Below are 71,309 nucleotides of genomic sequence, written 5' to 3'. Positions count from 1 at the left end.
TGTGCCCCCGACGACGAAGATGATGACGACGCTCCCACACTCCGAAACAGCCTATCCTGCAACCCAATCACGCGGAACGGCGGCATGCTGCACGAAACCCCAATCTCACTGCAAATCTCTCGCCCACACCCTCAATTACCACCCGCACACACAGTCAAAATCCCGGTTTTCGAACACCCATCGACCCTGATAACTCAAACTCCACCCCCACACACACACTCACACTTCCTCACCCACCGGTTCTAACACGCTTCACAGATCCCCTGTGTTAGAATCACCCCGACAAAAACGTCTAAAACCTTCACGCCAGCCACTTTCTACTCTCTCTCGCTTTCCTCTGGCTCGTCTACAGCGATCGGGGAGGTGTGAGTCGCGAGCATGAAAACACCGCTCACGACGAGCGGTGAAGCTGTGGAGCTTCATGGCCACACAGCCCAGAAGGGGATATCGTTGTGCTGTGTGGCCAGATGAAAAAGGGACAATCTCCGCATCTCACTTGCTGTCCAGATTTCACCCTCCTTCGTCTCGCGCATCTCGTCGCGGCCTCGAGGCCACGCATTGGCCTGTTCACACTGTGGTGTGCGTGAGGCTTGTGGACGATAGTTAGTGGATGAGAAGTAAATAAGGATGGAAAATGTTAAACTGGGTCTGTGGGGAGGTTTAGTGGAACCAAACGTGATTCCTGTGGAGGTGTTCTGTTGAAGTTGTTCGATGATTTTGTGTCCATAGTTTAAGGATCGTGTCCGATTTTGTACTGAATTGAATCAAAACTATTGTGGTCGATTTTTATTTTTGCTCGAGGAAATGTTTTCAGTTTCGTAATTCGTGATTTGAAACGCTATTTGTATGCTATAGTGTATTTGTGCTGAACTGCTTTTGGAGTTTACTTTGGTGGGTTTTGTTTTGTTTTGTCTGTTTGTTTGTTTGTTTTTGTTTTTTTTTTTTTTTTTAGCATTTGGATTTTGGTTGTTTTTAATATGTGTGTGCTCTAAATGAATGAATAGTTGTGAACCAATAATGGGACTTGATCAAAATTAGAATAATACATAGGTAGACCTAGAGTTTATGTATAGTGAGTTCTATATAAGCATATTTAATATGAGTATCAAATGTGTTTTTTAATTTTTTAGTTTAAAAAAGAAAATTGAAAAATTTGATTATTGATAATTCATTTTGTTGTCTGTAAGGAAGTGATTTTTATCATACAAATTAAAACACATTTCATATTAAATCCTTCGAGCAACACAACAGATATTCACTCCAAGCTAAAGCTTATCTACCACGTTCAATTTTTTTTATGCATTATAAAACAAGTGAGAGGAAACATATATGCATATTCAACAACACTTGATGCAATAATTATGACTTCTAATATATTAATAACAATACAAACATTATTCCAACTAGTCATTACTAAGCTGCAGATGGTTGAAACTTTGTGCAAAATTCTCTGAGAATTTCTCACGACCTATTTTAATGGGCTCCTCCAACAGATATAAATACATGATAGAATCATTGCTTAATACCTTTCTTTAATACTCTGGAAGTAAAGCTTACCTTGAATGTAGTGCAAAAAAAGCTTTGGAGTAGTCGTTTGATAAAAATTTAGATGAAGCAAGAGAGGTTGCATCAGCTAACACATTAGCAACATTGCTTGATGTACTCTCTCAGTCTTATCTATATAATCAGCATGTGAATCTATCAAGGACATGAATCTCAAGGGAAAAAAATCCTTAATACATTCATGTATCATTAAAAGGAACTAAAAAGTCACTCAAACGTGATATAATATTGAACTAGAATGGCTATTACCAAAAACAAGAAGACTGGAAAGACTTAGAATAAGACTAAGAACTAGAAAGGTGTTGATAAGAATGAAGAAGGCTTCACTCTTGCCTCTATATTTACTTTCTAACTAAGAGCTATATGGCAATATCTTGTAAGACTTCCAATATATGTTGACTTTGTTAGCCATGTGTCTTAACTTATAAGAAAAGTTATTTATGATGCGCCACATAGTAAGCTAGTTCCACAAGCTACCAAGATGTGGTTAATTTGTTGTCCAAGTTTTTAACCTACAAATATATCTAAAGTCAAAATTGCATCTATGAAGCTTATAAGAAGCTTCTCTATAAGACTTTATGAAATTAATCTATATTTATCTACTTCTATCTAATCATAAAAATAACTATTAAAATAAATGTATATGTCCGTGATATTACTCTCCCTTCTTAGGACAAGTTCCATGAGGAGTGGTCATTATCTTTCATACATCTTGCAATTCTTCATCTTAATTTTGATGGATGTCATCATTAAAAGGCTTCAACCTTTTTTCTTGCATTTGCAAGATTCTTTGCTAGCTCTTATGTACATTCACTAATATCATATCTGTGCCAATGAACAAGATATTCTAATCTATTTTGGTGCTACCTTGAATCTAAGTTTTCTTCCATTTCAAACTCTTGATTATTATCCACTTTTATAGGAGGAGGTGGCATTTGTCTTCTTCTCAAAATATTCATTGTTTTATATGGCTTAAAAAGAGATATATGAAATACAAGGTGGATCTTTATAGACTTTGATAGATATAATCAATAAGTAATAGGATTGATTTGTTCACAAATAGGAAAAGGTCCCAACCTACGATAGTCTAACTTATCACAAAGACGAGTAGTCTTGATATTACCATGAAGTAACCATACCTTATTAGCGACATTAAATTGTGGTTACTTTTTGCAATAGGCATCCGCATTGGTCTTTTGTTGGTCTTGAACTTCTTTTAATTGTGTCTTTATTGTTGCATATAGCTCTAACAAACAATTTGCTAAATCTTTTGCCACAGGATTATCAACTTTTGAAAAGTCAAAAATATCAAGTCATAGATGATAACCATAATTGGCAAAGAAAGATGTTTATTGAGTAGAAGAATGTACTGAATTATTATATGCAAACTTTGCTAATGAAAAAAGAGTTGCTCAATCATCTTGTTGATAGTTAATGATATACCTTAAATAATACTCCAAAATTTGATTCACTCGTTCCATTTACTTATCAGTTTGAGGATGAAAAGATGAAGAAAGTTTTATATCCACCTTTAGAAACTTGAATAGGGTTCTCCAAAAACTTGATAAAAATTGAGTCCTTTTATTTGATATAATATTCTTTGGCAATCCATAATAGCAATAGATATTATCAATAAAAAGCTTAGCTATTTTTTCATCTAAAATAGATTTTGTACATAGTACAAAATGTACCATTTTAGTGAAGCAATCTATGATTACAAATATAGAAACATATGAACTTGAACTTAAAAGATTTGTAATAAAATCCATAGAAATAAAAGATCATGATTTTTTGGATATAAGCAATGGTTGGAGAAGTCTATAGGGTCAATAATGAGGAATATTTGATCTTGAACAAATGTCACATGACTGAACAAAGTCTTTTATTGCCTTCTATATTTGCGGCCACCAAAAATCTCTAGATATAAGCTCTAAAGTCTTGATATATTCAAAATATCCTACTGCTAAAAAGATGTCCTTAAAGAATACATAAGCATGCTTCTCTTTTTGAAATATATAGGCATCTTTTAAAATAGAGTAGGTTGTTTTTGAACTTGAAATTTGAAACATCAAGAGACTTAGAAGAAAGATTCTTAATATCATGAACAAGAAGATTAGAGGACATATTTGATTAAATTTATTTGACAAAGGTTGAATCATTAATCAATGTTGATTTCATTGCTCGAAGATGAAAATGCTCTAATTTTAAGAAGAATATTCTTTATTGATCAAAAGATATGTTTCCTTCTTTTAGTATAAGATAAGAATATCTAAAAAGAACATTTAATAAATCTTACTGTTTTCCAAGTAGATATGTAATCTTGAAATCAAATTTTGATAATGACATGCTTTAATGAGCTTAGCAACAATTTAAAACACGTGCCAACATGAAATATTTGAAGTTCTTATGATCTGTAAATAGTGTGACTGGACTTGAAGCACCTTCTAGATAGTAATGTCATTCTTGAAATAAATCCACAATTGGAAGAAGTTCTTTGTCGTGGATCTCATAGTTAATTATGGCTGTTAAAATTTTTTTAGAATGGAAAGCTATTGGATGGAGTTTGTTATTTGTTTTCATTTGTGATAATACTGCATCCAAGACAAAGTTTTATGTATCTGTTTCCATAAATAATGCCTTAGAAAAGTTGACGCAATACAAAGTTGGTATAGAAGTAAATTCTTTCTTCAAAACAATAAATAATACTTCAACTTCTTTATTCCACTCAAGTTTGTCTTTACAAGTCAAATGTATAAGTGGAGCTGCAACTTGGGAAAAGTTCTTGATAAAGATTCAATAATAATTGGCAAAGCTCAAAAAGAATTGCACATCTCTTACTATTCTTAGCATCTTTCAATCTATGATAGTTTGGACCTTCTTAGGATCCATCATAAGGCCTTCATTAATAATAATGTATGTCAAAAAGTCAACTTGAGTAGTGTAGAATGCACACTTTTCTATCTTTGAATAAAATCTTGTATTTTTTAGTTTTTGTAGTATATGACAAACATGAACTTTATACTCTTTGTGTTCTTAAAATAGATTAAAATATTATCCAAATAATAGATAACAAAATCATCAAGAAACTGACAAAAGACATCATTGATTAGATGTTGAAAAGCAGTTGATATATTTGTGAGTCCAAAAGGCATGACATTATATTTGAAATATCCATACCTAGTTCAGAAAGTAGTCTTCCATTCATTTCCTTCTTTGATGCAGACCAAGTTATATATTCTTTATAGATCTATTTTTCTATAGATCTTTATTTGATTTAATTTTTATTAATTTATTTTTTGAGTGCAGTCAATTTTTTTTGTAATAGGCTATAGATTGGTCCAAATGGTGGTTGAATTCGTTCTTGAAGATCAATAGAATAATTATATGGACAATGCTTTGAAATAATATTTGTATTTTTTTTTAAAAAAAATATTCTAGAAATCTTGATACTGACTAAGAATACTACTTGATATCTTTTCACCATTAGTAATAGGCGTGGTATATATAGTAAAAGATGGTCTTTTATTTGTGGCATGCATAAAAGTTCTTACACATATGAATAATGATTTGGATATACAAGAATAATAGGTTTTTACTTGCCTAGTAGGACCTTGGACTAAACTATAAAAAAAATTAAGATTACCTTCATATAGAATTAGTACCTTTGTGATTTACATTGAAAATACATGAAATCTCCACTCTAAAAGTATTGATAAGCTCGTGAAGATCTTCAATAGTTGCAAATCTATTCTCATTTCCGTTGAAAGTAGCATCCATAATCTTTCCTTCTATAGATAATAATAAAAAAAAAAATCAAAAAGTTAAATTATAAGAGGGTAATCCGAAACCTCTAATGTCAAATGAAGATTTCCATCAAGAAGGGTAATCCACTTTCTTTTAAGGAAAAAATCAATATTAAAAAACAAGATTATTTCTTTAAAGGAGGGTAGTCTATAACCTTCAAAATATAATAAAAGAAGCAAAATAATCAATTCACTTCTAAAACAAGACAAAATAGCAAATTAGCACTCTTATCAAATTATCAAGGATATAAATCTTGAGGAAAGAAAATCCTTAATATATTCTTGTATCACTAAAAGGAACTAGAAAGTCACTCAAAGCTGATATAATATTGAATTAAAATGGCTATTACCAAAAATAAGAAGACTTGGAACAAGACTAAGGACTTGAAAGGTATTGACAAAAGTGAAGAAGACTTCACTCTTACCTCCATATATACTCTCTAACTAGGAGTTACATGACAATATTCTATAAGACCTCCAACATGTGTTGACTTTGCTAGCCACATGTCTTAATTTTTAAGACAAGTTATCTATGTATGCGTCACATAGTTAACTTATTCTACCAGCTACCAACATGTAGTTAACTTGTAGGCCAAATTTTCTAATCTACAAATACATCTAAAGTCAAAATCGCATCTATGAAGCTTATAAGTAAGCTTTTCTAGAAGACTTTATAAAATTAATCTATATTTATCTAATTCTATCTAATCATATAGGTAACTATTGAGATAAATATATATATGTTTGTGGTAAAATCATGTTTTTTACCTATATGTAAATAAAATATAATCAAAGATAATTCTTGTCATTAGATACGATCTAGTTATTAGATATCAACTTAATATATACATGTTTAAGATAGAGTTAAAAATAAATTAAAATAAAAATTACCTCAAATTATCAAAAATTGATACTTAAAGAAGATCAATTATCAACTTAGGTTGAAATCAAACGTGAAGCCACAAAACCATGCACCTACAGCAATTCCAAGGTTCTTTGGTCAATTTGAGAATGGAATTTGAAAGCATACTTGAATAGAGATTTTTAAGAGTTTAATTCATGTTATTTAGATTAATATTAAGATTTTAAGAGATTTTCAAAGTTAGTGATGTACTCAATTGATTTGGATTATGAGAAATAAAAAAATTACAAATTTAAGATTTTATAAATTTTGTAGTATTTTTATGAATGAAAATTGAGAAAATTTGTTGTTGTATTTATTGTGAGTGTGTGTGAAAAGTTTGAGATCAATTAAGCAGCTAGATTGAAGCATATGAGGGTTTTTGTAGATTATAGTCATAGAAATTAGAATCTAAAGGATTAGTGAAGATTTCTAAGATATTTGTCAATCCATTATTTGGATTGAAATATAATTTTGTTTAAAGGTAATTAGCTTTATTTTTGACAATTGTAAAAAGCTTCGAACAAATTGAATGGTAAAATTAAGAGATTGTGACTCAAAAATATCAATATTAAAGTTTAAAAAGAAGGCCATCCAATCTTGAAGCAAAGTTTTGGAATTACTAACTATTTGGAAAATAAGATCTTTTTCAAATTTATTATGCTTGTTGCTAACTTGATTTTTGCAAGATGTAAAAATTTAAAGTCAAAATCAATAGTTCTATTATTAGTTATTGAATTTTTAATTTGATGTAAGATTAGTTAAAAAAAATTTATAATTTATAATTTGATTAAAGATTGATTAAGATGGATTAGGATTGATTTAGGATTTAAGATTTGATTAAGATTTATTTAAGTTTTAGTTAGAATTTGAGATTTTATTTGGATTTTATTAGAATTTTATTAAGATTTCATTAAGATTTCTTAAGATTTTATTAAGATTTTACTAAGTTTTGATTAAAATTTGTACAAGATTTTATTAGAATTATTCTAAGATTTAGGATTTCATTAAGATTTTGTTAGGATTTGACTTAAGATTTGATTAAGATTCATTAAGGCTTCAATTAGGATTTTAATTAGGATTATCCTAAGATTTGGTTAAGATTCATTATGATTTCAATAAAGATTAAATTAGGATTTGATTAAGATTTATTTAGAATTTATTTAAGATCTATTTAGATTTTTTATTTTTGATATTTCTTTAAGATTCCTTATTATTTCTTTAAAAGTTTTTATTTTTAATATTTCTTTAAAATTATTATTATTTCATTAGAGGTTTATTTTAATATTTCTTTAAGATTTTTTTATTATTTTTCTTTAAAATTAATTTATGACTTCTTTGTATTTCTTTTGTAAATTCTTTTAAATTTATTTTAAACTAATTAAAGTTTGATTAAAATTATTAAGGATTACTTTAGGTTTATTTAAGGCTCTATTAGACTTAATAGGATTGTTGTTGCATTTCTATTTATCTTCCACAACTAGATGCTTGGTGTATTTTCAAGCAAGAACACACATAATACAATAGTGGAGCTAATCAATTGAATAGAGAGGTTTTTGTAATACAATTCTACCAAGCTCTCTCCCTCTGAAAACTCTTTTGCTTATTATTGTAATATGTGAAGTCTAGCTTGAGAATGCAGGAGGCTCCTAATTGTAGAAGGTAAAAACAATTACAATAACAAGTTCTAAAAACTCTAATAGAATCATATATAAATTGAAATTAAAGCTAAAAAATATAATCAAAAATTAATCAAGTTCAATTAAATTTTTAAATAAATTATTAAAAAAAAACAAAAAAACAAAAAAAAAACAAATAAACAAACAAATAAACAAAAACAAAGAAATCTTAAGTAAATTCTAATTGAATCTTAATCAGATCTTAAACATATCTTAAATAAATATTAGACAAATTCTAATCAAATTCTAGACTGATCCTACACAAATTCTAATTAAATTTTACACAAAGAGTAATCAAATCCTAAACAAATCCTTATCAAATTCTAAACAAATTCTAAACAAATTCTAAACAAACTCTAAACAAATCCAAATCAAATCCTAGACTAAACCCTAAATCCTACACTAATCTTATATCTTAAACAAATTCTTACTAAATCCTATGGTAAATTAAAACTTTTATAACTAACAATCAAACCATTGATTTCAACTCAAATTTTTTACATATTTGAATAACTAAGCTAACAACAAGCACAAATATTTTTAAGAAGATCAAACTTATCAAATAGAAGATAAATACTAAAATTTTCTTAGATATTGGCCAACTTCCTTCTTCAATCTTGATTCCAATCTTTCTTAGCCAAAATTTCTAAATTCTACCATTAAATACCTTTCAAAATTCACATATATATTGGAAATCAAGTCTATTATCTACATATATAAATTTCACCTCAATCCAACTAGCAAATTACTAAAGATCTTATAAATTCTCACTGACCTTCAAAACCCTATTTCTAAGACTCTAATCTACTTAAACTTCAATAACCTTCAATCTATTTGTTTTATTATGCTCAAATTTACAACATATAATAAAAACAAATTTACTTTAAAATCCACAAATTATTACTTGTAGATCTACTACAAAATTCATAAAATTCTCTCAAATATAAATTCTTTATTTTATTTTATAAAATCAGATTCACCAAAAACAATCCTAACTTTGCAAAGCTCTTATAAAGTCATTAAAAACTCAAATTGCTCAAATCAAATGCTCAAAGAAATCCTATAAAGTCTTCCTTCAAAGCTTATTCTTTGATTTACAAAAGAACCTCAAAGTTGCTATAGGTACATAGTTTTATGCTTTGGATCTGATTTCGACCTTAGTTGGCAAATTTTTTCTTTTTAGATATTAATTATTATTTTTTTGAAATAATTTTTACTAAAATAAAATTTTAAGTCTCTTGTATATATGCTAATATTCTTTAATTTTCTAATCTACCTTATTTTGCCTTATTTATGGTCCTATGAAATAAGTAAAAGTCTACTTTATAAAAAAGTAGTATTTGCACTTTTAAATTTATTACCTTTTAACTATTATTTATATTTCTAAGATAATTTTTTATAATATTTAGAAATAAGCTCTTTTATAATATAAATTTTTTTCACTCTTTCACCTATTAGCCTTATTATATCATGACAACATTGATGGTGCCACCTTGGCTATTTTAAAATATCATGTTATCATTTTTCATAAATCAACATGGCTTCATTATACTACATTATTGCCTTACAACTCTCTTCTATGATTTTTTTTTTTTTTTTTTTTTTTTTTTGTGGTTTGAAGTATATTCTAAAATGTTTCTAGGTTTGGTCTCTTAAGTATCAATTTTTCTTTTATTTTTTCTTCCAACATCAAAGATGTGGAATTTATTTTTATTTTTAAAGCAAAGGCCTAGAAACCAGAAATCTAAGTATAATGTTTCAAAAGGTGAAACTTTGTGAGATTATAGCACTTTTTCTATGATATATTTGTAAATCTTGTCCTACTTTATTATGAAAAAATATATACGTAGAACATAAAGTTTTAGAGATTAAAAATTGTTTCATCTTTTGAAGTTCTTTTCAATATAAATGATATAAAGAAAAAAATTCAAACTCTAGCCAAATGAAGTAACGCTTCTTTGCTATATATATATATATATATATATATATATAGATAGATAGATTAGAAATATAAATAAATATAATAAAATATCTTACAAAGAATTTGTTATTATATTATAATTTGAGAATTTAAAGATATTTTAAATTATTATTTTTGAATTGAAATATAAATTAATATTAAAAAAATAATGAAAAAAATCAGCTTAATATTCAATGAATTCCAAATATTATTTTATATAAGAAAAAAATTGATAGATAATAATGAATCTTGCAATATTTTTATGAATATCCTTAATATTTTTTTGAAATTGTAAGAGTATCTTTAAGAGCCTAAGGATTCTAGAAAGTATTTGCCCTCCCTTTGCTACCTTCTTATTAATATTGCTCTCTTTCTTTCTATCTCTCTTACATATACTCTCAGTTCTTGCTATAAATACTTACATATATTCTTTAATGACATACTTTGTTGCATTCTATATAGACATAAAATTCAATTTAATGAAAGAATTTTGCTATCACAAGCAAAGTGTAGCAATTTCTTGTAGCTTTGAAATACACACTATTACCACAAATTCAACACAATTGATTGTTACTTATTGTCATATCAAATATATGTGGCACTTATATGTATCTTTAGAAAATGATAATGTCAAGTCATGCTCACAATCAAAACCACACATCAATAATATACTTATATAAATATTAAATACTTTAAGAACAAACAAGCATCTACAAAAAAAATTACAAAAATAAGTGATTTTTTACATGGCATCAATAACACTTATATTTATATATTTTATAGTCCATACTTTTTACACATTTGCATTATTTGTTGGAAAATTGATTGATAACAAACTATGTGACACTCTTAGATATTCACCATAAAAGATTGTCAATGACATCCAATTTAAATATAATATTCTAGTGACAAATAACTATATCGAGCAAGTATAAGAAAGGGCTTTAAAAAGCTTTTGATTTATAAGAAGTTGCATATCAAAAGCTTAGATACTATTGCAAAGCATTAAAGAATATAATGTTTAAAATGTGCATTCTAATAGATAAAGATAGTATTATTTTCATGTTTTTTTTGTCACCTTTTGGACCATCTATCTAAAACTTTAATTTTTTTGTCTATTGATTTCCATTGATTAAATATATATATATATATATATTATGGTATTTATTTGTACCATTATCATTAATATAAAAGCTTCTTCATTCTTTTTTTGCTTTAGTATTGTGAATACAAAAAATAATATAAATTAAATGAAGTATTAAGCCTATCTATGTAATGTAGTTGCTACATATACAATCATCCATCTCTTTTTCTTATCAATCCTTTAAAATATTTAATTAAGGATATTAAAATTAATTTTTAAATTACTACTATTTTTTTTATATACACCATCTAAAACAAACATTCATATTTATCTAGATAAGAAGTACTAGATAGAAGGTAAATGTAGATAGATTTGATATTACCTTATAGCATAGATTCTTAGAAGCTTCATAGACATATATTTGACTTTATAGATGTTTTATAGTTGATTGATAGGTTAGAAACTTGACCAACAAGTTAATCATGTGTTTCCCATATAGGTAGCTTGTAGTATAAGCTAATGTTGTAGCACACATATATGAGACTTGCCTTATAAGTTAAGACACATGTCTTACAAATCGGAAATATCTTAGAGGTCCTGTAGAATGTTGCTACGTAGCTTATAATTAGATAATATATATCGAGGCAAGAATGAAGCCTTCTTTATTCTTAAGAACATCTTTTTAGTCTTTAATCTTGTTTTAAGACTTTCTAGTCTTCTTGTCTTTAGCAATAGCTATTTAAGTTTAATATTATATCATCTTTGAGTGATTATTCAATCTTTTTAAGTAACACAAGAATGTATTGATCATTTAGTTCTTGAAGATTCATATCCTTGACAATTTAATAAGCATACTAACTTATTATTCTTGTTTTGTTTTAGAAAAGAGTAGATTATGCTACTTCTATTGTTGTGTTTTGAAGGTTATAGATTATCCATCTTTAAACTAATTATTAAATTTCTAAATAAGAATTATTTTTTAAAAAAAGAGTGGACTATCCTTTATAAAATAAATCATTCAATATTAGAGGTTTCAAGCTATACTATTTTAATTTGACTTGTGAATTTATTTGAGTCATGTACAGAAAACAAAATTATGGATGTTGCTCACTATAGAAGTGATAATAGATTTACAATTATTGTGGATCTTTACAAGCTTGTCAATACTTTCATGTATTAGGGACATAGTCCTTAGACCTTTCTAGAGACAAGTTTCTAGAACCTTCTAGAAAGAAGTCTCTAAAAACTTCCAGAAGATTCCTTGAATATTCTCTTAGAATATTCTTTAAAGATTCCCTAAAGATTCCCTAAAGATTCCCTTAGAAGGCTCTAGAAGATTCTTAGAATATTCTAATAGATTCTAGGAAGTTACTTGAGAAGCTTCCTAGCTCTTGGGTAGTTGCTCGAGAAGCTTCATAGTTCTTGGGAAGCTTCTTGATGCGCTTCCTTAGAACCATAGGCCAATAGTATATATAGGAGTCGAGGCTGAAGAGTTCTTCAGTCTCGACAACACATCTCTTGAAGCTCTAGCTCAATTCTCTTGGCGTTGCTCTTGTACTCATCTAATAATCTAGTTCTTGTCATTTCTTCTTGAACTTCTTGTTTAGATTTCTTGTTTGTATTTTTGGTCCGTGATAATTTGTCGAGACTCCTTTATCTTAATATCAGAGCTGAATCCTTCTTGTTTGAGAGCGGATTACCCCTCTTCTTGAAGGTATTCTAGCGCTTTAGGGGTTGCGGATTATCTTCCTCTAAACTGATATTTTTTCAATCACAATATCAGAGCTTAGTTCTTTGAGGCAGAGAGTGGACTACCCCTTTCCTTGGAGATACTTGAGCGTTCTAAGGGTTGCGGATTACCTTCTCTTGGACTGATATTAATTCCTTCTTTTTGTTTAGCATAGCTAGTAAAAAAGACTGTTAACATCGATTTCAGAGCTTTGCCTTCTTGATAGAGTGCGGATTACTCCTCTTCTCGAAAGCATTGAGGCATTTTTAGAGGTTGCGGATTACCCTCCTCTAAAACTGAAATCGTTTAGTGTTTTTTTTTCTTTTCTCCGAGTAGGTTTTAGTGACAGGTAGTGCTACAATTTCCTCCAAGAAACTTAGCAATTTCTTCTTCTCTCAAAATTTTAATCCATCTATTCTCTAAATATGGAAGTAGACCAGGTCATAGACAGTGCATCTCCATAAGTAGACAATAGAGTGGCAACTCTTGCAGATCTTCAAGCTCTTATGAATAGTGTACGAAAGGAGATTGCATTTTTTCGCAATCCAAGTAAAGAACCTCAAATTGATCTAGTGACCGAAGAAGCTAGACGCGAAATTCATAGCCTACAAGAAGAGATTATTCGACTGAGAGAAGCAAGACATGTGTCACATACGACCCCTATGGATACTTCAAGGATTAGTACGAAAGAACCAAAAGCGAGTATGCCAGACAAGTTTGACGGAACAAGAGCCAACTTCCGAGGTTTTGTGCAACAAGTACGGCTTTACTTACGCCTATACCCTTCTTGTTATCCGAATGGATTTACCCATGTTGCTTTCATAGGTACTCTTCTATCAGGAAATGCTCGCTCTTGGTTTGCTCCACTATTGGAGAAGGATTCTCCAATATTGTACGACCTAGAGGCTTTCATAGAGAGACTTACTGCTGCGTTTGGAGATAGCGATCGAGAAAGAGTGGCTGAAAGAAAGATACAAAATCTGCGACAAGGATCACGTTCTGCTGCAATCTATGCTGCAGAATTTCAACAGCTTACATGTGATCTTGATTGGAATGATAAGGCGTTCATGACACGATTTCGATATGGACTGAGAGATGATGTCAAGAACTTATTGATCACCATGCCTAAGGCGGATACTTTAGAAGAACTTATATCTCAGGCAATTATTTGTGACAACCGCCTCTTTGAATTACGACAAGAAAGACGATTAGGCTGGAGAAATGATGGAGCATTTGCTACATTTTCAAAAGGTCCAGAGAATCACTCCACAGATCCTGAATCCATGCAAATTGATGCGGTACGTTTCAAACCCCTCACAGCTGAGGAAAGGAAGCGACGGTTTGAACAAAATTTGTGTTTATATTGCGGAGAAGCGGGCCATAAAGCTGTAGATTGTCGGAAGAAACAGAAGCCTCAAACAACAAGACTCAGGAATACAAGCATGCAGGAAAACAAGGACGCCCAGCCACAATAGGGACCGTGCAGCTGGACATCTCAACATCCAAAATTAATCAAGGTCCCTTTCTCTCAGCTCAACTTTCAGATTGTTTTATAGTACCTTTACATCTGGGTATTCAAGAACTACAAGTCGATGCTTTATTAGACTCGGGTGCATCCGCTTGCTTTATAGATGAAGAGTTTGCCAAGCTTCACAATATTTTTCTTGTAAAGAAACTTAAGCCTGTCCATGTAGAAGTCATAGACGGACGACCATTGTCTTCGGGCAATGTTATCCCTGAAACTAAACCATTGAAGGTACGTCTTGAAAACCATGAGAGCAATATTGTGTTTAATGTTATCAAGACCCCTTCATGTCCTATCATTTTGGGACTATCTTGGCTTGATAGATATAATCCATTGATAGATTGGAAGTTGCGGAAAGTGACATTTCCAACAAACTCCTTGAAGGTGGAATCTGCCAAGACAATGTCTAGAAATAAATCCTTGTTTATAGGTGCAAGGGCTTTTATGAAGGAAGCCAAGCAAAATACACCTCTTGTCATCTTCGCAACTCCGACTCGAGAAGATGCAACTCCGACTTTGGTTATTCCAAAGCAGTATGAAGAATTCAAAGATGTCTTTGAAAAGAAGAATGTTGATATGCTGCCAGAGCATCGACCCTATGACTGTGCCATTGAATTGCAAGAAGGAGCACAACCACCTTTTGGACCAATCTATAATTTGTCGCAGACGGAGTTGACAGAGTTGCGGAAGTACATTGACGAGAATCTAGCCAAGAACTTCATCCGTCATTTGAAGTCGCCAGCTGGGGCACCAATCTTATTTGTGAAGAAGAAGGATGGCTCACTACGGATGTTCGTGGACTATCGAGGTCTCAACAAGGTGACAAAAAAGAATCGCTACCCACTGCCTTTGATCTCTGGTCTTCTAGAACAACTTGGGCGTGCAAGGATCTTTACAAAGATTGACCTAAGGGGAGCTTACAACCTTGTGCGAATTAAGGAAGGAGATGAATGGAAGACAGCGTTCCGAACAAGGTATGGCCATTTTGAATACAATGTCATGCCATTTGGTCTTACTAATGCTCCAGCGGTCTTTCAACACATGATGAATGACATCTTTCGAGAGCATCTAGACGATTTTGTTGTCATCTATCTAGATGATATTTTGATATTTTCTAAGAACGAGGAAGAACATGAGAAGCACGTTCGTCTGGTACTCAAAAAAGTACGGGAGCGAGGACTCTATGCCAAATTGGAGAAGTGCTTATTTCACCAAACTGAGATGGAGTTTTTGGGATTCATCGCGACTACGGAAGGCTTGAAGATGGATCCAAAGAAGGTGGAAGCAATCATGTCTTGGGAAGTTCCAAAGACGGTTAGGGACATACAATGTTTACTTGGATTTGCTAACTACTATCGGATCTTCATCAAGAATTATTCTCAAGTTGCTGCCCCCCTCACTCGGTTAATGTATAAGGACAAGCTCGAATGGGGACCTATCGCAGAAAAAGCATTTCAAGATTTGAAGATGGTATTTACTACAGCTCCAATCTTGGTACATTCGGACTTTACAAAGGCCTTTTATTTGGAGACAGATGCTTCGGATTTTGCTTTGGGAGCTGTACTTTCACAGATGGGCATAGATGAGAAGCTCCATCCAGTTGTGTTCTATTCTCAAAAATTCTCTGCTGCTGAGATCAACTATGAGATCCACGATAAGGAACTCCTTGCTATAGTAGATTCTTTCCAAGAGTGGCGCTACTTTCTCGAAGGAACTGCACATCCAGTGACCGTATATACGGATCACAAGAATTTGGAGTATTTTATGTCGGCTCGGGTTTTGAATCGGCGTCAAGCTCGGTGGAGTATGTCGCTATCCAGGTTCGACTTTGTTATTACTTATCGGCCTGGGAAGCAACAAGGGTTGTCCGATGCATTATCAAGGAGATCATATCTCGCGCCAAAGGCTGGAGATACAGCATTTGATCAACAGTGCACGACATTGTTGAAGCCAGAGAAATTTCGGCTCAACGCATCTATTGTACCAATTGATGCTGACTTCCTCGACCAGGTACGGGCCGCAACCATTGAAGATTCTCTAGCCCTTGATATCAAGCAACATGCTAGTGATGATAAATTCAAGATGGAAGGAGATCTAGTATATTTCGAAGAGCGGTTGTATATCCCAAAAGGGCCAACACGACTCCGAGTTCTTCAATCTCGTCATGACTTTCCAACTGCGGGACATTTTGGATTCAATAAGACCTTGGAACTTATTTCCCGCGATTTCTGGTAGCCTCAAATGTGGAAGGATGTGAAAGATTTTGTTGTATCTTGTGACATTTGTTCAAGATCCAAAAACCCTCGACATCGGCCTTATGGACTTCTACAGCCATTGCCTATTTCGCGCCGACCATGGTCTTCGGTTTCCATGGACTTTATTATGGATCTACCACCATCGAATTCATTTGACAACATTTTTGTTGACGTAGACCGGCTTACAAAGATGGCGCATTTTGTCCCTTGCAAGAAGACATCGTCAAGCGAAGACACAACAAGACTCTTTCTTGATAATGTGTATTGATATCATGGTCTACCAGATGATATCGTATCGGATCGAGGAACCCAGTTTGTGTCAAAGTTTTGGAAATCTCTTTTTGAAATATTGAAGGTGGATATCAAGCTTTTTTCGGCATTTCATCCTCAAACGGACGACCAAACAGAACGAGTGAATCAAGTTTTAGAGCAATATTTACGTTGCACCATCAACTATCAACAAGATGATTGGGTCGCATATCTACCGCTAGCCGAGTTTGCATATAACAACACCCTTTATGCGTCAACTCAACAAACGCCATTCTTTTCCAATTATGGATACCATCCAAAGCTTGACTTATGGAGTTCGTCAACGATTAACAATCCGGCAGCTGAAGGATTAGTGAAGGAGCTTTCATAGCTTCAAACTACATTGAAGCTTCAATTGCAAACTGCCCAAGAATCTTACAAGGCGTCCCCAGACAAATTTCGGAATCAGGCACTTAAATTCACGATTGGAGACAAAGTTTGGCTGCTTCGACGAAATATTAAGACCAAGCGGCCATGTGACAAATTGGACTATCGGAGATTAGGACCATTTGTTATCCAGAAGCAGATCAATCAGGTAGCGTATCGTCTGGAGTTACCAGCTACTATGAAGGTACATCCTGTCTTTCATGTTTCTTTGTTGGAGCCTTATCGAGAATCGTCTTTTCCTGGAAGAGTACAATGTCCACCACCTAGCATAGAAATAGAGAACCACGAAGAATACGAGGTGGAAAAGGTCCTGGATTCATGGCAAAGACGGGGTAAATTAGAATACTTTGTGCATTGGAGCAGTTACGATATTAATGAACGAACATGGGAGTCGGCCAAAAATCTCGCAAATGCGCCGCAAAAGGTACAGAAGTTACATCGACGATATCCTGAGAAACCCAAGCCGGTTCGACGATAGCTTCTTACTGAAGCTTGCTCATCCAGAAAACAGAAAAGAGGAGAGAGCACCACCAAAATCCATAGTTGATGTAGTCATTCTCTCCAAGATAGCGTAGAACTTTGTTAGTAGCCCAAGTTTGTTCTTATTGTTTTAGCCTTTGAATATGGATAGCCAAGATACTACACTTGTCATGTCATCTCAAGCAACTAGCTCACGAAGACGACCGCGAGATGAAGAACCGCTTGCACCGCGATGACGTCGAAGGATTCTGAGCAACAGATCGCTGGTGATTGTATTTGAGGTCGAGCCTGCCTACAATGGTCAGCCAGAAGGAGTGTTTGCAAGACAATTTCACAATGAAGACACGGAGGTTCATGCTTGGTCAGAAGTTGAAGGCGTGGGCCACTACCGTTGGCTTCAAGGACCATTGAATCACTTGCCTCGTGAACAACAATTGGAATTCATAGCAGAGGTTATGCGACAGATCTTTATTTTCTTGCATTGGTATTGACTGACGATAACATTGCTTCTCGGAGACCTCGAAGCTAAAGGAGGAGGTGATGTTAGGGACATAGTCCTTAGACCTTTCTAGAGACAAGTTTCTAGAACCTTCTAGAAAGAAGTCTCTAGAAACTTCCAGAAGATTTCTTGAATATTCTTTTAGAACATTCTTTAAAGATTCCCTAAAGATTCTTTGAAGATTCCCTAAAGATTCCCTTAGAAGGCTCTAGAAGATTCTTAGAATATTCTAATAGATTCTAGGAAGTTACTTGAGAAGCTTCCTAGCTCTTGGGTAGTTGCTCGAGAAGCTTCATAGTTCTTGAGAAGCTTCTTGATGCGCTTCCTTAGAACCATAGGCCAGTAGTATATATAGGAGTCGAGGCTGAAGGGTTCTTCAGCCTCGACAACACATCTCTTGAAGCTCTAGCTCAATTCTCTTGGCATTGCTCTTGTACTCATCTGATAATCTAGTTCTTGTCATTTCTTCTTGAACTTCTTGTTTAGATTTCTTGTTTGTATTTTTGGTCCATGACATCATGATTAAAATCTCATATATTTTTCATAAGAATAATAGAGGTATTATTTCTATACCTATAGAAGAAGTCAACAATAAGGTTCACACTCTATGCCAAGAGGTTGTGCAATTGAGAGATATAAGTAGATCAAGTTTCTAATTAAATGCAAGAAGCCTTATTTCTACAAGTATGAAGGAGATAAAGATAAGTATGCCAAAAAAGTTTGATAGAATAAGATCAAAGTTTTGAAGATTTTTACAATAATTATAGTAACTTCTTAAGGTTGCATCCTTTTCAATATCTTAATGGAGTTACTCAAGTTGGATTTATATGTCCACTACTATCTAAAAGTGCTCTCTTGGTTTGCTTATTTAATAAAAAAATATTCAAAATTCTTTTATGATCTTAATTCATTCTTAAAAGTATTTACAACCATATTTTAAAAAAATGATTAAGAAAGGGTAGTAGATGCCAAATTCCTATTTTTATGACAAGGATCACATTCAACTATCATATATGCTATAAAATTCTAAAAATTTATTTGCAATATAGATTGAAATGACAAAGCCTTTATCAATCAATTTTAATATGAATTGAAAGACAATATCAAAGATTTATTGTTGACAATGCCGAGAGTAATTTATTAGAGTAATTTATTAGAATAATTTATTGCTTAAGCTATTACATGAGATAATTGATTCTTTGAAAGTTTCCTAGAATAAAGGTTTGGTTGGAGAATTACAAGTTAAGTTATGGTAACAACTTTTAAGTTTACAAAAGCTTATTTATTAAGACCAAGACCTATGCAAAATTAACATGGTATGTTTCAAACTTCTTATTGAGAAAGAAAATACTCAATGTTATTAAAAAGGATTATACTTATATTGTAGAGAATCTAAGCACATTAGTCAATATTATCCAAAAAAAGCAACATAATCATAGTATGAAGAGCATAATTTCCAAAAACGATAATGTATTGGAAAAAAAAAAAAATTGACTACAATAAGAAATGTGTAATTGAAATCTTATATAATATCTAATAAAAGTTATATTCTTTATTCAAAGCCCTCATATTATTTTAAAATAGAAGTTTATTTAGATCAAAAATCACAAAATTTATACCTTATTATATTTAATATTTTTAATTTCTTTCATAAACAAAGCTTTTATTAAAAAAACAAGAAATATTTTTAATTAAGAAAAATAAATATGTACATGTAGAATTCTCAGATTATTGTTTGTTGTCCTATGAAAATAATATTTATAAAATAATTTCTTTAGATTTAATAACTAAAGATTATAATAATTTAATAATATTTAATATAATTAATTCTCTTTTTAATCTAATTATTTTAGGATTATCATGGATAAAAAAATATAATTCTCAAATAGACTAGATTTCTTATAACCTTAATTTTTTCCATAGTTTAGCCCAAGATTTTGATAGTTAAGTAAAAATTTATAAGTCCAATACATCCAAAACTTTATTGATAAGTGTGAGAGCTTTTATGCATGCTGCAAAAGAAAGATTAGCTTTTTTTTATATATGCCACACTTATTTTTTATAGAGAAAAGATCTCAAGTAATATATGAAGATTATTAAGATATCCTTTAGAAGAAGATTTTAAAATATTCTTCCAAAACATTATATCTATGATTATTCTATCAATCTTCAAGAAAGAGCTCAATTACTATTCAGACCAATCTATAACTTATTACAAAATGAATTGGTTGCACTCAAGTAATATCTTGATAAGAACTTAGCTAAAAACTTTATGTACCATTTTAAATCTCTAACAAAAGTTCTTATCTTATTTGTAAAGAAAAAAGATAGATCTTTGCAAATGTGTGTAGACTATCAAGGACTCAATAAGATCAGCATCAAAAATAAGTATTTTTTATCTTTGATTTCAAGACTTCTTGATCAACTCAATCAAGCAAATATCTATACAAAAATAGATCTAAAACAAGCATATAATTTAATAAATATTAAAAAAAAGATAAATAAAAAATTACATTTCAAATATAATGTCATGCCTTTTGGATACACAAATGTAGCAACTATTTTTCAATATCTAATGAATGATATCTTTTTTGAGTTTCTTAATGATTTTTTTATCTATTATTTTTAAAATATTTTAATCTATTCTAAAAACCAAAAAAACATGAATTTCATATTAATCATATATTACAAAAATTAAGAGATGTGGAATTATATGCCAAGATAGAAAACTATATATTTCACATTACTCAAGTTGACTTTCTACAATATATTATTTCAAACAATGATCTTATAATAGATCCAAAAATAATCTAAACTATCATAGATTTTAAAATTTTAAAAATAATCAAAGATATATAATATATTTTAAGATTTGCCAATTATTATCAAATATTCATCAAATTTTTTTTTCAAATTGTAGCTTCTCTTACATGTTTGACTTATAAAGATAAACTTAAGTAGAACAAAGAAGCAAAAACATCTTTTACAGTATTGAAGACAATATTTATTTTTATATTAATATTGTATTATATTGACTTTTTTAAAATAGTTTTAATAGAAAAAAATGCATTAGACTTTACTATAGATGTAGTATTATCACAAATAGAAGCAAATGATAAGCTCCACCTAATAGCTTTTCATTCCAAGAAATTTTTAGCAGCCAAGATCAACTATGAGATCCACAACAAAGAGCTTTTTATAGTTGTAGATTCATTTTAAGGATGGCATCATTATCTTGAAGGTGCTTTGAATTCAATCATCATATATACAAATCACAAGAACTTCAACATTTTATATTAGCATATTTTTTAAATCATTGTAAAGTCCATTGGAACATGTTTTTATCAAGATTTGATTTCAAGATCACTTATAGACTTCTTTAGCTATTATCTATTATAAAACAACCATGGTCTTTTATTTCTATGGATTTTATTATGGATCTTTTAATTTCAAGTTTTAATGGTTTTATATTTGTAATAGTAGACTGTTTTATCAAAATAGCACATTTGTACCATGTACAAAATCTATTATAAATGGAAGAATATGTAAATTTTTTTAACAATATCTATTGATATTATAGATTTTTCATGGATATTAAATTGAATAAGATAATTTAATTTCTATCAAGTTTTTAAAAAATTCTTTTTAAGATTTTAAAAGTAAACATAAAGTTATCTTTGGCTTTTCATCTTCAAATTAATAGACAAACACAACTAATAAATTAAGTTTTGGAGCAATATTTGAGGTGTACTATCAACTAATAATAAAATGATTAGAAAACACTTTTACCATTGGTAAAATTTGCTTATAATAATATGATGTAATATTCTATACAACAATTTTTTTTTTTTTTGTTAATTATAATTATCATCTATGATTTTATATTTTTGACTTCTCAAAAGTTGATTATCTCATAAAAAAAGATTTGGCAAATCATTTATTTAAGCTACATATAACAATGAAGACATAATTAATAAAAGCTCAAGAATAAAAATAGACCAATGTAGATGTCTATTACAAGAAACTATCTCAATTTTATATTAACAATAAGATATAATTAATTTTTCACAATATCAAGATTAGCCATTCTTAAGATAAATTAGATTATTGTAGGCTTGGACTATATCCTATTAGTAAATAAAACAATCCAATTTCTAATCAATTATATCTACCAAAGTCTACAAAGATCCATCTAGTATTCTACATGTCTTTATTTGAACTATACAAGACAATGAATATCTTAAGAAGAAGATAAATGCCACCTCTTCCAATAGAAATAGATAATAATCAATAATTCAAAGTAAAAGAAGTTTAAGATTCAAGATGACGCCAAAATGGATTGAAATATCTTATTCATTAATATAATATTAGCAAACACACATTGGAACCAATAAACAATCTTACAAACATAGTAAAAAAAATTAATGCTTTTTATTAACAACATATATTAAAATTAAAATGAATGATAGCAAATCTTTATTTTAAAAAAACTAAGGTCTAAAAAATGAATATTCTATTTTTTATTATTATTTTCATTTTTTATATAATTATGGTATCATAGAAATAAAAAAATCAACAATTAGTAGATTTAATTCAAGAGCTATTGTTTCTTGACTTATCAAATGAGACATTGCAACTATCACAACCTTTAAAATAATGAAATAGAGATAAAGATCTTCAAGAATAATATGTTTTTCTTTGAATAAATAGTAAGATATAATGCATTAGATATCACAACCTTAGAAGAGACTTTTCATGCTTGAAGATTTTATTGGAAGTAAGAACAATTCCTGACAGTATTCTAAATATTTGATTTGAAGGGAGTTACAAAGGTCTTAATAATGATCAAATAACATAGCGGTCTTTTTTCCTTGGTATGAGATACTATTAATAGCTGAAATAACCTATAAACCATCTTCAAAAAGAACAAAGATTAGAGTATGTGGTAAACGTAATTTATTGTATCTTAGACTTTTTCAACATATAATACTTACTTTTTATGAAAATTATTCCTAGAAGAAGAGAAGAGGGAGTACATAATGTCATGGATATATATATATATATATATATATATATATATATATTTATCTAGATAAGAAGTGATAGGTAGAAAATAAATATGAGTAGATTTGACATTATCTTATGGCAAAGCTTTTTAGAAACTTTATAGACACATATTTGACTTTATACATATTTATAATTGATTAATAACTTAAAAACTTTGCCAAAAAATTAGCAATATGTTGCATGTATAAATAGCTTGCAATACAAGCTAATGATGTGGCATGCATATAAGAAACTTACCTTGCAAGTTAAGACACATGTCTTGCAAATTAGATACGTGTTAGAAGTCCTATAGAACATTGTTATATAGCTCCTAATTAGATAGTATATATAGAGGCAAGAGTGAAGCCTTTTTCACTCTTGTCAATATCCTTCTAGTCTTTAATCTTATCTCAAGACTTTTTAATCTTCTTGTCTTTGGCAATATACATTTTAATTTAATGTTATACTATCTTTGAGTGATTTTTCAATCTTTTTAAGTGATACAAGAGTGTATTGATCTTTTAGTTCTCTAAGATTCATGTGCTTAACACCATATTGTCAAAAATCCTCAAAGTTTATTTAAGAATACTCAAATCTGTTTTAATCTTTTGAAAAACAATATATATCAAAATCATTATAAACTTTGAAGAGAGCATGATTGCAACAAAAAAAAAATGTCCATGCACATTTATAGTTAAAAGAACATGCAATGCATCAATTTTTTATTATTATATATATTTTTAAAAAATACTTTGGATATTTACAGTATAATATTGAACTTATTCCTAATGATATTCAATATTGTGATATATTTATATAGATTATATAAAAAATAAAATTGAGCCTAATTCAATAAAAAAAGGTAGTCAAAAATTTAAAAAACCAAATTTAGATGATACTTGCCTTTCATTTATAAACAACCTTTAAGTTAATATAAAAAGAAAATTAAAAATTAAAAAAATCAAAAAAGTTAAAAAAATACTAGTTAGAACACATGCATATTTAAACACAGCCAATATGGTAGAAAGGTCACTTATATTAGACTTGACGTGGACCAATTTGAACCATCATATTTAGAATTACTTATCTATAGTATTGAAATCAATATCAATGGCAATTAATAGAAATAGAAAGCAAGAAAGAAAAAATAATAATAATGGTTATAACTATGTATTTGTACAATAAATTTTTTTTATACAATTTCTAAACTTTCAAGGGTATTTCTACATATAAAAAAAATCAAGGATCTTTATTGAAATATCAAAAATATATAAATGTTTATAAAATTTTATCTTTTATGTAAATATAAAATAACATATTTTTATTAAGTCTATTAAAAATATAATATAATATAATATAATTTATTAAGAATAAAATCTAAATATATATTCATAAATATTTTTTAAATTTATTTTTGTAAGTATATCTTTATTTTAACCAAATTACTTTCTCATTTTATTATATTAGGATACTGAAGCTAATAATAATATTATTAAAAAATATTTTTAAATATATATATATATATATTTACATATATACATATAATAATTAGTAGACTTAGATCTTTAATAATAATAAAATTAATTATTATTTTAATATTTTTTTGTATATTTAATTTAAAATTAAATTTAATTTATTTTAAAGTATATAATATATATAATATTAAGTATTTTTTAATAAAGTATATAAAATTAAATTTAACGTGGACCAATTTGAAGCATCATATTATATATATTATATTTTTTTTAAACATTATTATCTTTGATGTATAAATATTTGAATATATATATATATATATATATATATATATATATATATATATATATATATATATAATTTCTTTATATGGTTTTTATTAAGGTCTTTTTTATTCTACTAAAACAAATTTGAAGTTCTATTATAGTTATTGTAACTACCTTCACTAGTACAAAGAGGCCAACCATCAACAAATTTATATCATGTTTATATTACTGTGTAGGTGTGTGTGTGTTTTTTATTTATATATAGATATATTTTTCGTTGATTATCTTTTTTAGTGTACTTTATTTGCTTTTTGATTTTTTTTAATATATAGATTAGTATATTATAGAATTTATTAGTATAATTTATATATAAAACAAGTTTCACTCAAAATAAATATTTTTATATTATTTAGTTTTTATTTTATTTTTGATGAAATAAATCATGAGAAATTTTTGCTAGTTGATATCTTTAGTGTATTTTTTTACTATATAAAACTTTAATCAATATTTAATAAGAATTTTGTTTCTAATTATAAAAATATAAAATATATTTTTTTTACATAAATTTTGATTTTTTAAATTTGAATTTATATTGCAAGAAATATTGCGTGATAGAAAAATATCAATAAATTTGTTTTAAAATTTTTTCATAATTTTTTATTCTTTAGAAAAAAAAAATGAGTTTTATTATTTTGTGCAATTTTCTTCAATCATCTTAATGCATTATGAACATTCTAGGTATAATCTATGCTAACATCTTATTCGATTTAAGATAAATTTTATATATTAAGTAATAATCAGTAAAAAATAAAGAAAAATATTAAGTAGAACCAAATTTTTACCAAATTGATCCACCCATCATAACCATTATGGAAAAAAAAAAAAAAAAAAAAAAAAAAAAAAAACTTTGGATTCATTTCTCTACTATTGGACCCAAAATCAATGAAATCCAACTATGTTCATCATAATTACCATATCCTTAACCATGGGTAGGTCAATTTAGTAAAAACTTGAGTCTATTTAACATTCCACCAAATAAATATTACTATTTTTACTATAAAATCTTTTAGTATATTAGGTTGTAAGTAGCTAAAGACAACAAAGAGTAAAAGATATCATATTAAGCAATGCTTAGAATTTGTGTAGTAAGTATATTTGAGCTTATTAAATTTACAAAAGTCAATCCAAGAATATCTAATGGTCAAAATTGTTATAGTTTTAGATAGGATTGGTGGCTCTTCAATTCTAAAGAAGTCAACCTAAGAACATATAAAGACCACCAATGGAAAAAATCTATCTATAACATGTATTGGCTATTTGAAAGTAAAGATTGTTGGAAGTAGGATAATAACTTATTCTACACTTTTCTTTTGCACAATTGTTAAATTTTTAGTATTTGATGAAATTTATTTTTATTGTTTTAAACAATAAACTTCATAATTCTTGCATTTAAATCCACATTCATATTGATGCATCATTCATATACAATTCTTTTTGTTAATTATATATATGATGTGTTTTCTTTTTTCCTAAATCTTTGATTGATATTGATGTATAGTGTGCAATAACTTCCTTTACAGTTCCACAGATATAGATTAATTTTTGTATTTTATTTCTATAAATTTTATTTTTTATTTTTTTCTTATTGATACTGGAATTAGTAAGTTTTGAGCAAGGATTACCAATTTATTTAGTTATTTAAAGACTATAATGAAAAACATTCTTTTGTTATAGTAGAAAATAAAAAAACGTGACAAAAAATGTAATGAAAGTGAGGATTTGTTACAATAAAAATTTCTAATATATCAAAGAATTAACAAGGATTGTATATATTGTTAAATTTAAATCAAAAAAAAAAAAAAAAAAATTACCAAAATATAATGTCAAGTTTTTGTAATTTAGACAATTTTATATTATAAAAAACCCACCAAATTTTATTTTTTTCTAAATATCATAGAATTTAGAATTTTTTATATTTATAAATGTATTAATTTATAATTATTTTTTATAATAGAATATATATTATAAGATTTTATATAAACATTACAAAACATTTATATATATATATATATATAGAGAGAGAGAGAGAGAGAGAGAGAGAGAGAGAGAAAGAGAAAGAGAGAGAGAGAGAGAGAGAGAGAGAATTAATTATTTGTTTGTGTTTTAATAGTTTAACATAAAAAAATAACGTAATAATTTTTTCATTGTAATCTTAATGTACAAGAAATATAAAATCTTTTTATATTTATTTTCTTTTTTTCTAATAATTGTGTATACCTATATATATATATATACATATATAGATAAAAGTGACACAAATCAAAGATTAAAAAATTATGTACATACTTATAGTTAGAAGTTAAGAATCAAAATTACTATGTCTTTTTATTAAGTTAATTTTTTTTTTTTTTTCTAAATGTATCATAATAAAAATATATAAATTTGAAAAAATAGATATTTTTTAAAATAAATTTATTATGTTTAAATTAGTGTTTTCTTGTTTAAATATTATTATAATATCCATCCTTCTTTATCTTATTGAATGGTGTTTTCAATTAAAGAAGAGCAAAATTTAATCTTTTTTATTTCCCAAATTATACCATACTTGACCAATATTATCATAGGATAGTGAAAGAATTCAAAAACATTTACTAGTAAAAAGGTATTATACCTTCTTTCAATTATGGAAATATATATATATATATATATATATATACAACCACGTTAAAAAAATATTTATTTATTAATAAAAAAACTCATCAAATACTTGATAAATAAATAACTTAAATGAAGGTAAATATAAAAATGCAATGTGACTATGACGAAATTGTGATTTGGTATGTTTCAAATGAAAAATAAAAAGAAAAAATCCTTTGAAATGCTTTGTGTTCACATAAGCATATTTTTATGCATGTCTTTAACATAAGCTTATTACGGGAGGAATTAGGATTAGTTTTTCTGTTGAACTTAATGAAAAGAAAACTATACTACTCTTAATTTAGAACTAAATTCAAAATTTGAACTCCAAAAAGAAATCCACAAAATCAAATCCATGTGAACTAAAATGACTGGTGGAAGCTTCCTCAAAACCGCAACTTTTCAGTTAATGACTTCATAGTATATATTAAATATAAATCTCAGAAAATCACCAAAAGTTCCCGAGGGGATTTTTGAATATTTTTATAAATAACCTCCGTTCGCGAGTGGAACAAAATTTGAACCCCCAACAGGAAAAAATTCATTTGTCATTAACTAGCAGCTATTCCAAAAAGGCTAAAATGGGTCCCCTAAACACTTCCGGAAGTAGGATAGCCGCGCCATTAGGGGACGACCCTGTCCGATGCGGCCGAAGATGAGACCTCAGGGAGAAGGGTCTATTCCCGCGGGAAACCCAATGGCTTTATCCCGATTCCAACGGCTTGATTCTTGGTCGACCGGCCCAGTTGGTGACCTGGCATGAATCCTAGATACGGTTCCAAATCTAGAGAAGACAAAGGTAAGTCTATCAATGGTGAGTGGGGACGCCGTGACCAGGGGGTGAAGAAGGGCAATCCTCATCCATCCACCCATATTACATTCATCTACATTGCATCCCTTCCTCAGGGCTTCGGTGCGCCGTGTCTGCCTTGCTTTGCCTTGCTTTGTGTCTTTCTTTCATAGCTTGCTTTTCTCGCTCGCTTGCTTCTGTTTCTCACTTCGGTTGCTCGCCCATCTTGTTCAGCCTCATTGTTATCCACTGCTTGAGAGCAACAGCATCGCAAATACCTTCTTTTTTCCTTTTTTGCGGCACAATTATATGGTATTTTAGTTTTTCTTACTCTTCTTCCCTCTCTCTCTCTCTCTCTCTCTCTCCCCTATTATTACATGTACAATTTTCTTTCGCCGCTGTTCTGGTGCGGTTTATGTGGGTAGGAGGAGCTCGCCATGGAGGAGGACTAACAACAGTCTGATCTGGGGGTGTGGTGAGTGTAGCACGCGGCATCGGTGATGATGCGAAGTGGGAGGCGGAGGGGGTGAGAATTCGGTGATGTTGTTGGGATTGTAATGTGAAGGGTCTCGTGAAGTGGTGGTGGGGGAGGTGGTGAGGAGCTTGGGAGGTGGTGAGAGAGAGAGAGAGAGAGAGAGAGAGAGAGATCTAGTAGGCATGGAGGGTTGGGTTTTGGGAAGGGTGATGTCGGGGTCGGGAAGGGGAGAGTGTCGGAGAATGTTTGCATGTGGGGAGTCCGAGGGTGTGAGAGGCGTCGGTGTTGGAATCGTTGCGGTGTGAATGCGAAATGAGAGTGTGGTGTTTGGTTTGGCAGACGAGGAGGAGGAGGAGGAAGAGGCTGCTGAAGGATGCGAGCCATGGCGCTTTGGCTGCAGATGTTGAGATTGGAAGGTGGGTGCAGTGGTTAGGGCAATGGATCCAAGCGGGTAGCAGTGACAGTGGAGCTCCTCGCTGAGGTGTAGGTCATCCTGCGGGTGATCTTTCGTGGCTGTAACTGGGAGCTGTTAGTGCGTGAGCTTGATACAGGGATGGAACTTGTAGGGTATTTTTTCTAAGTATGCAGAGGGATAGAGTCGGGTGCAGAAGAGGACACGGCATATCTTAGTGGTAGGATTTAGAAAAGGTATGCGACCATGACAACACAAGACTTCTTCACGTTTCAGGATGATTTTATGGATTATCGGAGGCTGCAGGAAGCCTCTGACATGTCTGTGTCGAGCACTGGAAGCATACCGATGAGCATGAGCAATGGTGGAAACTCGGTAACAATGATGTCACAAGCGGATAGTAGCGTGGGATCCAACGGGGGAGGCCTAATCCTCACGCGTCTTATGCACCGTGATCTCCACCCACGGCCACCTAATGGGAATGCGTCGGTGGGGAATAGTGTGGTCATGCCAGGCATTGTCTCGCATACCGTTGGAGAAGATGTATTAGCTGCTGCTCTCATGGACCCAAGGTTCGTTTAGGGCTTCTCTCGTTCTTCACTTTTTGACCCTCCGGAAGTTACAAACTATTGATGTGCAAGGCTTGCGTAGGTATCGTCAGATTATTGAAGCATGCATTAACCTTAATGTAGTGGCTGCAATTTACCCTCTGTGAATGCACATTGGGTTCAGGGTTCAATGAGGAGAACGTCGCTCTCGATAGAACTGTAAGGGTTATGGGTTATTGCTAATTGCCAATTATATTGCAACAGGTATCAAACCGAAGGTCTGGAAGGATACGATGACTGGACTATTGATCTGAGGCGACTGCAAATGGGTGCTCCTTTTGCGCAGGGCGCATTCGGTCGACTATACAAAGGGACCTACAATGGGGAAGATGTAGCCGTCAAAATATTGGAAAGACCTGAGAATAACGTCGAGAAGCAGTTAATGATGGAGTCTGCATTTGCCAAGGAGGTGACCATGCTTGCAGCTGTGAAGCATCAAAATGTGGTACGGTTCATTGGAGCTTGTCGTAAGCCTATGGTCTGGTGCATAGTTACGGAATACGCAAAGGGAGGATCAGTGCGGTCGTTTTTGAGTAAACGGCAATCTCGAGCAGTACCGCTTAAGCTCGCAGTGAAACAAGCTCTGGACGTCGCCAGGGGCATGGAGTATTTACACAGTCTGGAAATTATCCATAGAGATTTGAAGTCCGACAACTTGCTCATTGCAACGGATAAATCTATCAAGATTGCAGATTTTGGCGCTGCTAGGATAGAAGTGCAAGTCGAGGGCATGACTCCAGAGACGGGAACTTATCGATGGATGGCTCCGTGAGTATTTTGCAACCGATGTCTTTCCCTTTTCCCTGCTTTTGATGATCTCTATGTTTATCTTTATTTATTTGGTATGAACGATTACACCAGTTTATCCTTTCCTTCCTTCTGCCTCATATGTTGAATCATCATATATAGTTTATTTTCTTTGATATCAAGCGCAAGAACAAGATACCTATATCTTGGTACCATGTCGACAATCTCTGTTTTTGTTGGACTTCTTCACACTTTCTTTTTAAAGTTCAACCGACGTGGATGTGATTCAATTTTGAACAACTGTAGCAGACGCTGGGTTTCGGACATTTGTAAAGCTTTAGGTCTATGCATTATGAACAAGACACAAAAAATAAAAGAGAGGAAGAAAAAAGCCACCTTTTATATTGTTTAGAGCTAAATTGGTGGTTGTTACTACAGGGAGATGATTCAGCACAGACCCTACAATCATAAGGTGGACGTGTACAGCTTTGGCGTTGTTTTGTGGGAGCTTGTGACAGGCCTGTTACCCTTCCAAAATATGACTGCAGTGCAAGCAGCTTTTGCAGTGGTGAATCGAGGCGTCAGACCCCCAATACCAGACACTTGTCCCCCAAATGTTGCTGATATCATGACCCGTTGTTGGGATGCAAATCCTGACGTCCGGCCCAGCTTTGCGCAGGTGGTAAAGATGCTGGAGCAAGCCCAGGGCGAGCTATTAACTAAAGTTGGGCGTGCTCGATTCCGGTGTCTTTGCTTGAACCGGCCTCTAACAAGTGAGTGATGGTTTTTTTTGAAATGCTTTGACTTTGTTAAACAGCTTATATTTGAGCTAAGTTAGACTTAGGCGGGTGCCAGGGAACTTTATTGAAGATGGGCACGAGGCGGGTGTTCGATCTGTAAATTGCATCGTCATTTTTCATAGAAGAGATTCGAAGGAGTCCTCAGTGCTTTCATTACACGCATAGTGTCTCTCAGGAAGGCAGGAGTCTCATAGATGACCTTATGAAAGGATCAACACAAGTGGTAGTCTGTTTCCTCCCTTGTAAGAGGTACTTGAGATATAAAGGAACATAGTTTGTTCCAAGGCAAGGTTAATACCTTGAGGGGGTGAAAAAATTTCCCCGTTTAGATCCCTACGATTAGCTTCGTTGTGTAGAAAATTGTCGGTCTCTTGATTAACAGATAGTGGGAAGGCGTTGCCACTGCACCGCACTTCACTGCTTTATTTTCTGAGGGTTCCCATATGATAGAATCATTTATGGCTCTCCACAATGACATTTCAGCGTATTGGCTACCCATACTGTCCCTGTAATAGCTACCGTTCTGAACTGCACTTTTTTAATGGTACCCAACTTATATATCTCCGTGATCTCGAAAAGGCATGGTTTTGTACCAATATTGCACGTCAATATGCTTACTATTATTGTGAATGTGTTGGGAAACTCGTGGAATTTTATCTGGTCTAAATTGAGGTAAATCTTCTTTCAATATGGATTTTGAGAGTATAATGGATGCGAGTTTAGGCACGATGATGTGGGGTTTTTTTTTCTTTTTTCTTTTTTTGTAATACAAAAGATGCTGCTAGTCACCATTTTATGCAATTGGTATATATGTTTTTAGAAGAAAGTTTATTTAAAGAAAAAAAATGACATAATACTTGTTTTCGTTTTTTTTTTCTTTTCTTTTCATATCAAATTTTGATTTGATAACAACATATGTAAATAGTATTATCTATTGGTAGTTTCTATTCATAGTTCATATTTCATGTTTCATAGTTCATTCATATTTTGGATATTAATGTAGTTGTAGTCATTATTGGTTTTATTTGTTGAGAATTTTAGTGGTCATTTTATTCAAATGATTTTTCAAATTTTCATGAAATTGATTTTAGTAAATTTGGCCATCTTTGCTATCAAACCATTATTCTAAACTTTAAGCTTTTATTCTCAAGCAACCTAATTTTACGAATACTTTATAAAATCTGATATTTAACCTTCAACACTTGAAGTGTAAGTAGGCAAATATCTCAAATTTCAATTCTTTTGTTAGTGTGTGAATTTGTTCTTTTTTTAGTGCTCTAATAAGTAAATCAACTACTATGTGATTTATTCCATAATATTTTGTCTCATCATAATTCTTTTTAAAATGTTCTTATGTCAAACAGATTGTTGACATATACTTTGTTTTTTGTTTTTTTGTAAAATATGCAACAATGAGTTGTATTTTGTAAGTCATAAGATAGTTTTGATTCTAATATAGAATACAAATTTACGATTAATATTTCTTCATTTTTGTTATTTTTTAATTTACATCCCAAAAACCCTCTTATGGTAGAACTTTTAATTTTATAGTATAATTTGTAGTCCTAAGTCTCATTAAGGTGTAGTATAATCCTCTTTACTATTAATTAATGCTAAAAACAAGTCCTTGAGATATTTTGGTTTACCACACCTACCATGAATAAAAAAATCAATTTTGTAGCCACTAAGGCATAAATCAACAAGTCTACTACAATCTTTAATGGATAATCTTTAATTTTTGTTTTCTAGTCTAATAGAAATTAAAAAGATTTTTAATTAGTTTGTTTTATCCATTTAAAAAAAAAATTAAATACCTCCTCAATGTATTTCAATTGGCTTTAGGTGCTATTAAAGTTGGTGCAATTCTTTACAAATTCAATCCTAAGGAAAATAAATAAATTAAATTCACTTATTTTGCACTTTTAAGCTTTGCTTTGAATTATTCTATCTTGTTTATAATATGTATTAATATAACTATGTCATTTTTATTACAACCAATACAAATTTACTCATTTGCAAAGCCATATCCACCACTTCTAATATTATTTTGATTACATTGTCGTATTATATAAAATCTTGCTTGAGAAAGCACCAAACACTTGGTTGTAGAAGGTAAATTAGAAATTCTAACCACAAGGTCCTAACAACTCTAATAGAATCCTAAATAAACTTTAATTAAACCTTAACAATTATAATCAAACCTTTATCAAATCTAAAGAAATGTTAAATAAATCTTAAAGAAATTCTTAAAATAAAAATCTAACAAATATTAAAATAGAAATTTTAAATAATTCCTAATAAAACCCTAATAAAATCCTAAATAAATCCTAAGTAAATCTTGACCAAATCCTAATAAAATCCTAAATCCTAAGCCAAACCCTATTGCAGATTAAAACCTTAATAATGAATAATTTAACTATAGATTTTGACTCAAAATTTGCACAACTCTCAATTACTTAGTTGAAAACAAGCATAAACAATTTGAAGAAGATTGAACTTACCAAATAGAAAATAAACTTTATAATCTGCTTGAGTATTAGCCAACCTCCTTCTCCAATCTTGATGCCAATTTCCAGGTGCCAATATCTCTTAATTTTACTATTCAATTGCTTTTAAACTTTGAACAATTGTTGGAAATCAAGTCTACCAATAGTGTGCAATTTTTTTTTTTTTTTTTTTTTTTTTATATATATCTTAATCCAATTGGCAAATTGCTACACATCTTAGATAATTTTCATTAATCCTCTAAACTCTAATTTCTCATAATCCAATAATTTTGAATTTCAATAACCTTCAAATGAAACATTCAACCAAGCTCAAAATTACAATACACATACAACACAACTATGAATACATCTTGACAAAATATCATTTATAGATCATCTACCAATCTTACAAAATTCTCCAAAGTATAAATTTTTTATATTTCTCAAAATCCAAAGTCTCTCCAAAACAACCCTAGGTTTGCAAAGTTTTTACAAAATCATTACAAACTTATATCACACAAAATTAAGAGCCAAAGATCTTTGCTCTAGTTTGCTCTCAAATCCTGCTCTTTGATCTGCCAAAGAATCCTAGAATTGCCATAGATAAGTAGTTTTGTGCCTTAGGATCTGATTTTGACCCTGGTTCTCAACTGATCTTCTATGGGTATCAATTCTTGATTTCTTAAGATAATTTCTCCTATAAAATATTTTTAATTTTTTTCTAAAGATGCCTAAATTATTTATTTTTCTAATTTACTTTATTTTGCCTTATTTATGGCTATAAAAAGTAAGTAGAAGTCTTTTTTTAATAAAAATATAATATTAATACTAAAAGTTTTTACCACCTCTTTGTCTTTTAACCATGTTTTGCTACTACATCTTTCAACTAGGTTCTTCTATAATAGAATCCATATTTTTATCTTTCACCATATAGTTGTCTTACAACATGATAATGTTCTACCACAACTTTCTTTAATGCATCTATTTTAATACAAAAATACCTATTTATAACTTACACTTGTGTAAGTCTTATAAAAAGCTACTAATTTCTATATTATTTAGGTCATAAATATTTCATTATCTTTTTATTCATATATTTTCTATTTTCTTGTATATTATAATAATATAATCTCATATAATATTATAAACTTATAAATAAATTTAATATTTGAATATTTTTATTTCTATCTATTTAAAAAAATATTTTTTTTTTTTGAAGGAAATGCACACACATCTTTATAAAGATCATTTTTTTTCTAAACATGACTATTTTAATAGAATTATATTAAATTTAAAGATACTTCTATAAGAATTATATAGAATATTTATTTTTATAAATTAGAAAAAATATATATATATATTATTTTTAATATTTTAAACCTTTGAAATCTTTATGAAATATAATAATATATATATATAATCTTATAGAAATAAATATATTTTTTTTTATTTAAAATACACAATAAAAGTATGATCCAAGTTTTCTTTTTTCTTTTTTTTTTCAATTTTTTACAAAATGTATAGAATTCATTAATGCAATAACTATAACATAAAAATAATTGCATAGATATGGAATCTCAACTATGTCTTGTACAAAACAACTCTTTTGGTTAAAACCTCATTTTTATAAAATATATATTTTTAAATTTTTTATGAAAAAGTGTGATATTCATGCTGTGCCATTGAATTTTGTTGCATGCTATGTAATACTAAAAAATTCATATATTTTTCTTTAATAAATAAGAGCTTCTTACATACATATATACACTTAGATTCATTAAATTCAATAATTTAATTCTAAGCTCAAATTAATATTTTTCAATATAATTAATTCTTTACATAAAAAATATATAGATTTGGCATTTAGCATGCACTATTATTAGTTTAAAAATAGTTTATTAATTCAAGAGATATAATACTCATTATGGTTTATTTCTTTATAGATCTTCGTATAAAACAATTACAAATTGAAGATTTAAACTAATCTTTAGTTGTCACAACAGATCAAAAGTTTTAAAATTCTATTTATCTTTCAAATAAAATACTTAATAATCATAGAAGTAAATCAAGTTAAAAATAATGTATAAATTAAATATTTTGGTAAATAAAAACACATGAATGATAATTACATATATTAATTATATAAATAATTATATATTCAAATAATTATATCAATAATTTATTAATATTTTCTCATTCAGAAAAATAAATAACCCTTTTTTTTTTTTTATTAACAATCATGATTTTTACTATTTTATTCTTAAATTTGAAGCAATGTATCTCACCATAGTACTTTGTTCTATTTGAATTTTTTTCTAATTTCTAAAGTTATATATTTTAAATACATATATATATATATATATATATATATATATAAGTTTATCCTCGTATAATGTTATCAAAGCCTAAAAGTTCCTATTGTAATATTTGTTGTAACTTTAGATTGTTCCATATTATTTGATAAAATGCTTTTGAATTGCATAATTGAGCTATTGTAGTTAATTCTTGTTTGGTCTAGCTTACATTGCATTTTATCTAAGAAATAAATTTTAATTTAATTATCCAAATTAAAATACTGTAATTTTCTACTTAGCTAAAACATATGTCATTGCTTCTTTCAAAATTCTAGCCCATATATCTCATTTCTTTTTAGCTTTGTAGTGAATCAATTATAATTATTTAATCTAAGATTCAGATTGACAATTTTTCAAAAAAAATATATCTAATTATATTTCTAATTGTTTTTAGATACTTCAAGAAACTCATCCACATGGCAATCAAATATTAAAAGAGGTAAATAAAACTAAAGAAAGTATATTTGTCTTACAAGCAATTTTAAGTCTACTAAAACTAAATTTAAACCAACTTTTACCAATATATATATATATATATATATATATATATATATATGTATTTTCTTTTCTTTTCTTTTCTTTTCTTTCCTTTCTGTTTGTAAATCAAAAGGCACAACAAAGTTTTTGCTAGTGTCACTATTCTTTGTATATTCTTTAACTAAAGTTCTTAATCTACTGCAATGTAGATTTTTTTGTTTAGTTATAAGTAGTTTACTTTTATTTTAATTTACTTCAAATCAAGATGTAAGACAAAAGCAATATAAAAAAAATACATGTATTTTTAATATACCTTGTATCTTTTTCAATAGTAATTATAAAGTCAAAAATGTATTGAATGAGGTTATATTTTTAATTCTTATTATAAAGTATAATGATTAACTTTTCTTTGATCTTCTAATGTCTTTAAATTTTTCGATTTCATAATTTTTTAAATAGAGATATATTAAGCTAAATTATAAATAAAAAATAAAAAATCGAAAAACTAAATATAATTTTATATTTAAAGTGATGTTGGATTCTTCTGGAAAATATTATATATTTATCATAACTATAAAATTAGTTGAGAAATTTTATCTTATAATGTTTTTTTTAAAATAACATCTTGCTGTAATTTTTAGAAATTTAAAATTCAAATATAAAAACACATTATTGTTATACCTTAATTTGGCATTTATTTTTTCAAGTATATATAATACTTTCTAAGATAACACTTAGAGAATCATGTTGTTTTTGTAGGCTAATTTATTCTATGAAAAAATATTTTGCACGATTTATCATCTTAAGATGATATCTAACTGCAATCTTGTAATATAAGTTTAAAAATTCAACAATTAGCTTATTAAAAAAATACGTCTCTTTAGATATTATATTTTTACTTGCATTTTAAATTTTTGATTTCAATAAGAATCTTGTAAAAATGTTATTATGTATTTACTTACTTTGTATTCTAAACAGTTATTATATTACTGCGGCTCGTTAGATCAAAAATGCTTAGTAGAACACCCATGCAATTAAAATATAATAATTAGTGCATACATTTATAAAAAGAATTATTATTTTTCTTTTTGGAGGGGGAAAGAATCATGTTGTGTTCAACTATGCCAAAAGAGCATTCAACATGATTCTTCCTTTAAAAATCCAATGAAAGAAGTTTTTCTATTGCAAGAAATATATAAATAAATGCAACTTTTTTTAGACTTACAATGCAAAGCAATGCCTTTATATCTATATATATATATATAAAAAGCTCTTCGTGTACGTAAATGAAACAATTTGATTTTTCCAATAAGATCTCATATCGTCATCGCTTGTGTGATTAGTGAGCTCCATGTCAGCATCGGTCCTCTATCTTATTTTAGTATACATTTAGCGATTAATATCCTGATTAGTAAGTTTGATTAGTGAAGAAGGTTCGGCATCGTGTTTTTAGAGAAGACGAAGAAGGAAATAATCGAAGCTTTTGCACGCAGAGAAGTAGTCGAGGATCTCGTTGAAGCAAATTCGGAAGCCTTACTTTGGTGACAGAATGGCGCGATGTGTGAGCTTGCTGGCGTTGTCGTTGTTGCTGACGGCTCTCTCGGCGGTGTCGGTTTCCGCAAATCCTAAACCTAGCGATTGGAAGGTTTGCGGTAAGTTTAGAGCTCTCCAAAATGAGTTCGATTTGAAGTGAAGCTGAAGACATCGTCGGACTCTTCTTAAGTCTTGCTTTGCGGATTGCAGAGAGGTTTCTGTTTTCTATAGAGGTTTTCCCCTTTGGAGTGAGTTAGGGACGTGTATCTGTAAGTAGTTGGCGGAAGGATTTTGTGCATATGTAGAGATGTGAAAGAGGCTTGGATCGGAGGGTTTCGAGACTATCATCTGCTAAATTTTTAGTGCTATTTCATTGACGGGATTTTTTGGTTGCATGTGACGAAGTGCAAAAAGAGCGTCTGTAGATGATTATACGCTCATGGTTTTCGAGATGCTATTGTTTATGGCTTCTATTTCGATTTATTTGATCATAAAACTGTTCTGAGTAGTCTGGTGAATAAGGTGCTGCATAGCTTCTCAGATTTGTGTGTTGTTTCTTTTTATGGTAAAATAGAGGTATCATACTGCCGGTTGTTATGCTGGCGCTTGATGATTAGCATGACTGTGGATGGCTGCATTGCTACAGCTTCTCGGTTTAATCTGGTTTTTCTGTAATTAGCGACTCGTGCGAAGAGATATGACGCAAGTGTCATCTTGTTGTAGTGTATGATATACCTGTGGTTGAGTTCCTGCTTAGAACGTAGGCGAATGAGATGTATTTTGAATTTATGTATATGCCTTTGCAGCTTTTCGTTCATTTACATCACTTTTACATTATTATGCCACGCTTATCTCTTCTTTGAGCTTGCCCTATGAGATCTAGTTGAATGAGTTCAATATCCATGTATACTTTGTGATATACTCTACTAGAGAGGTAGAATGTGGAGGGTATTTGTTGTACTTGTTTAAGTATGATATTTGGATACGCTGTTGATACTGACTGTGGCGCTAATCAGGAACTTTTGCGTGCAGATTCCCACGCCAACTATGACGTGGTGGTTACAAATGTCACACTGAACCCTGATCCCGTTATTAGAGGCCAGGATGTTACTTTTATTGTGCCTGCTACCGCGAGTAAGTGATTTTATCCGTATGCCTTCAGCAGATTATTGCAGTACCTTGCATTCGATTATGCGCTTCTTTGTTCCGTGACTGGGTGCGAAGGACAGCGGGTTGAACCTTTCTTGTCTCCAGTGTCCACGATTCCTCTTAGTTGTCTGCAGGATTACCTGACGTGGTGAATGGTTCTTAAACTTGCAGAGAGGGATATCACTAAGGCAACTGTGGTTGTAAGTGTGTTGTTTCATGGCGTTACTGTTCATACGGAGAGAAGCAGCATCTGTAGCAAAGCAGATTGCCCGATTCCACCTGGGGAATTTGTTTTAATTAACACTCAAATCCTCCCAGGCATTACTCCACCGGTAAGTGTTGGTATGTTTCCTGCAGTTTTATACAATGTCTGCGAATTCTAACATTTAACTAGTTGGCAGTTTCAATATAACTTTGTCGCTGTATATTGCAACTAGCTTTGCGTCCATGCTGATCTTCCCATTGTGCGAGTCTTATTTCCATAGTAACGAGTCGCGTAGATGAGCATTCCCGCAATATTTTAACAAGCTCTGTTATTAGCAAATGAGGAGCATCTTATATTAATCATTATCTTTCTGTTTTGAAGGGAAACTACAAAATAAAACTTCAGATCTTGGGAGAGCAAGGTGAACAGTTGGCATGTGCTTTCATCGACTTTAGCATTGTCTGGAATCATAGCGTTACTGAGAACTTCAACCCGATTGAGCTGCACAAAAATCCAAGCAAGGGGCAGACACCTGTGGCACACAAGTAAGACAGATGTATGGGATGTAGGCTAAGTATCACAAACTCATCTGAGTTTAGATGGTGTATGATATATTGGTAATGCGATTCTAGTAAACGTGTTGGGCAGAAATGAAAGACTTGCCCATGTGCAGATTAGTGAACAGTCAAATAAGCTTATGTGATACAGTATGCGTTTGCATACAATGTTACTTGTGAAATGAATGCAGTTTATTTTGATTTTTTCTCAGTTTAAATACTTCGCTTCCTATGAATCTATCGAATTGATTCGACGTTGTGTATAGTTACCAATGCACATACCTCACAGTCAACGCCATTTTTTACAGATCAGTAGATTTTATAAGAAATTGTCAAACGTGCAACGTTCTTTACCATTTTTTTATTTCTGCACATAGAGGTTGGACACACTTTCACAAAATATACTTATACACATGTTATTTTACATTCAGACTGTGAAGTTAATGAGCTTTGAAATCGGAATTTGTATCAAATTATTTTATGAGAAATGTTCCTAATTTAATGTACTACATGTGTACTGTATCATCACTGTAACAAACTTTACAAAAATTTAGAACTACAAAAGTACAAAAACACACATCCATACATCTCTTTTTAGATTTGTACTTTGATCAATATAATCAGAGAAAAAGCTAACTGCTTTGCAGATAATAATCCTGGCTTGTTTTCCACTGCCGCTTCCAAGATGGAAGCTAAAATTGAATTAATTCTAGTGTCAACATTCTGACAATTATGAAACAATACATATCCCTCTACGGGACAGCTTCAGTATTCCTTTCCACGAGAGGTAGTGATAGGTACCAATCGAGGCGGAATTTCATGCCGCCCATCGTCTACGTTTGAAAGCAGAGTTCTCTTTCAGTCTGCCATCTGCATCGCTAACGAGGGGGTTGGCGCCGTGATTCTGGTCTGCCGAGATCTTAATGGTCTTCACAAAGGTATTCGAAACGGGACCTAGCACCTTCACACCAGGTTGACCAGCTCTTGGTGGACTAACAACTAACTTCCTTCTCAGTTTCGTAGGCTTGTGAACCAGTTTCTTCTCAGGGTTCTCAGTGCCCTTGGAATGGTGCTTCAGCCCACTCCGTTGTGAGTGTGCTGCAGACGTAAATGTCAAACTGGCCCGCAACCGGTTTGGACCAGGTGGATTTTTGCCAGTTGTTGACATCGACACTCGACGGAGATCTGACACAGCCAGGAGGTACAGTCAGAGTTAAATATTATGAATAAAAGGTCATTTATCTGAAAGGATTTCTAATACCACACCTGTAGACATTCAATGATACGAAAATGTTGAGGAAACAGTCTCCTGGAGGTAGAGCTCAGTCCAAATTCCATGAACCTGTTACCTGTTCTTTTAGTTTTCAAGACGGCGTTGTTCGATTTCCTCGGCCTCATTGTCTGTGCTAGGGTTGTTGGATTCTGTGAACTGGCATCGTGCGACATGAAGACTCCAGCCCCAGCCAGTCCTTCCATCTCGCCTTGTAGACCTTGGTCGCATTCCTTAGGATCCAATTGCTCTTCTACATAGCATGGTATTGGAGGCATTGGAGGTGATATATAGCATGGTTCATGGTGTTCCACCTCATACGCTGCTGCAAGACAACCATCTGAAACCTTTGTAGGTGCTATAGAAGGTTCGTCTTCACTAAAAGCGAGGGGGTGGAGATTTTCAATTTGCCGGCAAATGCTGCAGTTAGGACTCTGAGGTGTTGGATGCAGGTGTGGTTCTTGCGAGTCAATCAGGGTCACTTCGAGTTCATTAACTTGAGAGGGGTGATTGCTCTTGGAACTTCGCCGGCCATAATTATTGGTCGGAGATTGGAATGGCTTGAATGAATTTATCTGTAAAACTATGTCAGTCAGTTCGATTTCCCCGTATCAATTAGATGGTCCGTGAACACGATGTACGCAGTCCAGAAACGTATGACTTTGGAATATGAACAGAAAGCTGGAATAGGGCTTACTTTCATTTCGACACTTCGAAGTTCCTGCTTCAGTTTAGAAATCTCGTTGTCTTTGAAACCACAAAGATTCTCCAAATTTGATATCATCTGCACACCGCATCTTAATTTAAGATGTGAACTCATACAAATGCAGATTGAATAGACGCTGAAGATGAAAAACATAACGAAAGATTACTTAGATCTAAGAATCCCTTTAAAAATGACCCGCAAGTCTATTGTTATATGATAGGCTACACAACAGTTGATATACATGATATGGTGAAAACCGAGTCCAATGTATGTTATTAGTTCATGAACTTGATATTCTTAATCTACAATAGACCGCCTAGAAGCAACACGAAAATAGACCCTTTGCAAGAGTTGAGAGTTTACAGATAGTTTTTCAATTTCCGTTGATTGTGCAGCAGTGGCAACTTTGTCGAGATGAGCGTGACCCCGAAGACATTCCTCTCGCAATGCAGCCAACTCTTCATCCTTCGCCAAAAGGAATTCCTGCATTCCTCAAAATCGCATTCCAGATAAGCCCAAATTAAGCTTGTTGAGACTCTCGAGGCTAACAGCAACAAACCAACGTACAGTAGAGTACGTATGCAGTGGTTACCCTGGGATGAAATGTCCGACTGAAACAAGAGATGGGGAAATTGCAGACGAATAGCAAGATCATACGGGCGTTTAGGACATCCCGTTACCTTTTGGTTGCGCTCGATGTCCGCTATTTCAACATCTTTTGATTGTAGCTTAGTCGTCAACTCCAAAAACTTGCTTTCTATTAACTGGATGTGTCGTGTCATCTCAGCCACATCCGTGTGCAGTTTTACCTGGATATCATTTAAAATAAGTATGTCCCGTTTGTCAGTCACATTTGTGTAGGAATAGACGCGACATTTAGTGACGGTTTTCTTGAAAAGCGCAGATAAGTTCAGGACACTTGTAGCTACAGCCCTTGCTCTAGGAAAATGCTAATGCCAGGAAAACCTCATCGAATTGTATTGTCTACCTTCATTTGTCGCTCTAGGTCAGCAACTTCGAGGCCTTTCAACTGAACTTCACTACTCAACTCTAAAATCTTGTAGTCTTTCGACCTCAATTGTCGTGACATTTCCGCAAATTCAGCTTGCATAAGATCCTGCAACATAGTACAACATTTGTTCCTTTTTCAGTTGAATTGAGATATCTGATCCATGTCAGCAAGACTATCACGTTCAGCAAAGGAAAAATATGAGACAGCAACGAAGTCAAGATATACACAGCTATATCACCCAGCTTCTAGTCAATACTGACAGAATGATGCAGTAATTTCTTCAAAGCAAAGTGGCTTACCTTGCGATTCCGCTCCATGTCCGCGATTAAAATTTCTCTAGATTCTACTTCACTTTTTAACTCTGCAATTTCTCTCTCTTTCCACCGAAGTTCTCGTCTCAGCTCGGCAAAACCCATTTCATTAGCCTGCACATTACAAAGAGAAATAGTCGTCAGCGTATAATCATAAGGTACGACTTCAGCAGAAATGAACCTCGACAAAAGAACTCAGATGCTTAAAGCGTATTGCGCCAATGAAAATGATGATAAGTCATTTCAAATCCAAAAACACCATGAATACAATAGCTTGCTAAAGATTTCGTACCTCATGATTACGCTTTCGGTCACAATACGTAGATACTTCCGATTGAGGAAGCCCCGCAACGTCGGTGGCCTTAGACTCAAGCTCCACAACATTGCCACGTAAATACGTCTGCACACACCAGCGGACACACAGTTCCATCAGTATCCGACAATCGAACACGACAGAACAAATTGAGGACTTTAAAGGAAGGACAGAACAGTCTCTTAAAACGTCTTGCGAAGTTGCTCTGCGCCGTGAAGAGAATGAGTGGTGTAGTGTCAGTATTTATGTCTACTTTATATTTCGTTCCCAGTAAGTTCTCCCAAAAGAAAGCTTCAGTATGCCAATCAGCATACTTCTTTCATCCAAAGCTAAGCATGGAGCACTTCCGATGACTCGCTGATTCTGCTTGAGCATGATTATGCTCCTTCCTAAAGCTCTTAGTCACATGCCAAGTACACGACCTGTTCCTTCATCTCCCAATTTGCTTCGAACTTTAAGACATCTTGCTGTAGCCTCTTCATTTGCAACTCCATATCTGCTACCTGAAGCCATTTCAATAGCGGATTAGAACGCAAGATAATTCCTTTCAGATAAAAGGAAAAGTGAATAAGAGCGCTTGGTGTGAACTTCCACAAAAGAAAAAACCCATTCAAGGAGATGCTTTTCTGATCCCAGGATAACACCAAATCCTCACCTTCAAAATCGTGGTTAGATGACTAGAGGATATGGAGATATACCTGAGCTGATGTGTTCTTCAGCCACTTTGAGGGATTCTCCCAGCAGCTAACGAACTTCCCTAGCGATTCTGGGGATTCCTCTGAATGCTGATGACTGCAACTTGTATCGGGTGCGATCTGCTCACCTTCCTCGATATTCTCTGATGATTTGAAACATTCTTCAGGAGCACATGAAAAGAAGCTCGTGCTTTCCATTTCTGGTGATTCCTCTCTCCCATTATATTTTGAAGATTTGCATATACTTAATTGCTCAAAATTAGAGGCACATAAGCACAATGCGGCCACTCGGTTAGATCGTTGCTCAGCTTCGTGGTCATTAGTGTCATCCTCCTCCAAAAATTGTCTCCAGCCATCAGTGTCTCTGGCACATTCTGAAACATTTGGTTTTTTTCGCTGCAGGAAAGTGTCCAGCACATGTCATCAAGGGAATTTCCTGTGAATAACTTTGAGTATTTCGAGAGAATTGGAAATGTTCTTAGTGTAGGACGTACAGTAAACCAAATACAAACATCATTCGCACCTGGGTATTGTTTAAAAGGCAGCTGTTGTATTCAGACGGAGAGAGACCGAGCGCAGCCAGCGCTTGTGGTACCGTCTCTCGCCAACATCTAGCAACTGCTGCTAGAAGCACGGCAACTAGGATTTTCATTTCAGTTGAGTATAAGTTTTGCTCTGCCAAGCATCTTGCGGCTTCCTTCCTTAGAGACGTCATCACTTTACTCTGCACAAAACTTAAGTGGTGAATATGAGAGAGCATTAAGGATTTCTGCAACATTTCAACAGCTTGACAGATTTCCACATTAATCATCGGAACTATCAGAACTCCAAGGTACAAATTTCGGACCAAAGACGGCAGTCGACGATGTGCAGTACCTTCAATTTAAGCACAACGGCAGCGCATTCTACACGGAGTGCTGTAACTTCCTCGTCCATACACCTGGTATCTGAAACTAGTGTAACAGACTCCTTGGATAGCCGGCATGGAATGACCTGCAGCCAGGGCCATCCAAATAAAGATCTTCCGTGTAAGTCGCAGTACGCATGCGTGCGAATTTTTCAAAACAACAAGGTACGTCAAAACTCCTTAACAAAGTGATAATATATAAACCCCATCCTCTCAACGCATTCCGGAAGTGTGACCAGCTCCGACACTTGTGAAGTATAAAATCTGTGAATTCATTGCTTCAAGCGCACCAATTACCTGCAAGGGAGACGCAGGGGCCAATTCTGTTAGAGGGAGCACTCTGTAATCTGCATTCCACACGCGCCTGTTTCCGATTGATGGCTTTAAAGCAGTGCGCTCGTGTGATCGTCGAGTTAAGGGTGAGTACTTAGCGAAGTTCAGGTTTTCTCTCTCAGGGGTGCGTTGTACGTCGTAGCAGTCCTCAATTGTACCTGCCATGGGGTTGACATACCATTTTTCTTCGTCCTCAAGACACTTTTCGAATATAGAGTTGGCATCACGCAAGAAAGTTAGAACGTCTTCGGCGCTCGATTCCTTTCCAGGAGTTTCCACGAGTACCACATTCTTATTCACAGCATCATCTCTAGCTACTTCACTGTCCTCTTCTGATAATAAATCACCACCATCCCCAAGCCGAAGGCCCTGATTCCAGGGCGACGGTGACTTAAGTCTCAAGTCTATCAGACTGTTCACATCTGATCTTTCCAATACTTTGGTATAGACACTTTTAACCGCGTCGTCCAATTCCAAGCACCCTACGTCATGGAATTCAGGACACTGGAGATTCTTCAAGCTTGGCAAATCACCTACAATTTGAGTTGAAGGGCGGTTATACGGCTCTGTAATGTCTTGAGAGCCAAACCGATTACTAAGTTGCTGCCTCATGAGAATAAGTTCATTCTCCTGCACAAAACATAGAACAGACATTAGCCTTGCACCAGAAATTGTTTGTGATATCAAGTAGTTGCTAGAGGAACATATGCCATTTCCATCGACAGCTGTAAGACCTCTACAGAATGTGCTAAATTTTGAAGCAGTGTCCAGAAAGGCCACCTGCTCAGCCACAATCTTCAAGAGTCTCTGAATCTCTATCCTGTTCTTATCCTTGACTGCTGAGGCGGCAGTCGTAAATAGAGCAAGAATAATAACGCGGTACATGGGAGCTAATTCCTCACACACTTGTGTATCCTCGGCCTCAAATCGTCCTTCAATGCCAGTCACACTTGCAGCAAGTTTCGCGCTAATGTGGCGTCCATTTAATGAGCCATATACAGATTTCCCGATTGTATCGTCAGCTGTCAGATTCTCCGAGAGGACTCGCTGCCTACCAATGGGCGAACAGGGAAGAGAGGATGGGGTTGTGATGAGCTCCCGCATTACATTGTTGCAATCTAAGGGGGCTCGACAGGCTTCTCTAGCTTCAGCAGCAGTAGAGTGGGAATACGATCTAACACTACTTCCCAGGCAAACCCTTAGTAGTAGGCCTGAATTTGGCCTCCCTTTGGTGTTCCCTTGTTTTCCAGCACCATCCTCCATTCGCCCAGACACAGGTGCGGCACCATTTTCCGGAGTTATTGCATTAACTGAGGAGTGGCATGTAGAATTTGTTCGAGCTTTACATGTTCCTTTCTGCAGTTCTGGAGTCGCAATGATAGTGGCCAGCCCAGGGTTGCGAGGGCTGTGGACAAGGTTTGCTTTCTTCCGCCCTGGCATCCTTTGATTAGGCATAGCACACTGCACCGCCTTGATTAGTGGTGCTGTGCGCAACCAGGGAAGAAGCCTTCAGTATTTCCCATGTATGCTGATGAATTCTGCCATCTCATAATTGAAGACAACTCAGTGAGTTCATTTGAAAACTTGATCATCACAGCAAACCTGATCACTACTTGTCTAAAGGACTCGCATTCAGACTAGATTTTTCAACCATCACATGACCACACTCAAGATTTTCTCTTTAAGATAGTTTTAAATTGCTCATTGAACACTGCCAACGGCGACGTAGTGGGGCTACCTACTAACTAAAGTCATCCTCGCTCTTAGTGAAAGACTCCATACTCGCTAGTCGCAGGAGGTCGAAGCTTTCAAGCAATGCGGAACATTGTTGGCTACCCTGAAATTATCCATCGCATTGTTGAGAGTATTTCATCTCTCATCTTTCATATACGGTTCCTACATTTGCAGCAGCAGAAATCAGAGAATTGGTTCAGTACCTCCAAAACCTCTGAAAAATCTCGTCGGTGCAGATTCGGCCTCAAACTTTCCCTCGCAAGTCTGCGACAGCGATTACGGGCAGCTCCTCTTGCTCCTGTTCACACGCAACAGACTAGGCTCTCCACAGAACAACGCCTCCGGGACAATTCTTCGCTCCATCCATGTGAAGCAATATGCCCATTATTAAGGCTGCCACTACGGTGACTATCGAGAAACAAAACCATCTATAAATTGGCTCTTCTCAGACTGCAGCAAAACCAGGCAGCAACTCCGGCGCTACGATTTGAAACACAGCGAAATCCAGCACGGGACAGCATCGTCTCCGGCCACCTCTGAAACGTGACAACACGCACGTACAGAGACATGAGCTCTGGCTCAATAGATCCCCAAAGCCATATTACGCTCCACTCACGCCCTACCAGGCCACCAGCAGATAACTAATCCCTGCGTCAATTTCAAGCGATATGGAATCATGCTACAATGATGCGGACGCTGGCAGTTGGCCTGCTTCTACTGCTGCAAGCTCGTCCAGTACTCCAGTACCCCTGCGACATCCCTCTGCCAATTTGCAGGACAAAAGGCGACTCGCTAGTAGCGCCAAAAATAGGCTCGTCAACGATCACAACGTGCTCGAATCCGACATGGGGGGGGGTTCAAATTCGGGAGCCCTGCCGCTGCTAGATCCACGTTCCGGAGGTTCGACGGCTCCGATTGTGTTACCGTTGCCGCCGAAGTCAGCGAGCTCCTCCCTCCCCTCAGCGTCGAGTTGCCCGGTGACCACCTCTCACCTCGCCCGGCAATTCATCGGGCTCTACATTATTCTGTCTGTCCACGACGTCAACTTCATTCACTGTTTCTAGGGCGGGCCGACTCTAGGGACAGAGATAGAGGGGAGCCATGATGGATGACAGGTTAAATTTCATCCATTCGTCTTTACTCTGTTCGTTACCCACGCATTATACCTTCAAGACGACAGTTCCACCGCAGATGTTTTTATTTGATTGTTCTATTTGTGATTCATATGGATCAGTATAAATTTCAACAAAAATAAAATAGAATAAAATAAAGAATAAAAATAAACCAACTTTTGATTCTAGAAGCGACGTTGTACAATTAACCAACGTAAAAAATAGTAACTTCGAGCCATCCTCATGCTTTCAATACCTATCCCTTTTTGGAGCCTACCATTCTCTGTATAGACAAATGGTAACTTCCTACATTTCCAATGCATACTCAACTAGGGTTTAGGTCTACAAACACAGATTTTGCTTCACAGAGCAGCGGTGAAACTCGAATGGCTTGAAGTGTTCATTTATAGAGCGTTGATGTTGAGTTTTGGAGGGCGGAATGCAACCTGCACCGCAAGGATCCCATTACTTTGAAGCTATTCCATTCTGACTGCCCTTGGAAGTCTGAACTGACGAGAAGGCCCGCCAATCGACAACGCGCTTTTTCAGTGGTCAGTTGCATGTTAGACGGCTCATGAACTAATATTTGATTGAACGGGTAGAACACAAATGAACTTCAGAGACGGGAGGTTGAAGAATCTGGAATCTGGAGTGAAGGCTCTGCAGACGGAGTTTCTTAGCACTGAAGAGCCGGGACGCAATTCGGGATGTGCTGTAGATGGGGTCAGAGTTCAGCAGTCGCGCAACACCACAGAAGTTATGAAAATTGAACGATTTGGGGTCCAGAGAAACCAACTGTCCGGTCTGACAAGCATCAGAGCAGTGGCTGCGCACGCAGGCCCCCACGATGTGATCACTGCGCCGTACAATTTGGTTTCCGCCGAAATGCTCAGTGCGGCTTCAATTCCAATTATCAGGCCGACACTGGTTATCAGAGAGGCTCGTATTGTGGCCCAATTATCAAACTTACATGTCCTGAGGAATGAAGGTGCAATCGTGACTCTACTAAAGCTAACGGATAAGCTGCTTTAATAACTAGTCATTGAAGGGAAGAATTAAGATGTGAAATACATGTGAGGCGTGCAGTCGTGCAAACGTTTAAAATGTCGCCAACCTACAATTGTTGCAAAGCACCATTATGAGTAGTTACTTTGGTTGCTCGCCATATTCACCACCATCCATCAGAATGTTCAGTTCAAGCTTTCGAAGTCAGGACTATGATCATATTATGGACAGATTCAATGAGAACAAGGTACATCACCATTAATCCTACATAGAATTACAAAATTTCAGGCAACTTGGAGGCAGCTCAACAGTTTCAATATCCAGTAGTCGTATAAATAGTGTAAGCCTTCATCCGATAAATGAATTGTGGCATGCGACGAAGAACATGTTGTAATCGCTCTAGTTTAGCTGACACCTAGTTTCTAACTCATCTACACTTTCTGCCTCCGCTGGTTACTTAAGACAGGGTCTACAAAATTTTCCTACAATGAACAGTATGTAGGTATTACAATAGTACAAAAAGTTGCAACTGAGAGGTGAGCGAATGTCCCACGGTTACATTTGTTAAGAAATAACAATGGAGTCCTGAACTAGAGTATACGGTCCGATTGCGACGGCAGCCGTTTGAAGAAATTTATTGGCAGGGCAGGCAAAGGGTCGCGAAACCGAGGGTGCCGCAATGCATACACCCCCAAGAGCACTGCAACCACTTGGAAAGGCGTCACGTAGAGTACTATAGCAGCGATCAGGCAGAATGTGATGAACATTGCAGTGGCCCTGAGGTAAGAGAGACAACAAAAGTGAAAGGGATTAGTCTCACGAGCATATATTATCTTAAGCGCAGTTAACTCAGTAAATAGATCAGTCCCAATTGGTGCACCTCAAAGCAAGTTGCTACTTCAGGCGAGTATTCACTCACCTGGGATCACGCCAGCTAAGGAGCGAATGAAGCCGTTCGCCCATGCTGGCAAGGTCACCGAGTGCATTTTGAATACGACCAGCCACTCCTCTCAGCCGCTCATATCTATACCTTAATACCTGAACGACAAGATCAACTGGGGTTAGCGAAAGACTGCCACAGAGTAACCAAATTCTACCTCCGAACTGGTACAATCAGTAAATCAATGAATTAAACCTCTTTGTACCTCTGGCGCTTTACTAGCTGGTACAACATTGAACTCCTCCTCTAACTCGTCTAAGTCGCCGATGTACTCCCCTTGTGACAGTTTCGCATCCATAAAGGGAGGGGTCCGTGACCGGAAGCGGTAGTTCCAAGCTCCGATCAAAAACATGTACAAAAACACAGTAGGCATTAAGAGCTCCGGATATCTAACTAGTATCAGGAAAAGTATGTGCACGAGAACTGTGGTCACTGGGCTCTTCCAACTACAGATATCGGAGAACCAGTTCATTACTGCCAAAACGCCACTAAGTACACCCTGCGAAGCAACAAAGACCTGATTAGAATAGATAGGCAGTGATCGCTTCCCCTGAAAATCGGAATAAGTGGTAGAACAGCTAATGAAGAGTGTTAGAGTAGTTACAAAACACACCATAATTCTAAAATAGTTGGCTTTACTTCTGCGCATACTCCACCGCTCGGCCTCAGTATCGAGCATGAATTGAACAACCTCCTGCCTCAATGGAGGTTCAGATCTCATGAGCCTCAATGCCACTATGTTCATGGCCGCCACTCGTAACTGTTCCTGTTGTCTTGGATCAATTGGGTAGAAGAAGTGCATACGCGGCAACTGAGGCTGAAGGTAAGCGTGCATCAAGTTAGCTGTTGATGCACAAGATAACCGCACTGCCAATTCTATGTCACCCATTTTCTTAACTCCCTGAGGTGTAACAACCAGCAGAGGATATGAATTTGTGTACACCCGGTCACTTTCGAGAGTGGATAACCTGATCCGAACTTTTCCGATCGGCAAGTCCTTCACTTGAGCAGGTCCCATCGGGTGGGTGTGACTGCAGTTGCACAATCGATCAGGTCAACCAACAAGAAAACTCAACTGTCCCGCCGCGAAAGCTCTCATAAAAAACCATTGAGGACACTTAACATCGAATGGAGCTTAGAACGTACCGATTGTCAAACACACTCACGGTAATGACAGTACAAGGATCATAAACCTCCCACGTATACTGCTCATTAAACCTCGGATTGAAACTGTCGAAGATAGTTCTGGTACGAACCCACTTCGGCCCATACTTCGCAACACAGTAAGCGTCAGTAGTCCCCCGGTTATCTTTGGTGGTTTTCATGGGGAGTAGATTGTTGGCCCCATGGATACCGAGCTCCAAGACACCAAGAGAAGGCCTCCATAGCTGTCTGGCAGTGGGTCGTGTGTCACTGATGTGGTTGGGCGACTCATCCATAACATGGTACCCACCATCAAAGCACAGTCTCAGATGGATACGCCCCAAAAATGGTCCTCCCTTCCCACCCTCTCTTTCTAGGATATACCATCGTGAGGGCACTGGACGGCCATCAATCCGACGCTCGATTGTGTTGAGAGGAATCCTCGCGAGACCCAAAATTTCGCCCTGTAAAAAGATACACAATTTAGACCTGAAAACCCTACGAAAAATAATACTTCAAAGAACGGATACATATCTGAGTTGAGATAAGTACCCTTGGACCCGACGCGTCTTCAACCAGTAGAAGCAGCCAATCCTCAAATGGCTCTGAGGCAACAAACATCAAGTCTTCGTTCCAGAATGGACTGGAACTTCTCACACTAGCTGGTCTTGTTCGCAGCATTTGGTACGGACCAACTTGAGCTTTGACAAACTAAATCACATCAGGAATTTCAGCTTAGATACAATCCAAGTCTTCGTACGTCCTCGATCAGCACAGACATTCACCTACGTTCACTTTGAAACACTGCCAAGATAAGATTCAGAAGTATTACTGAACATGACATTGACATACCGGATCTGGAACTCGCCCTTTATCCATTCCACCCAAATCTTGGGCTTCTATGACATTCACCCGCAAGTACCAAAGCTTTGGTGAAAGATACGTTTTAGATCGGAACATAGCATGGCCACCAGTGTCCGACTGCCAGGCCTCGGGAAACACCTCGTCAGCTTGGGTTCCCCACCATATTGCGACCATAATCTCCCCTGAAGCGACCAAAGCAATTCCACCAGGGACAGAGAGCAACTGTGTTAATCCATGGGAGTCATTGAAGAGAAATGTCTCACCCCCCAAAGTGCTTCTAAGCCATCGTTTCACTCTTCGTACAGTAAGTGATACTGGAGTTCTATTTAGAATTGATAGGTTAATAGAATATCATCTGTAAGCTGGATAAAAGCAACTTGAACTCACCTCTCACTCTTCCCGGTCCAGCCTTCGACTCTAGCCTGTACCATTGCGGTGCAAGAGGGCTTTCTGGAGGCTTTCGTACGGGAACCTCGGAGAGGGCAATCATAAATCCGCCGAGAAAATCATCCTTAGATTGCTTGTCCTGTAAGAAATACAGCGCTCAATTATACGGTGGAACAGATTGTTTACTGCAATGACATGATTACAAAAGGTGCATTACTGTGTTAATCACATACCGGAGCAGCAATCTTACCGCGTCCCAGACGGACAATTCAAGAGTTCCGCCTTGAACCTTATCCCTCCCCACAGCAAACACTTGGTTCCACTCTGGGTTAAGATTGTGCTTGATGATCTTCGTCTCCGTTCTCACAGCTCCTACTGTTATGCGAACATACTGAAAAACAGAGGCAGAAGTCAATGGCAGATCTGACGAAGATCAACCATTCTGTGTCAACCATTAAGTGCACTACTCAAAAAAAGAAAACCTCGATCAAGTTTTCCTAATGAGCTCCTTGCAAGAGTGAGGTGTGACACCTTGGCATGGGACACTTACAGGATCGCTTAACCCGTTCGCATCCTTCCCCATGAGGCCCCGTGCCCTTACCACGCGGATAAAGAGATAGGACATCTGCTCAACCAGATCAAAATGCTGTCTGTAATCTACAGCTTTTCCTAAATCGGGGTTCGTCTCTTTCACAGTGAAATCTGCCTCGGGAACGGTAATTAGAGAGGGTCTTGGCATCTGCGGTTGGTTGTCCGCCTTGGCTTCTCTCTTGACCTCTTTGGATTTGCCAGCACCACCACCGCTAGCGTTTCCACCGCCCCCTTTTGAATTCTGCTCACCACCTCCACCTCCATTCTTGGGCTTGTCTTCGCCACCTCCACCACCACCTTTAGGTTTGGTATCCTCATTTCCATCATTTCCATCTTCGGCAGCATTTCCTCCACCACCGTCCTTGTTCTGTTTCTTGCCGCCTCCACCGCCACCTCCCTCCTTCTCCTCTTTGGCCCCCTCTGCCTTACCTTCTTTCTTTTTCTTCTCGCCATCAGACTTTGGAGGCTCATCCACCGCCCACCAAACTTTGAGCCTGGATGTACACGATTGATGTGCACTAATCAGGGAACGAAAGGCCTCATGGTGGCAAAAGGAACTAAATAGATGAACGATCCCATTCCAGCATTTGAAATTAACACAATCCATTTATGTTATATCCACATCATGTACATCGGTTCCTCCCAATACAGTACTTCAATTCCCGAACAGTTAAAATTGAGAAGACTGAAAAAGCCCCTGAATCCTATAGGGGCAGAGTTTCCACAAACAAGCACATGTTTAGACAGGAATGAGAACGTGCGGGCCCATGATTATCACTAAAGATGGAGTGAGGAGACGGAAGAACTGACCCCAAGTCGCCTTTGATGTGCGAGAAGAGTCCTCTCTTTTGCAATGGGTGCCACTTCACACCCTCTGGTTTCGGAGGTACAGTACTAACAGGAACAACCACTCGTCCCAAGAAGCTACTCCGCCTCCCAGTTCCGTTGTTCCTATCATTCTGGACATTGATTTCCAAGTCTCCAGGCATGGACGGATCATGGATCAAAAATTCAAACTGCACCAAAGGGAACCACAGGCTTTGATGAATACGTCAGGATAAAATTTCTGAGTCCCAAAGATCTAATGCGCTAGGTACATCATTCGCCCACTCACCCTCCGCAAGTGCGGCAAACAACATGTTTCACTTAAAGGGTTCACATTCCAATCATAGATCTTGATCAAGACTTTCCCTAACACTCAAGGCCGAATACAAAACTAAATAGGAATCTAATTGGAAGAGAATCACGCCGTTTCCCTGGCTGGCGGGAAATTAAGAAGCAGATTAGTGGTGCGTGAATTTACCTTCTCGTTCCATGTTGGATCAAGATCCTTCGTCTTCACCTTGGTTCGCTTCCGCTGACCGTCGTAGTCCAGCTGTGGGTCAGGCACGTTATCAACACTAGAATAATCACAGCTGTTGCAATTCGCTTGAAAATGGCGCTAATTTACGGGGGAGGACATTCTCCGAAAGGAAGACCTCACAAGTAACCCCCTGGAACCCAACCAAATTCACCACATTTCCACTCCCTCATACGGTACCGAAAACATTCCTCACGTCAAAACCATTCAAATGACTGGCAATCATGGAGTGGCGAAGAAGACGGGATGCAGTGAAACGCACCACACAATACGCATTCGATGAGCCCTGCCCATCCTTGGGCATAAGATCCCTGGCCGAGGTGATCTCTACAACAAGCTTACGACCACCAGACATCTCTGCCTATCTGCCTCCCACCAACTGCTCCCTAAGAAAAATCACCTACACACATGCTCCTCCTCACCGAAATCTCTGCTTCACATCCTTCAGACCCCAAAAAGCTGGCTCTCGACTAGACCCAACCCCACAAACGGGCACAAACTCAACCTCGCAATGCTCCTCCTCCAATCTCCACTAGCACCCCACAAACCAGCCAGCCTTTCACGCGCAGAGCTCAACAACTAGCAAAGCAGTGATTCCACTCTAGAGTTAAGACCTTTCTGTTCAGACAATGTACGTCAACCAATGCTATCAAAGGATTGCTCCTACAAACTGACGTCCGAGCTGCGATTGCGCGATGGTTCCGTGAAGCTCAGGAGGACCGCGGTGGTGGTTTTACAAATGCTGCAGAAGGGCAGGACGCGCGAGCTCTCATTCGAATACTCGGCACCGTCGAGGCCGTTCTTTTGATTCATGCCTGTGCTGTGCTAGGGTACGTATCACGGAGCGTATGATAAGTGGATTTGTATCCGTATTAACTACGATACTATACGTATACACAACGGCTTTGTAAGGGACATGTGTCCCACCATTCTGATCCAGTGAATTTTTAGTACAGTTGATGCACTTGTCCTGCCGGACAGAGAGTGAATCCCATGAACACAAGTTGTATGAGACACTGAGATTAGACTGTGAATTCCAACACCTGTTCAACTCGGTTGGTTGAAAATCATGGATGGACGACTTTCGGTTGAGGATCGATTCGTTTCTGTCTTTTTCCTTTCTTTTTTTTCCCTCTTTCTTATTGTCAAAGTTGTCGATTTTACTTGGGCTTTGATGAAAGTTTTTTGAATTAGACCTGTTCACTTACGCAGTGCATACTCATGTGTTTCTGAAGGTGATGGATGTGTCGTGTTGGTTTTGACCACGCAGGATCCACTTTTGAGAACTACAATTCCTCTCATTGATGGCCCCATTAACTCGTCATTCTTCTGTTGTTTATTTTTGGAGGATGCGGTTGTGGGGGTGGCAGGAGTGGTTTTTAATAGACTTGTTTACACGATTTTCATCTATAAAAAAACGAAAGAAACCTCGTCGGATGCTTCTAATCGGCCTCCTCTCGTCACGAGTTCGGAGGGCAGAGCTGCTTCATCGCGACTGGAATTGCCTCAAAGCTACACCCAACCGGTCCTTCAGTTGGAAATTAAAATTACTCTCTATGACGTTGGTCCTGTTTCACACATCATTCAATCGATCAGCTGTTGATTCAAAGACTGGGTCGCCTTATATTAGGCCATAGATCAGGCTAAGTTTGAGTGTTCCGGGGTCCGGGGGAGGACTCGGGACGGAGCTGGCGGTTTGTCTTGACAGACGGATCTCAACGGTCTTGTTGGAGTCGAGGATCTGGCTCCTCGCCTTCATCGTCGCCGGATGGCCACCAGTTGGCAAGGATCCAGTAGCCGTTTCTGGGACCTTTTTGGCCTCCTCCGCCCATCCATTTCGGTGCCCATTGCCATTGCACCAGCGACGCTCTAATTCTTTCTTTTTTAGACAATTCCTTCCGCTTTGGATCGTATTGGCAGCGTACACAAGCGCTCGGATCTGTGATGGAGAGGGTCAAGCCACCTCATTCGGAAGACAGTGCAACCATCAGTACAAGTTGCAGCAACGATCATCCCTTGCGTTTAAGTTCCTATTTTGTTTTTTATGTTTTTTATGTTTTTTTTTTTTTTAATTCCTCATCAATGGAATGTAGTCAAAACCTGCCCCCTCCCTTTACGAATCCGCCGCCTTTGGGTTTTATGCGAGGGAGCGGTGTGCACGAGACGGTGCTCAGAGCCTTTCTGTCCACAGTGCAATTTTTCCTGCAGCCTCCGTCCGCTTTATTCTGACCGCTCCTGGCGCTTCTCAACAGGGCGACGAAGAAGCAGCGATTACAATGACGTCGACGAATACTCACTCCATTGCTAATCTAGCCACGCACTGTGGCTCGAATCTTGCTCACTGCAACTCCAGATACGCAGCACAAACAAAGTGTCGAAAAACACTAAATTGTTGGTTGAAGCATAGAAAGCAACCTGTGGGTGAAAAGTATGAGAAAGGATGATAACGTGTCGGAAGCTTTTTCTCTGGTCATCCGTGGTAATACCGCCCTCATTTGGAACCTGCCACATTAACCTTTTGCGTTTTTGAAAAAAGTGGGTACCACGACTCATGGGCCACAATCTCATTTCTAAAAGTCTTACAACCACCAATGATTTGAACTCCATGGTAACTATTCAATGGTGTCTTTAAAACACAAAAGCTAAATGTTTTTCTAATGTGTTGTGTAGTATAAGTAAAAAAACAAAAACATTAAACACTAAGGATGGATTTTGAGCACTTTCATGCAAGTTTCAGTTTGGCATCTAAAATATAGAAACATTATGTCCACATTTTGTAATTATTGTTCTCCAGTACCAGAAACATTGCATGAGAATTGAAATCAATAATCTAGTACAAGTACAAAACTTCTAGATAAGAAAACATACTTATGTACATTGTTGTTTTTGTTGTTGTTGTTTACCTGGGCAGCACTTTTCAAGCTGCCCGCTGATCTTCGGTTTCCCTCGGTGCAAATCCTAACTCATAACGCAATTCATGTCATTGACTTGGTCGGAGCAAGTACACAGTAATTTCCTGTATTTGATTATATATATATATATATATATATATTTCCTGTATTTGATTATATATATATATATGTATATATATATATTACTTTTATTGCCATCCTTTCACATCACAGTCTGTGCAGAGAATAAGAAATAATCAACAGAGGCTCTTCTTCAATAGTATCTCAAAAGATGACATCTATGAATGTGGGACTCAGTGTCTGATCAACAGAGATGAAGTCATGATCTGATATTAGGATTAGGGTATCAAGATATGTGAGTGGAAACAAACGAAGGCGACAGACTGATCAGAGGCTGCCAAACAGAAATGCAATGGAGCTTAGCACTAAATACATCTGATATACATATGATCTAAAGTTTGCCCCTTTCCTTTAATTAAACATGTGACAATGTAAGTATTCTACTGTAACCCGTATACCAATTTTTATTTCCAACATTGAAGACTAAAACCTAGATGAATGAGGTTTCCTCAATGCACAAGCTACATGTATGTATGTATGTAAACATGTACATATGTGTGTATTTGGAATACAATTCAAAGAGTATTTAAATTTAATATTTTATAATGATACCTAATAAAATCTCAGTCGGTGATCATCCATATATATATATATATATATATAGTATTTATCCCACAAAAAAATTATAAGTAAAACCACATAAAGAATTATATTGTGATCAATAATAATAGCAACCACATAATACTAATATCAATCAACAACCAGAAAAGAAGAAAAGGGAAAACAGAAACTCCAGTTTGATTAATATAAATTGTTCAATTATGACTCAAAGATATGTATACATATATATATATATATATATATATCTTTTCACATACATGCTACACACATATTTACATATCATTGAAGATTATAATGCAATTCCAGTATATCACCAACATGACCTAGTTTTGAACTACAGATTATTTACAAACACATCCTTTATGTAGTGAATTGCAATATCCACATAAACCAAAATTCATTACAAGCAATTGACAACAATAATACTTTCCATGAGAAGCAGCATTTGAGTAATATTTAAAAAAGTAAAATAAATAAATAAAAATAATAACAGAATAAATAAATGAAGAAAAACTCGAGACATCTTGGAGGAATAAAGAATACTAGAATGCATTGCTCCTTAGTTATTAGATTCCACACAAACATGGAAAAGACAATCTTTTACAGAATGTTGTACACTCAAAGCCAGGGCCAGGGCTCTCTTCCTCAATCCTTCATGTGAGCCCCACAAAAAAAAACTGAAGCTGAAGAAGAAGAAGAAGAACAAAAAAGGGTCCTGAAAGCCTTCCTGAGTCACATAAGCCCAACCATTCACCACCCACTTCTCACTGCACCAGTCAACTGCCTTTCTTTCTGCAGCATGTTTTTTGCCCTGCAATGTGACTCATTGCATGATCCACCACTTGGGTTTCTCTCAAGTGCACAAGTTTGAATCCCTTTTGTGTTGCCTGTATTGGGATAAGTTCAACAGCCACAACACCTCAGACTGCCCACTTCCTTCACATCATGTTCAGCACCCAGACAATTTGGCTTTGCATGATCTCCTTCACAGTCTGGAGCTGCAACCATTTGCTTCTTCATGGCCAATGGGGTTGTCCCCAAGACTACAGAAGGGCAACCAGCTTAATCTCTTGGGTTTAGGGTTTGGCTTTGCAAGATGTGGTCAGACTAAACCTGCTCTGAGATTCAGCCCATGATTCCACTGGGTGGGTGCTGGTACCAGAGTTGCCCTAACCCCATGGACCTGGACATTGCAGGTTAAGGGCTACTGCTTCTTCTCCCATGGTGAAAAAAACAGTTTGGGACAGTAGCTTTGCAGGTTGGCCTGTGGATACAAGGAGATGAGGCTCACACTGGGTGTGCATCCAGAAGGGCCTCTGCAAGAAAGCTTGTACATTACTGTCAGGTGGGATGTTTCAACTTCATGATTATATGGGAAAGAGCTGTTGTCTACTTCCAAGGACACATCATTCTATTAATACACAATGTAGGATGCACTTGGAGTCATCCCATGCATCAGGACGTTTACACATGTCTGCTTGTGACATCCAATTAGAGCCAAGTCTCTCCTTTGTCTGAAACAAGCAATCCGATAGCAGGATCTTCTTGCTCTGAAGAAACTGGAGCTTGTATTCATGTCATGAACAGATGGACTTTACTATTTTTCGATTCAGTGTGGTGGAAACATTCCTGCAGTGCCATTCACTAACAGATTTCCGCATATGCTATTCAAAGGGCGGGGCCGGGACGTCAGAATTATATCCATCCCTGTTAAAACACCGCAGAAAAATGCCACATGCAAATTCAGGGACGTCCAAACAGGACAACACACTTGGTGATTGTATTAAATTTCCATTCAAATTTGATATTTGGGTCAGGTGACATGCGGAGCGCAACAAATGCACCGAAGAGCAACATCGGGCTTTCGAATCACAAGCATATTGGAAGGCGTTTCGATGGAGAGATATGTTGATACGATACATGACAGCAGTCATAGAACCAACAATCTGATATCCGGCAACAATCACGAACTCATATCATTCAGCGCATTCATACATCGAAGAACTGTGAGACGATGGGGATAATAAGAACTTGTCCCACGAAAACTGAAAGGGACTAGCTTAAAGAGCCAGCAGGCAAGTCGCGTTCATAGGAAAAAATTACCCATTCAAGTCTGGACTAACAAAATCTAATCAACCTCCTGTAGAGGAGGAGCAACGTCAGCATCGGTAAACTTGCCCTTGCCCTTGTCACCAGCACGACCTTTGCCCTTCCTCTCAAGAAGAGCCTTGCGATCCTTGTCTAGCTTGAGCTTAGTAATCACCACCTTTGATGCGTCAATGCCAACATTCACGGTTGCGCCTACAGAATCACGTTACAAAGTATGAGATGATACTGACGATTCGATACATCTAGAGTACCATAGATGATTATGAGATCACATGAGAGAAGAAATGGATAGTAGTTGGAAAAGTAATAAAGATCAAATTGTGAGGTCATCTTACTGCACGTTTAGGGAATTAGAAACATACCATTGACCTTCTCACGAGTGATGCGCTCAACGTGGATCACCCACTTACGCCTGTACACTTGGACAACCTTTCCTTCCCGGCCCTTGTATGTGCCTCGGACAACCATAACCTCGTCATCCTTCCTTACAGGAACAGATCGTACCTGAGATGAATAGTGATGGTGATCAAAACAACTTCCAGTAGCATAGTAATCAAGTGAAAACCTAATCTAAAAAGCCGCTGGAAACGCTTTTCATATTCAAGAGATGATTTCATCGGGAGAGTGTAAAAAATAGGGGACAGTTCATCGCAACTTAAGGTGTAACAAACTCTTATAATTACATACGTTGTACTTGTTCTTCAGATCTGCTGAAAGGGCAGCACTCATAAGAATGCGGCGTTCGCTGGAAGGGGCACTGAAGTGTGCCTTCCGCGACTTGCGTCTAGAGCTGCTCACACCTGCACATTAAGACAAGGAAATCTATGCAGTTGTAAAGCCAATAAAGTTGGGATGTCATGATGCACCAATAAACAGCATCTTCAACGAAGATAAAGTTAAAAAGATGCAACGCAGGTTCCAAAACAGCAAAAAATCATGGAACTCCGGGAGTTGCATTGTTACCACCCAGGTCAAGTACGGTATCAATCAATCCAAATCTAATCAACAGTGCAGTCATGAAGGTCAATTCCGGCGTTGAACATACGCATACACGCTCGCAACCAGGTCTTCATAACACATTCACATCACCTTTTAGTAAATGGGTATACAAGAATTACTATCATAATCAAACGAAGAATATCTAGGTCAGGGATAAATGCAATCGATACCGGAAACAAAAACCCAGAACCCTCAAGCCAAACCGGAATGACAAACAGGGAACTTGCATGAAAAATTTCGTAACAATCCACGACGGCAGCTAAACCCTAAAGTAGCTCTTCCGCATTAGGGCTTAATTCTAGCCAACGAAACAGAATCAACATTACCTTCATCACCTCAAAACTGCTTCGTCTGTGAGGACGTGTACTACAATATTAAATCTAAACACGACCTTTCAACTACGAATCAAGGGGTCAACCGTCGACACTTAAACATCGGCATAAGAACTTTCCCGCCATGCAACGAGTACCGAACGCGTAGCCAGTCGAAGAAAGAAGACATACCCTACAAAAAACTCACAGAATCGAACAATGTTTCCGGAGGACGAGGCAACCAGTTTATCGAGCACAAGCACCTAGGTTTCAAGTCCATTCGGGCTCTAATCACTCTCCAGTGACCGCGTTGAAACACAAATTCAGGCATTCAAGACTTACGCGGAGAGAACTTCATGATGGCTGGATTGCGGTAGAGTCTCGCTCCTCTGCTCCGGACGCAGGCCTCGACAACTGTGTGTTGGAAAAGACCGATCCTGAGCAACAGCGGCAGGTTTAGGTTTTCCGGGAGATTCCGAACCTCCAGGTTCGGACCAAAACCTGCCAGCTTCGGACTGGGTTCGAGGATGAAGAAACCATTTCATCGTTGTTGTCGTTTTCATCTCTTTATTCTGTTCATCCATTTATTCTGTTTATTATTCCTTTTATAAAGCGCTTTAATGAAACTCGTTGGATAGTTGTATTGAAAATAAAAAATTAAGCCTATGTTGTAATAGATTGTATTACCGTAGAGGCAGGATGTTACAAGTACAATATTTTGCCTTGTGTGATTACAAAAACATTTGCATCAGTGAATCAATTTAAGAACATTATTTTTTTAAGCAAAATTATATTGTAAGGTAATATTGCAAAACAGAGATACAAATCTTTTGTTGATCTCATTGATATTTTTATTAAAAAAATTTCGTATATGTACACATGTTCTAACATGTACAAGGATTTTGCGATTTTGTAGACTTGATTGTTATAAACTATGCTATGAATAATATTATGTTTTATCTAAATTTTTGTTTTCTTCTTTAAATACATTACTTTGTCAAAAAATAAATCTTGAGTATGACTTATTGAGAAAGAAACAAGAGCTACTACAATAGTAATTGTTTCATTTAATTCTCTAATCAAATAGTCATTGTTTCTACAAAATTGGACTAGATGTATTGAAGTCCTTGTCATATCATTAATAATTATGACTATAGCTATTACCAAGATTCTAGTAAAAAAAGAGGCACAAGTGAAAAAATATTATATCTAATATTTTGGGAAATTTTACAATTATATGATTTACATACATAAACAATTTTATATATTCTTTTTGATGTAATAATATTTTACATATACTAACATTTGAAAATCATAAAAGATTTAAATTTGTGATTTTTAATTTTTAATTACTGCAATTATTATTATTATTATTATTATTATTATTTAATTATATATTTCATATCACAACATATAGTCATACATTAACAATAACCATATTTTTTGGTTGTTGGTTTTTTTGGATAATATTAGTTAATCTTTAATTACATTTAGAATCAATTTTATCCAATGTAGTTTTTATTTTTATTTTACCAAAAAAATGTACTTAATAGAAAAAAAAATTGTAAATTCTAAATTATAAATAAAAATGAACAAAAAATTATTTTTTTTGATGCCTTTATGATTAGCTATTTATTTCATTCAAAATGCATTCAATTATTAATTTTCATCAATAATAATATTTTTTTCATCAAAATAGAATTGCATAATTATCAACCTATTATCTAATTTGTAACTAATAATAATTAAATATTAAATTAATTTAAAATAAATCAAATAATTTAATTTTAGAAATCTACATAATTATATTATATTCTTAATAAAAAATAAAAAATAAAAACATGATAACTTTGTACTACTAGAATAATATATTTTTTTTACTTATATTATTACCTCTCTAAATGATTTACTATAAAATTATTACTATTTATAAAAATTTAATAGCTTAGTTATAAATAAGACATACAAACATATTTAATTATGAATAGATGATTTAGATAAGTTATTTTTAACTTTATCATTTTAGAATTGTCTTAATACAATCTACTAATAATATCAAATTTAAGATTATAAAACCATAAATTCTAATTGTAGTTTATGAATTTGTAAATTTACAACTAAAACTTATCAAGTTATTTTTTAACTATAGCAACATAGATTATTTAATAAAACACTATTGCTATATTACAATCTTCAACAATATTATCATTGCTTTAATAATGATAAAATTCTTTGACTACTAAATATAATAGCCACCAATATCATGCAACTAGTAGTTTAAAATTAAGAACCAACTTGTTCTATTGGTATTACTACTATACATTAGACTATCTTATTTATATGGAAAAATATCTGCAATTATGTGTATGTGCACAGATATATATATATATATATATATATATATATATTTTTACATCTCAAAGTACTTTATGATGCAAACATATAATTTTACCATCATAAAAGGAAAAAATAAAAATAGTAATATACAAAAAAAAAATCATTTTCTCCATATTGTCAAAAACATACAAATAATATTAAAAAGTACCTTTTATTTTGAAGAATTTTTATGGAATTTATTAATCATTGTCACAATACAAGAAATCTAAAAAGAATTGATGAAAGATACTAGTATTAAATAATAAATTAAAAAAGGTTATTCTTCTCTAATATACCACTTTTTTTTAGGGAGTATTAAATAGACCCACTCTTGATGAAGAATATAGTAATCATGATGAATGTGGTTGGTTTTTATAGGTTGCAAATCTAGTAGTAGAGAAATGAATTTAGAGGCCATTTTTTTTTTTCTTCATGGTTAAGATAGGATGATGGTTAAGATGGGTGGGTCAATTTAATAAAAACTTGGGTCTATTTAACATTCCCCTTCTTTTTAGTGTAGAAGTTTGAGCAAAAGACAGTTTGAATAAATTTCTACCAAGTAATCACTTCAAGTCTATTTCAGATATAACATTCATTAAAATATTGCGTTTTGGAAGACCCATACTTTTTGAATGTCAATGTTTATATAAAATAAGCAGTGTCTAATAAATATATTAAATGCCATTCCAAGGTCCATACCCACTTCCCTGTAAATTCCAGGGTAGATGACAAATTTTCAAGTTGAATTGATAGTGGCAGGCAGCCGCAGTCCTTACATGAAATTCTTCCTTGTTCATTAAGAGTTGTGAATGAAGCAAAGCCATAAAACAAAGGTCAAATCCTACAAGCTCTACTACAAACTACATCCTCGATATTTATTTCTACGCAACTTGCATATTCTAACCATCTTTTTGTAGCCTCAGGCATGCTTCAATAACTTGTTTGATGCAATGTTTCATCCCAATAGTTAGATCACTTAGCATTGACCACACACTCGGAAGCCTGACAGTTGCAGAGTTGGGGCCACAAACTTGAACTATTTCAGCGTAATTACACAGTATAAATCGCCGAAATTCATGCGAGATGGATAAACTTTCAACATGTTTTCATTCAGTACCAAATGAAATTCATGCACTCTTCGCTAAATCAACGAATCTTCTGAAAAAATGACTTCATATTCGGAAGATCAAACACCGAGCACATCAATACAATAGACAAAGACAAAGACAATATGCCGAGTGTCTTACATGAAATTTCCCTATTATGCACAAGATCATTCACGTTTTGATGTAAACTAACTAATCCCACCTATCTGGGCGCGGATTCGAATTTGGTGCAGTTTCTTTCTTGATCAACTCCTCTGCTTTCACAGAAAACTGGCCCAAGCAGCAACAACGAATTCGATCTAGTTAGGTAACCTCTCACAGACAAATGATCAGGTATGTGAATGACGACGTTAGAAATTACGAGGCCACGCATCTAGTACCCAATGTAGAGCCCAAATTAGATAGAGACTTGCTAAGGCTAGAGCGAGATTCTTCAACATACTTTGGAAACCTCCTTTGGAAACCACCCACTTCAGACAGAGCAATAATCGCTGACAATAAAGAGAAATACATAAGAAAAGCACAACACCTTCTCAATGGCAGCTTGAACTGCGTCCCTTCCCACAACAAGCAACCTGGCTATCTGCATCACATGGTAAACATTTGTCAGTTATCCTTCGATACACTCGGAATAGACAAATTTGTTGGTCTCTGGATTTCAAGCTGTTGCAATCCAAATGCGTGGAAGCGCCAATTGTTAATGTCACAAAGAGTTTCATACAAGGTCGCATGAACAAATTGTATATCAACGGGAAACCTCTCCTCCCACCCATTAAATTTGAAACTGAATAAGTTGTTATAATCTGATGAAACTCACAACTTCAGGATCCGTCTCATATCTCGCTTGCTCAAATTCCAGCCGTGTACTGTCCCGCAGGAGATCTCTCCTGGTATCACAAACAAGAACCGAACATAACTTCTCTTGCACCAGATGTTTCTTGGTATAAACCTAATGCAAACACAGCTGAAACACCGACCTGAACCACTGGCACATGCCATATCAAAAAAAAATTCCAGATTCTATCTCACCAGTAATGCGATGTAGCAAAGCCCTAAACCTCGATAAAAGCTTCTCTTCTAACCTAGTGCGAGAATTCCTCTACGCTTATGAAATCCTTATTCCCAATGAACTGATGAGGAGTATAAATACCAGGGCACGCCATGTTCATTCGTCCACGTGAAGAGTCGCGTGGTGCGCAGAATCTCGCGATACAGCGCTAGTGCTTCACGTCGTGACGTCGTCAACCCAGCGCTAGAAACGTTTTTCCCTCCCTTGACAACATGACGCTCCACCAGCTCCTCCAACGTGTCAGGTCCATTGTGGAGCATCCGCGAGAAACTCCCCCTCGCTCTCCATCGCCACATCACTCCACTCTCCTTATTCAACCCCTACCCTGCATTCCCCACACAACCCTAATTCCAAAACTACTCTTGCACGCTAAAAGCTCCCACAATCTTGTCGACTGCAAGCGGTTCCGAAGCCTTGAACAACAATCTAGCAATCCTCGCAACCTAAAAAACACAAACAACGAACCGCAGCTTTTGAGACGCAAGTGAAAGAATTTAACTTTTCAACAAATTCGTACCGATCGCAAGAGAACTTCGGGACCCAACTAAGATTACTGAACACCTGTAGAAGACGACGCAAATCCAAACCACCAGCACACCATCGCAACCAGCATCGCCACCCAATTTTCGACTGTGCACAGCACAAGCTCGCGGCCGAAGCCTCGAGCGACAATTGTCGCAATGTGGATTTATGTGTGAATAGGGTTGTGGCTTGTAATTGGCTCGATTCTGTGAGTGGTTTTGTAGGTTCAGGGTGTCGATGGCTTTATTGCATATTTAATACTACTTGAATTCTCAATTGAATTATGTATATAAATTATGATATTAGAATTACGTCTGTCTACGAAAACACTTTAGGATGAGGAGGTGGTTATAGTTGTGTTCTAATTGATTCAACAACTCAATTACAATTTTACTATTATTACATGCTTCAAATTTGTACATGTGAAACATTGCATCACAGTATGTTGAACACATCATTTGCTAAAGACGTGGTTTCTTGATTCTATGTTGCCTATTTTTTGGCACCTCATTTGTATCTTGTTCAACTCCTTGCATGAATCATTTTAAGGCGTCATTTAGAGTGGTTGTTTATTTCTTTATGAGGAACCAAACTGGAAAGTCATTTGATATGTTTGAGTTGCTTCGAGCTTTCTAAGGCCTTATCTTTTTTACTATGTTTGAGAATTTGTTTGTCAACAAAATTCATCATACCTATAAAAATTCTATTGCACTATTGGCTTTGAATAAAATAAATTGAATTAGTTATGAATTAATAAATGCCATTTGTTGGACTTCTGTCTGCTTCACTAAATGATTGACTTAGAATAAAGCTTGCAATGACCAAAGATATACCTGTCTACAAGCTATTTTAACAAAGATATTACTTTGTTGTACTTCAAATGTTTTCACATTTTATTCATAAAATTGAATTTATAGATGAATAATTTTTTAAATTATAAAATTTGTAATTTTAAAAATATTTAATCAAATTTTAATGCATTTAAATTATTTTTTTTTAGTATTTTAAAGTTTGTAAATCTATATTTTTATGTTTTTGTAAGCTTTATTCTAAGTAAATATGACATAAATAATTACATATGTTTATGTTTATGACCTAAGATTATATAATGCTAGAATAATATATTAGAAATCTATAAATAATTATATATGTTTATATTTATGTATTAGTTAATTCAAATTAAATTTAGAAAAATTAATAATTAAAGTATTATATTAAAAAAATACTTAAAAAATAGCTTGATAGCTTTAAATATATGATTTGTAATTCTTAATTTTTAATTATACATGTATTGTTTTTTATATCACTTTTTAAAATCAAATAGAAGACCATTTATAATTAAAGGTGAAGATGTTGTGTGATAGGTGAAGATAGTTTTGAGAGTAGAATTCAATTATAATTTCATAATTACATACTTTAGATGTATATAGGTGAAACCTTGCTCCTTTAAGCTTGCCAATTCTTCTGACAATATATGATGGATGCACATGCATGTATGGATCAAAATTGCCTCAAGTTGATTTGAAAAAACTAAAAAGATTTATAAAACTATCTATATTGCAAATTTTAAGAAGCACTTGATGCTTCGGACTCCAACTTAATAAAATTGAAGAATAAATTTATTCTTCTATCTTTCTTTTTAAAAGGGTTGTACTAAATGATGCAACTATATTGTAATGTAATGGCAATAGGGTATTAATTTATATATTGTGATTTTTTTTTTTTAATTTTTTTTTATTTTATATCTTTATTTGCAATCTTAAATGGTTAAAAATTTAAGTAAAGTTTTTACTATCAAAGACATGAATTGTAAAAAAATTTAAAGAAGCAATATACTCTTATATCACTTATAGAGAAAAAAATAAATAAACCAAAGATAGATATAAGACAAAAACTAAAATGGCTATTTCCAAATACAAAGAGAATAAATATTCTTGCATTAAGTTAGAAATATAAAAAAAATATTGATAAGAATAAAGAAGGTTTTAATCTTGCATCCATATGTACTATTTAACTAAAGAGCTATGTGACAACATTCTATAGATTATTTGACATATATATGTTATATGGCCAACTTATAAAATAAGTGATCAACATGTACAATATGTGACAAAATTGTAAAATAAGTTGCCAACATATGCAACATGTATCCAACTTATTGGCCAAATTTTTAACTTATTAATTAATTACAAACATGTCTAAAGTCAAAATTGCATCTACGAAGCTTCTATAAAGCTATTCCATAAGATATTAACAAATTTACTTTCATTTACTTTCTACTTAATACTTCTTATCTAGATAATTATATATGTCTATGATATTATTTCTCCTTTTAGGAAAAAGTTCCACAAGAAGCTATAATCACATGTAGAAAAAATATGAAATGCAACAAATTATATTTGCTATATACTTTGATCTTTGTTCCATTCAAAGATAGTTAATGGATCATTTCAATTATTGATAGTGTCTTTTACTAAGGCATAAAGACTACCTTGATATTTGATTATTATTGGAGGCTTCATAACTTCTTTTAATTAAAATATTTAAAACACCATGAAGAATAGTTTCTATCTCTAATAATATCACCAAGTATTGGGAGTCTCTTCTAAGGCTGTGATATCAAAAATTTGAATTTTATAATCTATTTAAAAAAGAACATATCATTTTAAAAGATCTTTATTTTTACTATGTCTTTTTTAAGGTTGTAATAATTTTAATGTGTCATTAGGTAATTCAATAAGTAATAGTTCTTGAGTTAAATAAATTTGTTATTATTTCTTTATCATATTAGCATTATAAATTTAAAAATATCACAAATACAGATTAAAAATAAAATCTAATTTCTACTAAACTTTGTTTATTTTATAATAATAATTTTTTGACTTGTCATCTTGGTTTTGATGGATATTGTTGATAAAAAGTATCAACCTTCTTTTGTGCATTTACAAGATTTTTACATAGCTTCTATATACATTTATTAATATCATATCCATATCAATTTACAAGATTTTCTAAATTATTTTCGCACTGCCTTGAGCTAAAGTCTTCTTCAATCTCAAATTCTTGATTATTGTTTATTTCTATAGAAGAGGTTGACATTTGTCTTTTTCTTGATATATCCATTATATTATATGACTTATTGTCATGGATATATATTTATTGTAATTATTACCTATATGATATGAATAGGTAGAAGTATGTAAAAGTAGATTAATTTCATAATATCTTCTAGAAAAGCTTCCTAGAAGCTTCATAGATGCTGCTTTGATTTTACAAGTATTTATACTTGATTGGTAGGTTAAAAACTTGGCCATCAAGTTAACCACTTGCCACACATGTTGGTAGCTTGTAGAACAAACTAACTATGTGGCGCCTACATATAATACTTGCCTTGCAATTTAAGATAAGTATTGTATAAAGTCAACACATTTTTGGAGGTCCTACAGAACGTCGCCATGTAGCTCCTAAATAGATAATATATATAAAGGTAAGAATGAAGCCTTCTTTATTTTTATCAAATTTTTTCTTACTCTAGTCTAGTTTCAAAGGTCTCTAATTTTCTTGTCTTTTGACAATAGCCATTCCACTTTCTTTCTTAATATAAATATTTAGTTATTTCTATTTTGTCATCTTTTTTTGAAAAAAGTCTCACTTCTTTATTTGTTTTTATCAAATTCCTGTCTTTGACAGATTGACAAGAACACACTTACAATATCAGAGCTTTGTCTAATCTTGATTAAGAATAGATTATCCCTTTCTCTTGATAAGACATAAGTGTATTAGAAGTTGCAAATTACCCTCTTCTAAACTGATATTGTTCTTACTATTTTCTTTGTTTTTAAGTCCTCTCTTCTATTAATCTTGAGCAATATTAAACATCTTTTCTTTTCTAAGTGTTATTATGACAGAACTTGCTGAAATAAAGAGTGTAATGGCACAAATGTAAGAGCAATTGAGGGAGTTAATGCTTGCAATCCATCAATTCAATTTACCACCACAAGGAACAACAAGATTAGCAGGAAGTGAAGATATAGAAATGATTGGAGTTGCTTCAACATCTGTACTAAATCATATTCTTTCTGCTATAGTGGAACACCCTTTCAGTATTAGAAAACCAAGAATTGTCCTATTTGAGAAATTTGATGGCATTAGATTAAAGTTTAGAGGATTTATCAATCAAGTACAACTTGTGATTGAACTTCAATCCCAAAGCTATCCAATTTTAGGATTGTAAATTAGATTTATTGATACGCTTCTTTCAAGTTCAACATTATCATGGTTTTCATTTT

At 34.3% G+C, this 71,309-nt stretch overlaps 7 protein-coding genes across 13 annotated transcripts in view; 2 read left to right on the top strand and 5 right to left on the bottom strand.

Annotated features, from left to right (window-relative positions):
• The window catches only part of LOC112291564 (uncharacterized), a 2,019-nt gene extending 1,545 nt beyond the window's left edge, over positions 1–474 (bottom strand). Inside the window, exon 1 of the mRNA XM_024539152.3 lies at positions 1–474. This exon is cut by the window's left edge and continues 1,545 nt beyond it. Within this exon, the coding sequence (XP_024394920.1) occupies positions 1–86 (86 nt within the window). The 5' untranslated portion in view covers positions 87–474.
• Positions 475–28,632: 28,158 nt separating this feature from the next.
• LOC112291672 (serine/threonine-protein kinase STY13-like) lies at positions 28,633–32,051 on the top strand. Of its 3 annotated transcripts, none has more exons than XM_090256056.1 (5): positions 28,633–28,761; positions 29,264–29,908; positions 30,149–30,712; positions 31,130–31,464; positions 31,547–32,051. In XM_090256056.1, the coding sequence occupies exons 2-5, from the start codon at positions 29,583–29,585 to the stop codon at positions 31,654–31,656; spliced, it is 1,335 nt and encodes a 444-aa protein (XP_090112182.1). In that variant the 5' UTR covers positions 28,633–28,761; positions 29,264–29,582; the 3' UTR covers positions 31,657–32,051. The 3 variants fall into 3 exon arrangements, with proteins under 3 accessions (XP_090112182.1, XP_090112181.1, XP_073395012.2); XM_090256055.1 differs by having other exon boundaries at positions 28,633–28,924; XM_073538911.2 differs by having other exon boundaries at positions 28,633–28,975.
• Positions 32,052–38,296: 6,245 nt separating this feature from the next.
• LOC112291660 (uncharacterized) lies at positions 38,297–40,470 on the top strand. The gene is made up of 4 exons (XM_024539416.3): positions 38,297–38,460; positions 39,374–39,475; positions 39,662–39,822; positions 40,077–40,470. The coding sequence occupies exons 1-4, from the start codon at positions 38,358–38,360 to the stop codon at positions 40,242–40,244; spliced, it is 534 nt and encodes a 177-aa protein (XP_024395184.1). The 5' UTR covers positions 38,297–38,357; the 3' UTR covers positions 40,245–40,470.
• Positions 40,471–40,885: 415 nt separating this feature from the next.
• On the bottom strand, positions 40,886–48,276 carry LOC112291659 (uncharacterized). 3 transcript variants are annotated; one of them, XM_024539413.3, is made up of 15 exons: positions 47,737–48,276; positions 46,580–47,337; positions 45,764–46,429; positions 45,436–45,552; positions 45,083–45,283; positions 44,563–44,955; positions 44,287–44,367; positions 43,844–43,951; positions 43,540–43,665; positions 43,217–43,345; positions 42,909–43,037; positions 42,592–42,711; positions 42,220–42,306; positions 41,602–42,097; positions 40,886–41,437 (listed from the first exon to the last, which is right to left on the bottom strand). In XM_024539413.3, exons 2-15 carry the CDS (start codon positions 47,252–47,254, stop codon positions 41,070–41,072), a joined length of 3,696 nt encoding a protein of 1,231 aa, XP_024395181.1. In that variant the 5' UTR covers positions 47,255–47,337; positions 47,737–48,276; the 3' UTR covers positions 40,886–41,069. The 3 variants fall into 3 exon arrangements, with proteins under 3 accessions (XP_024395181.1, XP_073394767.1, XP_024395183.1); XM_073538666.2 differs by having other exon boundaries at positions 46,580–47,344; positions 47,737–47,867; XM_024539415.3 differs by lacking the exon at positions 40,886–41,437 and having other exon boundaries at positions 41,966–42,105; positions 47,737–48,264.
• Positions 48,277–49,957: 1,681 nt separating this feature from the next.
• On the bottom strand, positions 49,958–55,662 carry LOC112291909 (FT-interacting protein 3). Its single transcript, XM_024539890.3, has 13 exons — positions 55,198–55,662; positions 54,879–54,950; positions 54,386–54,591; positions 53,535–54,069; positions 53,235–53,375; positions 52,985–53,123; positions 52,586–52,779; positions 52,286–52,444; positions 51,737–52,197; positions 51,204–51,621; positions 50,796–51,089; positions 50,570–50,688; positions 49,958–50,427 (listed from the first exon to the last, which is right to left on the bottom strand). Exons 1-13 carry the CDS (start codon positions 55,288–55,290, stop codon positions 50,241–50,243), a joined length of 3,018 nt encoding a protein of 1,005 aa, XP_024395658.1. The 5' UTR covers positions 55,291–55,662; the 3' UTR covers positions 49,958–50,240.
• Positions 55,663–60,549: 4,887 nt separating this feature from the next.
• LOC112291008 (large ribosomal subunit protein uL24z) lies at positions 60,550–62,365 on the bottom strand. The gene is made up of 4 exons (XM_024537929.3): positions 62,290–62,365; positions 61,325–61,437; positions 61,000–61,141; positions 60,550–60,829 (listed from the first exon to the last, which is right to left on the bottom strand). The coding sequence occupies exons 1-4, from the start codon at positions 62,303–62,305 to the stop codon at positions 60,657–60,659; spliced, it is 444 nt and encodes a 147-aa protein (XP_024393697.1). The 5' UTR covers positions 62,306–62,365; the 3' UTR covers positions 60,550–60,656.
• Positions 62,366–65,479: 3,114 nt separating this feature from the next.
• Positions 65,480–67,197, bottom strand: LOC112291129 (uncharacterized). 3 transcript variants are annotated; one of them, XM_024538177.3, is made up of 5 exons: positions 67,060–67,197; positions 66,580–66,941; positions 66,247–66,316; positions 65,959–66,012; positions 65,480–65,699 (listed from the first exon to the last, which is right to left on the bottom strand). In XM_024538177.3, the coding sequence occupies exons 2-5, from the start codon at positions 66,792–66,794 to the stop codon at positions 65,622–65,624; spliced, it is 417 nt and encodes a 138-aa protein (XP_024393945.1). In that variant the 5' UTR covers positions 66,795–66,941; positions 67,060–67,197; the 3' UTR covers positions 65,480–65,621. The 3 variants fall into 3 exon arrangements, with proteins under 3 accessions (XP_024393945.1, XP_024393946.1, XP_073394594.1); XM_024538178.3 differs by having other exon boundaries at positions 66,580–66,823; positions 67,016–67,175; XM_073538493.2 differs by having other exon boundaries at positions 66,580–66,823; positions 67,060–67,148.
• Between the last annotated feature and the right edge of the window lie 4,112 nt (positions 67,198–71,309).

Source organism: Physcomitrium patens, chromosome 14, assembly GCF_059467195.1.
Source record: "Physcomitrium patens ecotype Gransden chromosome 14, ASM5946719v1, whole genome shotgun sequence".
NCBI lineage: Eukaryota > Viridiplantae > Streptophyta > Bryopsida > Funariales > Funariaceae > Physcomitrium > Physcomitrium patens.
Note: the sequence above shows the minus strand (reverse complement) of the source record. Positions and strands in the feature narration are given on the sequence as shown.

Coding starts and splice junctions, on each gene's coding strand:
- LOC112291660 (XM_024539416.3), top strand. CDS start 38,358: ATGGCGCGATGTGTGAGCTTGCTGGCGTTGTCGTTGTTGCTGACGGCT. Junction 39,476..39,661: donor TATTGTGCCTGCTACCGCGA/GTAAGTGATTTT, acceptor TTAAACTTGCAG/AGAGGGATATCACTAAGGCA. Junction 39,823..40,076: donor TCCCAGGCATTACTCCACCG/GTAAGTGTTGGT, acceptor TCTGTTTTGAAG/GGAAACTACAAAATAAAACT.
- LOC112291659 (XM_024539413.3), bottom strand. CDS start 47,254: ATGCCTAATCAAAGGATGCCAGGGCGGAAGAAAGCAAACCTTGTCCAC. Junction 45,553..45,763: donor CCCCTGCGTCTCCCTTGCAG/GTAATTGGTGCG, acceptor CCCTGGCTGCAG/GTCATTCCATGCCGGCTATC. Junction 43,952..44,286: donor ATTGGGAGATGAAGGAACAG/GTCGTGTACTTG, acceptor TGGTGTGTGCAG/ACGTATTTACGTGGCAATGT.
- LOC112291909 (XM_024539890.3), bottom strand. CDS start 55,290: ATGTCTGGTGGTCGTAAGCTTGTTGTAGAGATCACCTCGGCCAGGGAT. Junction 54,070..54,385: donor CACATCAAAGGCGACTTGGG/GTCAGTTCTTCC, acceptor GTGTACATCCAG/GCTCAAAGTTTGGTGGGCGG. Junction 50,428..50,569: donor CTTAGCTGGCGTGATCCCAG/GTGAGTGAATAC, acceptor CTCTTACCTCAG/GGCCACTGCAATGTTCATCA.
- LOC112291008 (XM_024537929.3), bottom strand. Junction 61,142..61,324: donor ATCTGAAGAACAAGTACAAC/GTATGTAATTAT, acceptor TATTCATCTCAG/GTACGATCTGTTCCTGTAAG. Junction 60,830..60,999: donor CACTCGTGAGAAGGTCAATG/GTATGTTTCTAA, acceptor GTGATTCTGTAG/GCGCAACCGTGAATGTTGGC.
- LOC112291129 (XM_024538177.3), bottom strand. CDS start 66,794: ATGTGGCGATGGAGAGCGAGGGGGAGTTTCTCGCGGATGCTCCACAAT. Junction 66,317..66,579: donor AATGAACATGGCGTGCCCTG/GTATTTATACTC, acceptor TTGTGATACCAG/GAGAGATCTCCTGCGGGACA. Junction 65,700..65,958: donor TTCAAGCTGCCATTGAGAAG/GTGTTGTGCTTT, acceptor TGCTTGGGCCAG/TTTTCTGTGAAAGCAGAGGA.
- LOC112291672 (XM_090256056.1), top strand. CDS start 29,583: ATGACAACACAAGACTTCTTCACGTTTCAGGATGATTTTATGGATTAT. Junction 29,909..30,148: donor GCTGCTCTCATGGACCCAAG/GTTCGTTTAGGG, acceptor ATATTGCAACAG/GTATCAAACCGAAGGTCTGG. Junction 30,713..31,129: donor ACTTATCGATGGATGGCTCC/GTGAGTATTTTG, acceptor TTGTTACTACAG/GGAGATGATTCAGCACAGAC.